Consider the following 72,089-nt stretch of genomic DNA (forward strand, 5'->3'; position numbering starts at 1 on the left):
TTCTATCACTCCCGGTAAAAAGATCATGCTTCGAATATCATCAGATTCGTTTTCATCACAATTCAAGATTCAAACATTGCCTAGTAAAGATCAACATAATGAGATGTGTGTAAGTCAAAACTCATACTCATCAACAGCTACTTGGTTTCAGGATCACTTAAATTCATTTATTTCTGAAACGTCCCATATACTTGACTTTCATACCCCTCTCTACTAAATGTTGAACGATCATGACTTGGTCAATAGTTCTTTTCAAGCTTATAACGCAAGGACAAGGTTCACTGCTACAATAAAAGGTATGACAATCAAAAGTGAGAGAAAATAAATATATTCCTGCATCACATTCTTTGAACCTTTAACTCGCCACCAATTTATTGTATTTTTATCATCTTTAGAGCTCTATCATCTCCTTTCTTTTTCGTTGTCCTTCAACTTTCACACACAGATTTTTCGGGTGTATTCAATACCATGCACTTTACACTATTTTTTTTCAATCCACTTCTTTTCATTCACAGGTAATTCAACAACTCCTTCAAATATTTTTTTTCCAAACATTTGAGTTTTGGAACATTTCAAAGAGCTCGAAGGGTTTATTTCTCTCAAAGTTCGGGTAGGACAAAAGTGTATAGGCTAAAATTTAGATGGTTGATGTGGGACATTGAATAAATTACGAATGAAGTCTAATTGTGTGTCATTGACACACACCATTCAATTTTTAAAGGCTCAAGAAGGGTTATTAGAGACAATAACTGATGTATCAGGTAGGCTTGAAAGGCTCAAACGGTCCAAAGATCGCCTAAATCATCCCTAAGTCACAATCGTTCGTATTTTCGCTTCGAGGGCTAATCAGACAAGTTCTAGGTTGTTTCAATTTTCAGTTTTTTTTTAAGTTTACCTTGCACCAATTCACCATCAATGAGCAAAATCTGACCACATGCATGGAATGAAATGTCAATACAAAAATGGTTCATGTCGACTCTCTCCTTGAAACCACGACTCCTCTTATTCAATACTAGTCATTAAACGATTTTCCGGGTGATCCAAAATCTAACAAATTAATCCGATTATCAAGTAAAACAAGAGTTCTTTCTCTGTATATAGTCTCATCCTACGTGACAAGTGTTTTGCAACGATGTGTAACAAAACTGGCCCACCCCTACACTTTGAAATCGACACTGCCCTCAGTGTAAAGCGATGAAAAATGAACTAGCAATATAGTTAAAGCAAAAACACTTTCCTGGGAAAAAATGTCGAGTAAACGTTGGAAATGTGGTAGAAAGCATCAACTCCTGAAAATAACGACATCGAATACACAAAGAAACGTAAAACGGAGATAGGAAAGGCACACAAGCAAACAAATAAACCTAAAAGATGATAATAATGAATAATAAGTGCCATAAAATGAACATCAACATCTGAAAGAAAAGCACAAAATGAGAAAACTGATCCAAAGCCTCCACAAGTCATAAAATAAACAAGCTAACTACTCATCGTTGGATCCCACGTCCAAATCTTCAAGGTCATCGACGGTGAATCTGTCAAAAGGTGGCGCGTGGATATCATCAGAATAAGACTGTGTCCTGGCATGGTGCTCGTGTCGAGCCAATCGAGTGCGCAAGTCGTCCATGCATTCAAATATGGCCGAGAAAACCTGACGATTACCTCTCGGGGTGCGCTGTCGTGGGGGCAAACCAACTTGAGGTCCTGCTCGGGCATCCAATGCTGCCTCTTCCTCCACTCTATCTTCTCAGGCTCGCTCATCAGCTGTAGGGGAAGGCACTGGTGGGTCACGGGGATGTGGACTGATATGGCGAATCCCGGGATTTCGGTACCAAGCACCCTGCCTGAAAATGAAATACATGCCCTGCATGGCCTGGGGTGAGAGAATCTGTGTAGAGGTGGCGAGGAAGGAAGTCTCACCAGTGAGATCGAAACCGTGGGTTGCCAAAATCTAGGAGATGATGATAGGAAATGGGGCATATGGTGTCCTATTATTTATGGGATCAATATGGACGACTGAACGCATATGAGAAATCATGATCGATGCCACCGGAATAGCAGGAAGTGCCCCCAATCCATTCAACATCTTGTCTATGATATATAGATTCATATGGCGGACCTCATTGTTCCCGGCCTTCCTCGGAATGATGTTCGCTCCCATGAAGTAACAGATCAAGCGATCAAACAGTGGGAGGGACGTCGGAAGGATGCTGGAGCGGGAGCCGGTTTGATATGGGAAATATTGTAGACGGCTCCGAGCCTGAGGGATCCGGAAAGTAATGTCAGACAGGAAGAGATCCAACTGATTGAAGACCATCGGAGGCCCGTTGTAGTAGCCCGAATTCCAAATTGGGTAATTAACGGATTAATGGTGATTAAGAAGGTTTAATGTGTAATTTTGACCGTGGTCATGATCGGACGGACCGAAGATGGTTCGGTAGCACCGAAGAGTTCGGACGATCCGAAGTAAGTTCGGTGGATCCGATCATGAGGTGTCAAGAGTCGATCGACACGTCGGTTTACATGCAAGTTCGGATGATCCGAAGTGTAAGTTCGGTGGATCCGATCATGAGGTGTCAAGAGCCGATGGACACGTGGGAGTTCGGACGTTCCGAAGTGGGTTCGGTGGATCCGAACATAGCCTATAAATAGTGCTCGAAATTCCTCATTTTGGATGGCAAGTTCTTGAGTTGTGTCTCATATTTGAGAGGTTTGGAAGGTTTCTAGGGTTAGTTGTCGGTCGAGCGATAGCCAAGAGCTGCCAGGATTGGTAGCGTAGCGACGCCTGAGTTACGAGGCAATCGACATCAAAGGGCTGTCGACGGACGCAGGTAAACCCTAAACCTTTGGTAGTACTGGTTTTGCTAGTCGAGCATGGTAGTATTGTTCATTGGGTATGTTTTTGATGCGTAGGCTTGTTCTAGACCTGATTAGCGGTGTTGCATAAGGCTAGGCTTGCTGTGATAGAGGTACGAAAGTACTATCCGAGATATCCTGGTCGAGTATACATTCTTATATGTGTTGCATGATTATGTGGTGCATTGATATATGTCATATGATGCATGCTATTATGTCACGCTTTATGATGCATGTTGCATTTCATGTTGAGCCGTATCTCCTTCGAGATAGCCTTTATTGTTGAGCTGTATCTCTTTCGAGATAAGCTATATCTTGTGGGGCCGCTCAGCCCTGTCTTGTCTTGTGGACGCATGGATACCGAGAGTACACAGTGGCCGACGGGTCGGGAGAGCTTCGGTGATCCGGGACATTTTTGGTCCACGTCTGTTCTTGTAGTGGATGCAGTGACCCAGAGGAGTACCGCGCGGCACTATCCACTTGGCGCCTCTAGACTGAGCATTTTGAGATCCTTTGTTACTCCTGTTTCTTGACTACCCTGGTATCATATCATAGCATGTGCATTTCATATAGGCTTGTATACTCATGCTTTTGTACTGGGCGTTCTTATCGCTCACGTCCTCGGTTTTGTTTATCTTGGACACCCCATTCCCGCGGGGCAGGCCTCAGGTTGGACAGCTCAGGAGGAGGAGGAGGAGGACGTTGAGTAGCTGGTTGGTTTAGTTCTTTGGTATCTTTTTGATTCGATATGTTTGTACCGAATATATTTTGAGTTGTTCTGATTTCAATTGGGTTGTATAACTATTGTCGTCGGCCATATTTCCGCTGTTATCTCTGATTATTATTAATTAAGTTAAGTGCATGCTTAGTTCTTGATTAGTAGGTGATTCTGGAACGGGTCACTACATTTATGGTATCAGAGCATGCTTACGATTTTGGGATATAGATTCTGTTTTGGGATTTTCGTTGACCATTTTACCATTTTCCCCATTCTATCTTGTAGCGATGGCTGACCACTTTGGTGATGAGAGTAGTCAGGGAAGTGTAGGTTGTTGGGGTGACCAGGGCGATCGTAGACGTCATTCTTTCCGTTTCTACCCCGATGGGTCATTCGGTGTTAGCAAAGCGTCTAGTGATGGGTTGTCCCGTAGATTTTGAGGGTAACGAATTGATTGCGAATCTTATGATCCTGGAGATGGAAGATTTTGATTGTATTCTAGGTATAGACCTATTGACTACTTACCGAGCTACTGTGGATTGTTACCAGAAGCTTGTTCAGTTTCGTACGACTGAGAGCTCTAGTTGGTTTTTCTATGGTGAGGGAGCGCGACCTCCGATGCCAGTGGTATCTGCTCTGAAAGCCTGTCGTGCTTTAGAGTCGGGCGGGGAAGGCTACCTCATCTATGCGATTGATTCATCCACAGGTAGTGTTGGTATAGAGGATATTCCAGTGGTTTGTGAGTTTCCTGATGTTTTCCCAGATGAGATTCCTGGTTTTCCTCCGATTAGAGAGGTGGAATTTGGCATCGAGTTAGTGCCAGGGACTGCACCGATTTCTCGTACCCCTTATCGTCTCGCTCCATCAGAGATGAGAGAATTGAAGCCGCAATTACAAGATCTTCTTGATAAAGGTTATATTCGCCCGAGTGTTTCACCTTGGGGAGCTCCAGTCTTGTTTGTCAAGAAAAAGGATGGATCGATGCGATTGTGTATTGATTATCGCCAGCTGAATCGTGTGACGATCAAAAACAAGTATCCATTACCTCGTATAGATGACTTGTTCGATCAGCTTCAGGGTACCTCTGTTTACTCCAAGATTGACTTGCGATCGGGTTATCATCAGATGAGAGTCAGAGATGATGATATTTCCAAGACTGCATTTCGTACTCGATATGGGCATTACGAGTTTCTAGTTATGCCATTCGGATTGACAAATTCGCCAGCAGTGTTCATGGATCTGATGAACCGAGTCTTTCGGGATTTTCTAGATCAGTTTGTTGTGGTGTTCATCGACGATATCTTGATTTATTCTCACAGTGTGGAAGAGCATATCCAGCACTTGAGGATTGTGTTGCAGATTCTTCGCGAGAAGCAATTGTATGCTAAGCTGAGTAAGTGCGAGTTCTGGATTGATCGTGTAGTATTTCTTGGTCATGTGATTTCCAAGGAAGGAATTTCTGTGGATCCCAGCAAGATTGAGGCAGTGCTGAATTGGTCACGTCCTACGACGGTGGCTGAGATCCGTAGTTTCCTAGGTCTGGCAGGGTATTATCGTCGCTTCATCGTGAATTTCTCTCAGGTAGCTAGACCATTGACGCAGCTTACTCGGAAGGATGTTCCATTTGAGTGGTCATCTGAGTGCGAAGATAGTTTCAGAAAGCTTCGTCGACTTCTGACTTCTGCACCTGTTTTGGCGTTACCGTCAGGATCTGATGGTTTCAGTGTTTACACCGATGCCTCTTTTCAAGGCTTAGGGTGTGTGTTGACGCAGAATGGTCATGTGATCGCTTATGCTTCTAGACAGTTAAAGTCTCACGAGGAGAAGTACCCTATTCATGATCTAGAGTTGGCAGCTATTGTGTTTGCGCTGAAGATCTGGCGTCATTACTTGTACGGGGTTAAGTTTGAAATTTTTACTGATCATAAGAGTCTGAAGTATCTGTTCACTCAGGCTGAATTGAACATGAGGCAACGTCGTTGGATGGATCTACTTAAAGATTATGACTGCGAGATTAAGTACCATCCAGGTTCTGCGAATCTCACAGCCGATGCTCTTAGTCGCAAGGTGAGAGCCTCTGCACTTCAGACCAGTGCTATGATTAGTACTATCTAGGATTGTTGTTCGTTGGGATTTAATTTCAAACATCGGAAAGGTATGGAGAGCATTCGTGTTGCTACCATTTTATCTGAGCCAATTTTGTTCGCTCGGATTCGAGATGCTCAGATGTCTGATCTCAAGACTCAGAGATTAGCTCGGTTGGCTGGTGGAGATAGTAATTTCCATTATCAGTCTAATGGTCTTCTGTGTTTGTCTAATCGGGTTGTAGTACCAGAGGATGATACTTTGAGGGAAGAGATCTTATCTCAGGCCCATCGAAGCAAGTTAAGTGTTCATCCGGGAAGCAATAAGATGTATAAAGATTTGAGAACACGATTTTGGTGGAAAGGGATGAAGCGCAGCGTTTATCAGTTTGTTTCCAAGTGTCTTGTTTGTCAGCAGGTTAAGGCAGAGCACCGTCGACCGGGAGGATTATTGCTGAACTTACCTATTCCCGAATGGAAGTGGGAGCATATCGCGATGGATTTCATTACGCACTTGCCATTGTCTTCGAGGAACAGTGATGCTATTTGGGTAGTGGTGGATCGACTCACCAAGTCTGCTAATTTTCTGCCATATAACCGTGATTTCACTTTCGATCGTATGGCTCGCTTGTATATTCAAGAGATTTTACGTCTGCATGGAGTGCCAGTCAGTATTGTTAGTGACAGAGATCCTCGTTTTACCTCACGATTTTTGGGTAGTTTCCAGTCAGCATTGGGCACTTCACTAAGTTTGAGTACGGCTTATCATCCAGAGACCGACGGTCAGACAGAGAGGACTATCCGTACACTTGAGGATATGATGCGAGCTTGTGTTATGGATTTCGGACCCGCTTGGCAGGATCATTTGCCTTTGATTGAGTTCGCGTACAACAACAGCTATCATCGTAGTATTGGTATGGCACCATTTGAGGCGTTGTATGGGCGACGTTGTCGTACTCCATTATTCTGGGACGAAGTTGGGGAACGACATGTTGAGGGACCGGAGTTAGTCCAGCAGGCTATTGATAAGGTTGCAGTAATCAAGAAGCGGATTAAGACTGCTCAGGATCGACAGGCTAGTTATGCGAACACCAAGCGGCGACCTCTTTATTTTCAGCCAGGTGAGAAAGTGTTTCTCCGAGTTTCGCCTTTTCGCAGGATTTTGAGATTTGGTCTCAAGGGTAAGCTGTCTCCGAGATTTATTGGTCCATTTGAAATATTGGAAAGCGTGGGGGATTTGGCTTACAGACTTGCATTACCGCCGTACCTATCAAGTATTCATGATGTGTTCCACGTATCTTTGTTGAGACGATACGTAGCAGATGAGTCTCACATCTTGCATCCCTCTGAAGTTCAACTAGATTCGGATTTGTCTTACGTGGAACGACCAGTGCGGATTCTCGATCGCAAAGACAAGGTGTTGCGGAATAAGATAATTCCTCTTGTTTTAGTTCAATGGCAGCGCAGAGGCACTGAAGAAGCCACTTGGGAGTTAGAGGGTCGTATGCGTTCAGAGCATCCAGAGCTCTTTTGAGTTGTGCTTTGTATATGTTTGTGTTTTCAGTTGTAATCGAAAGATCAGTTGTGTTCAACAACAATTGAGATGTAATAACGATGTTGTTATTTCGTTTTGTTCATCCTCTAAGCCTGATTTCGAGGACGAAATCTTTTAAGGGGGGGAGAATGTAGTAGCCCGAATTCCAAATTGGGTAATTAACGGATTAATGGTGATTAAGAAGGTTTAATGTGTAATTTTGACCGTGGTCATGATCGGACGGACCGAAGATGGTTCGGTAGCACCGAAGAGTTCGGACGATCTGAAGTAAGTTCGGTGGATCCGATCATGAGGTGTCAAGAGTCGATCGACACGTCGGTTTACATGCAAGTTCGGATGATCCGAAGTGTAAGTTCGGTGGATCCGATCATGAGGTGTCAAGAGCCGATGGACACGTGGGAGTTCGGACGTTCCGAAGTGGGTTCGGTGGATCCAAACATAGCCTATAAATAGTGCTCGAAATTCCTCATTTTGGATGGCAAGTTCTTGAGTTGTGTCTCATATTTGAGAGGTTTGGAAGGTTTCTAGGGTTAGTTGTTGGTCGAGCGATAGCCAAGAGCTGCCAGGATTGGTAGCGTAGCGACGCCTGAGTTACGAGGCAATCGACATCAAAGGGCTGTCGACGGACGCAGGTAAACCCTAAACCTTTGGTAGTACTGGTTTTGCTAGTCGAGCATGGTAGTATTGTTCATTGGGTATGCTTTTGATGCGTAGGCTTGTTCTAGACCTGATTAGTGGTGTTGCATAAGGCTAGGCTTGCTGTGATAGAGGTACGAAAGTACTATCCGAGATATCCTGGTCGAGTATACATTCTTATATGTGTTGCATGATTATGTGGTGCATTGATATATGTCATATGATGCATGCTATTATGTCACGCTTTATGATGCATGTTGCATTTCATGTTGAGCCGTATCTCCTTCGAGATAGCCTTTATTGTTGAGCTGTATCTCTTTCGAGATAAGCTATATCTTGTGGGGCCGCTCAGCCCTGTCTTGTCTTGTGGACGCATGGACACCGAGAGTACACAGTGGCCGACGGGTCGGGAGGGCTTCGGTGATCCGGGACATTTTTGGTCCACGTCTGTTCTTGTAGTGGATGCAGTGACCCAGAGGAGTACCGCGCGGCACTATCCACTTGGCGCCTCTAGACTGAGCATTTTGAGATCCTTTGTTACTCCTGTTTCTTGACTACCCTGGTATCATATCATAGCATGTGCATTTCATATAGGCTTGTATACTCATGCTTTTGTACTGGGCGTTCTTATCGCTCACGTCCTCGGTTTTGTTTATCTTGGACACCCCATTCCCGCGGGGCAGGCCTCAGGTTGGACAGCTCAGGAGGAGGAGGAGGAGGACGTTGAGTAGCTGGTTGGTTTAGTTCTTTGGTATCTTTTTGATTCGATATGGTTGTACCGAATATATTTTGAGTTGTTCTGATTTCAATTGGGTTGTATAACTATTGTCGTCGGCCATATTTCCGCTGTTATCTCTGATTATTATTAATTAAGTTAAGTGCATGCTTAGTTCTTGATTAGTAGGTGATTCTGGAACGGGTCACTACACCCGTCATTGGGGACATTCAAAATAACAGCCAAAGATGCGCTGGTTAACTCAATAGTAACCCCTTTGACGTAAGTACGTATATGTTGCATCCATGTCTTGTCTTTTTCCTCGAAATTCGCGTAGAATTGTCAGACCAACTCGGGTTAATAGGGGCCGGAGATGTCCAGGAGGGGTCCCCAAACAAATTTATCAAACTCTGCCCTTATTGGCACCTCGTGATCGATCCGTGGTTTAATTGAGCGTTCAACAATCACGGAATTCTCATTAAGCGCCGAGTACCACTCAAAATTTTCTCGGCTGATGAACTTAAAGGCATCAAATGCCAACCCAGCGGAACCAGAAGAGGAGGAGGCACCGCCTCGTGTGCGCTTACTAATCTGTTTACGAGGAGGCATTCCGACTCAAGCAATTAAATCCAAACACCCCAACAAATCAATCACAACAACCCAACAATTTATCCCGAAAGCAGTAACATTTAAACCCTGACGCAAACAAAGTCCAACACTCAACAATCGAAGAAAAACACCCAATTAATAATTGAACTAACGTGCAATAATCATTCGGGTGGCACAAAATCATCAATGCGGATAAGTGGATATCGGAATCAAGGTATAGCCACGCTTACCGGGAAGAGAACAAGAGGTGACGGCACAGTGGTGGAAGGCGTCCGGTGATGGGAGGTTGAGTGGTGGTGGTCGACGATGATGATGGTGATGTGCGGTGGTCGGCTGTGGTGCTGTGAGGATTTTGTGGTTGTGGAGTGGCGTGAGTTTCCAGGAGGTTGAGTGGTGGTGGTAGACACATAATCTACAGCCACCAAAATATACTTGTTCCCAAAAAAACTGGGAACGAACCCATGAAATCTACACCCCACACATCAAATATTTCACACACTAAAATACTATTGAGAGGTAATTCATGTCTCCTAGAAGTATTACCCGTGCGCTGATAGTTTGGACATTTTGTAACATAATCATGTGCATCCTTAAATAGAGTAGGCCAATAAACACAGGACTGGAGGACTTTTGACGCAGTTCTAGTTGACCAAAAATGGCCTCCAGCCGGACTAACATGACAATGAAACAAAATCTCACTTACCTCTTTCTGGGGAATACATCTCCGGACTATACCGTCTGCACATATTCTAAAAAAATAAGGATCCTTCCACAAATAATATTTCAAATTTGAGAAAAATTTCTTCTTTTGCTGATAATTAAAATGGGAAGGAATGAACTTACTGGATAGATAATTAACAAAATCGGCATACCATGGTAAACGGTTTGACCTCAAAAAGTTGTTCATCCGGGAAATCATCGCGAATAATTTCATTACCTTGACTTGGATTCTCCAAACGCGAGAGATGGTATGCACCTTAATTCTCTGTCCCCTTTCTATCGATTATCTCCAAGTCAAATTCTTGCAACAGAAGAATCCAACGAATTAGCCTTGGTTTTGCATCCTTTTTGGCCATCAAGTATTTCAAGGCTGAATGATCAGTGTGCACTACTACTTTGCTCCCTATCAAATATGATCTAAATTTATCCAGAGCAAAAACCGCAGCAAGAAGCTCCTTCTCTGTAGTGGCATAGTTCAGTTGGGCAGCTGATAGTGGTCTTTACGGGTTGCGTCATTCAGTTTCCTAAATCAATGCAAACCTGCCACCCTGTAACATTTCTAGTAAGAATTAATTCATTGTTCTCATTCTTTACGAAAGTGATACCACCCTTTTTCGGAACAACTTGTACTGGACTTACCCACTTACCATCAGAAATCGGGTAAATAATACCTGTGTCCGGTAGCTTTATCACCTCTTTCTTGACCACCTCTTGCATAGCTGGGTTTAGACGCCTTTGAGGTTGGGTAGATGTCTTGTGGTTGGCCTCCATCAGGATTTTGTGCATGCACATGGATCAACCAATCCCATTGAGTTCTGCAATACTCCAACCTATGGCTTTGATATTTTTCCTCAAAACTCGCAACAGCTTTTCTTCCTCCGTCCTGTCAAAGTAGAGGAAACTATCACTGGCAGTTTATCGTTATCAAGGAAAAATATATATTTCAAGTGAGAAGGAAGATGTTTCATCTGTAGGATTGGGGCTTTTTCAATGGATGATTTTAAAGGTCTTGGGACATACCGAAGCTCTCCAATCCTAGAGTTTACCGTTTTTTAAATCGGTCTGCCTGCTTCCAGATAATGAATACATTCGTCCAGCTCTTGACTTCCCAATTCTTGCGGGCATGAATGGGTCAAACAAACCGCCAAAGGATCCTCACAGTTTAATCCCTGCAAACCATACTCAACAAACTCGTCAGTAGCATAAATTCTAAAACAATCAGATGTATCATTGGGGTATTTGATAGACTGAAAAACATTGAATATCACACTCTCATCATTCAGTCTTAAAACTAGCTCACCTGTAGTGCCCAAATTCAGTGCACGTATAACCCATGCATTTATTTAATTAGTAAATCATTTAATTAATTTTTAAATGAGTTTTAAGCCATGCATGATTTATTTGAATGCATTATTTTAAATTATTTACGTTTATGTGATGCACGTTAAAATATTTTTCGAGTTCATGTTTCAGGCGTTCATTCGAGGCGGGATTGAGAAAAAGACCGGCGACGATTTTGGCAATTTAAAATGTGGTATTTTATTTTTTAAGTCGATTTTGGGGCGTTTTAAATTAATTTATTAAGTTTCAGCATTTTAAACCTAAATCATTTAGTTAGTAATTTTAAGGGTTTAAAACTCTTAAAATTAGCATTTTTGTGTGTCTTATTTTGATTAAGGAGTTTATTTAAAAATTTGTGTGTATATTGTTTCCAAGAAATTTTTAAGTTAGTGTTTGATTAACTTTTAATTAGTGATTAAATTATTATTAAGCATAATTTATTTCCCTAACTTAATACCTAAACACACACATACACGTTTTACCCTTAACTCACGCACTCACACACTTTTACACACACTTAGTCACGGCAACACACACACAAAAGTTTTAATTCAGAATTTTATCACTTTTAGAAAAGAAAACCTAGGGTTCTCCTCCCAACGGCAGCCGCCCCATCCCCTCATAATTTCCAGCAATATTTTCGTGTGTTTCTTCAAGAATTTTAGCGCCACAATCGCCCCGGATCAACCTCGCTTCCATCTCCGCTTCTGTGGCGTCGTTTCGGTAACGTTTGATATCATAAGGCACGTATATTCTGTTCTTGATGCATCGATCATGTCATATTATGCGTGCGTTGTTATTTATGCGTAAAACCATGTGTGCGATGTGTAGAAGTTTGAGCAATCAAGTTTAAATCGCTTTTAAAGCCCTTTTTAGATCAGAAATTTACGTTTTTACTGTTCTGGTTGAAACTGCCAATTTTCAGTCGAGATTTTGAGAAAAATTTACCTACAAAATTGTAGAATTTTTGATGCCTTCGATTTGATATAAAATTCGAGATTTTTGGATGAAAATTGAGTGAGTTATGACGTTTTTCGTGGGACTGCTCAAGCTGCGACTTTTATGTAAATTGTGTTCTTGAAGTTATTTGTTGCAGGCTTTGTTGGACATCGCCAGGCTTGTGCTACTGCATTTATATATGTTACGAGATGTATTTAGGTGTTATTTGGTGGTTCGTTTGAGTCGGGTTTGGCTTGGGATGTAATAGAAGTCGTAGGAAGCGAAACGATGCCTAATTACGAGTTATTGTTGTGCTGGAATTAATTGTTGATGCTTAGGGACGTTTGGGGCGTTTTTACGGGTTTGAATCAATGTAATAACATCCTAGGATGAGTCTAGAGGTGTTGGTTTATGGTCCTTAGGCTTGGATTTAATGGGTGAAAGATTAAGTTAGCGAATTTTCGTGAATTTGCAAAGACAGAGGGTACCCGGACCCCTTCCCGGACCCCGGCACGGAGTCCGTGTCCTTTTTCCTTCAAAAATACGAATTTCCAGAGTCTACCCGGACCCGTACACGGACCCCTACACGGGGTCCGTGTGCAACCTTTTTAAAAAAAAATTTAAAATTTTTTTTTTATATAGGATTTGCTTCGGGGTTCTATATCATGGTTTGACACCATGATTAAAATTTATTTATGTAAAAATATAGGATTTGTTTTGTGGTTTTACGTCATGGTTTAGTACGATGATTAAACGAGGTCAAGCCAGGAGCAACTAGAATGTCCTAAGCTACTTATTCACTTTGGTGGTGAGATCGAGTACCTACGTCTAAGACATGCAAGTTAAGTATTTAAAATTTATGTTAGTTTGTTCAGTAGCGGCCCAAAGTGAGATCCAACGAATCCCTCAACGCCAAGTAAGTATGATGACGTGCAAAGAAAATATTTAAGTTTTTGGAGGTATGCTAAATGTCTTGTGACCAAATTATGTTTAGGATTGGAAAGCGTTAAATTATGAACGGGGACCAATCCGCCCGTAAAATTATGAACGGGTTAGATCGTGGTTAGAAAGCGTTAAATTATGAACGGGGACCAACCAGCCCGTTAAATTATGAACGGGGATCTCATGTATGTGGCAGTGGATACGTCCCTGTCAGCCCAGTACTGTGGTTTGTCTGATCAGGCGTTTATTACGTTATGGGTCACTTGCTTTGAAACATCCTCTACGCAAAATGATGAAGTTATGTATGTTCAAGTATGCAGTACGTTTATGAACATTTTGCAAGTTCAAGTTTCAAGTATGTATGTTCTATTTTAAAGTGCATGCGATTTTATTACGTAGTACTCGTTATTCCAGTTTATACGTGTTGAGTCTTTAGACTCACTAGACTTGATCGATGCAAGTGAGTATGTTGATGAGGAGACAGGAGGTGACGACCAAGGGGCAGGCTTGGACTGAGCGGGAGGCTAACCCGAGGACCGCAAAGTTTATGTTTTTACGCAAATGTTAATTTACTCTGATTTCATATTTTAATTGAAATACTTTGAGCAAAACTTTTGTGAGCAAATTTTACTGTGGTTATTTTGAACAACCATTTCTTATGAGGGACTTGGTTGAGATATTTCATGGCAAACTTTGAAGGTTATTTTATGTTTAAGAAAATTTTAAATTTTTCCGCAAATTTTGAGTATGAAAAGTACGGTACGTTATAGTTGGTATCAGAGCGGTGTTCTTGTAAAGGGTTATGCCTACCGTCAGTCGCAAGAAGCTCACGAAGTCACACCTCAAGTCTGTAAGTTTTAAAGTTTTGAATTTATGTTATGTCGTAAGCATTAAGTTTTGATTTCGGCATGTGCATATTTTGAAGTTCAAGTACGTGCATCTTATGTTGTCTATATTATGTTCATGCATGTTGGTTTACGTGTTGGGTAAATGTTAGAACAGTATGCCCCCCCAGACATTGGATTGTGCGTGAGGCAGGCGATGAGAATTGCAAAACCCAGGATGGGGAGGTTTTCTACTCCGAGTACTTCACTGAAGAAGTACGCTCTCGCCTGGCCAGGGAGTTCATGTCGCTGCGACAGGGAGACAGCAGCGTGGCAGACTTCGTCCGGGAGTTTGAGAAGGGGTGTCACTTTGTGCCCCTGATGGCAAATGATGCCCGGGAGAAGATGAGTAATTTTATGGATGGGTTGCGGCCGATCTTGCGTCGTGATGTTCGAGTTGCTGGTCCTATGACTTATGCAGTTGCCGTGTCGAGAATCTTGGCGATAGAGCAGGACTAGAGGGACATTGAGGTCGATAGGCAGGGCAAGAGGCCCTATCAGACACCTCGTCTTGAAGAATTTTCGTAAGTCATTAAGAAACTTAGGATTAAGTTGATATGAGTATTGGAATTAGGTTATCTAAGACTACTTTGGTTGTGTAAGCTTTAATTTCAAGTTTATGAAATAGGTGATTATACGGGGATATTTGATGAAATAAAAACAAAAGGAAATTAGTTGTATTCAACATAGGTTAGCAACGGTCGAATATTAAGATTTTTATCGAGTAAGAAATTTAAAATCTTTATATGAGGATTCTAGAATTATGTGGGTTATAAGCAAAGTTGATTTATTAGAATTAGTCCATCATTAACATGGGGAAACTTATTAAGCTTTATACGTTAGAATGAATTAAGTACTGAGGATACGTCAAAGTGTGACATTCGTTCCAATGAGAAGGGTTTAAGTTTCTTAGGCCTCAACTATAATGTAATTGGGAAGGAAATAGTTTAAGCATGTGTTTGATGCTAGGAAGGTTTTATTATCTAAGCAGAATATCGATAATGTATATTTTGGGGTTTTATGGATTAATGTTACTCGAAATTTAAGATTTGCAACAATCTTTATTTGGGATGTACTTATAAATGGCTAAGTTACGTAAGTTTGGTGTCGTAAGGTAAAGATTCGATTCGAGGATCGTAGTTCAATGTTATTACTGGGTTAAGATAAGGTTTAACTTTTGAGGGTAGAACCAAGGATAGAAGTTGATCAGTAACTTTTGGTGCTAAGATTTCTTAGGTTGAACTGCATAAATTCTAAGGTAATAGATCGATGAACATTACAGATATAGTATAAGGAAAGTGAGATAAGATAAGTTTGAACCTCCATTTCTAATATTGGAAATTGTGAGAAAAGTCAGAACTCAAGGTCATATTAAAGTAAAACTAAGACAGCATTCAGAACTAGATTAGGACATTACGATTTCTTAATGATGCCATTTGGATTGACGAATGCTCCAGCGATTTTCATGGACCTAATGAACCGAGTATTTCAGCCTTACCTTGATCAGTTCGTCATAGTATTAAATGACGATATTCTCATTTACTCGAAGAGCCATGAGGAGCATAGCCAGCATTTGATGACAGTGTTGCAGGTTTTGCAGGGTCGCAAGTTGTTTGCGAAGTTCAGTAAGTGCGAGTTTTGGTTGGAGAAGGTAGCGTTTTTTGGGTCATATTATTTCTAGCAGTGGAATTGTGGTGGACCCAACCAAGGAAGCGGCAGTTAAGTATTGGGTTGAACCGAAGAATGAATCGGAAATCCGCAGTTTTCTGGGTTTAGCCGGTTACTACCGTAAGTTCATCCAAGGATTTTCATCAATAGCAGTGCCTCTCACGGCACTGACCAATGCTAAGTTTGTGTGGAGTGATGAATGTCAGAAGAGCTTTGATACTTTGAAGCAAGCTCTTATTTCAGCGCCAGTGCTAGCCATGCCGTCAGGGCAAGGCGAATTTGTGCTTTTTACCGATGCATCTAAGCTCGGATTAGGCGCAGTGTTGATGCAGCAGGGTCGGGTGATAGCTTATGCTTCCAGACAGCTAAAGGTGCATGAGAAGAACTATCCGACGCATGACATAGAATTAGCCGCCGTCGTCTTTGCATTGAAGATTTGGAGACACTACTTGTACGGAGAGAAGTACCAGATATTCACGGATCACAAGAGCCTCAAGTATTTCTTCACACAGAAAGAACTGAACATGAGACAGAGACGGTGGTTAGAGTTGGTAAAGGACTACGACTGCGAGATTAGCTACCATCCGGGAAAGGCTAATGTTGTCGCAGACGCCTTGAGCAGGAAAGTGGATGTTGTAGCACAGTTGTCAGTACAGAAACCTCTTCAGTCTGAGATTCAGAGGTTTGATTTAGAAGTTTACCGCAAGGGCAGAGCTCCGAGGCTGTCTAATCTGACAGTCAAATCTTCTCTGCTAGACCATATCCGGGCAGGACAGTCTTCAGATGAGCAGCTTCAGAAATGGAGACTGAGAGACGAAGCCAAGGGCAGTGTTCTCTACACAGTGGCAGATGGAATTGTGAGATACAGAGGCAGAATGTGGGTGCCAAGTGTTGGTTCGATCAGACAAGATATTTTGACAGAGGCACACGCATCTCCGTATTCTATCCATCCAGGAGGTACCAAGATATATAAGGACCTCCAGATTTTGTATTGGTGGCCAGGGATGAAGAGAGACATCCGCAAGTTTGTGTCTGAATGCCTCACTTGTCAGCAGGTGAAGGCAGAACATCAGAGGCCAGCGGGATTGGTTAAGCCACTCCCCATTCCAGAGTGGAAATGGGAGGACATCACTATGGACTTCGTCATTGGGTTGCCCATCAGTCAGAGGATTTAATGCTATTTGGGTTATAGTGGACCGACTCACTAAATCAGTGCATTTTCTACCAGTAAAGAAGACTTTCTCCATGACTCAGTATGCGGAGCTTTATATCCGGGAGATAGTCCGTTTGCATGGGTTCCCAGTTTCGATTGTGTCCAACAGGGACCCGAGGTTCACATCGTCCTTCTGGAAGAGCTTACATGCAGCTATGGGGACGAAGTTGCTATTTAGTACAGCGTTTCACCCGCAGACAGACGGCCAGTCTGAGCGTGTGATACAGATTTTGGAGGATTTGCTGAGAGCCTGCATGATTGATTTTCAAGAAACTTGGGAGTCTAGACTACCTCTAGTGGAGTTCACATACAACAACAGCTTCCAAGCATCCATTGGTATGGCTCCATATGAGGCGTTGTATGGAAGGAAGTGCAGGTCACCAGTTCATTGGGATGAAGTTGGGGAGAGAGTAGAACTTGGTCCAGAAATAGTTCAGCAGACTGCAGACGTGGTGGTCAAGATTCGTGACAGAATGAAGACTGCCCAAAGCCGCCAAAATAGTTATGCTGATAAGAGAAGGAGAGATCTCGAGTTTACCGTTGGTGATCACGTTTTTGTGAAGATAGCACCCATGAAGGGTGTTATGAGATTTGGGAAGAGAGGCAAGCTCAGTCCGAGGTTTATTGGACCTTTCGAGATTCTTGACAGAGTTGGGACACTAGCTTATCGTATAGCCCTTCCGCCGAATTTGGCCGGGGTACACAACGTGTTCCATGTCTCAATGCTGAGGAAATGCCTGGCCAATCCTTCGCATGTTCTGAGCTACGAGCCGTTACAGCTTACTCCAGACCTGTCTTATGAGGAGAAGCCGATTCAAATCCTAGACAGACAAGAGCGTAGGCTACGGAATAACGTGACTAAGCTAGTCAAAGTCCGGTGGCTAAATCAATCAGTGGAAGAGGCCACATGGGAATCAGAAGCAGATATGATATTTCGCTACCCGGAGTTGTTTGGTAAGATTTAATTTCGAGGACGAAATTTTTATAAGTGGGGGAGGAACTGTAGTGCCCAAATTCAGTGCACGTATAACTCATGCATTTATTTAATTAGTAAATCATTTAATTAATTTTTAAATGAGTTTTAAGCCATGCATGATTTATTTGAATGTATTATTTTAAATTATTTACGTTTATGTGATGCACGTTAAAATATTTTTCGAGTTTCATGTTTCAGGCGTTCATTCGAGGCGGGATTGAGAAAAAGACCGGCGACGATTGTGGCAATTTAAAATGTGGTATTTTATGTAAATTGTGTTCTTGAAGTTATTTGTTGCAGGCTTCGTTGGACATCGCCGAGCTTGTGCTACTGCATTTATATATGTTACGAGATGTATTTAGGTGTTATTTGGTGGTTCGTTTCGGTCGGGTTTGGCTTGGGATGTAATAGAAGTCGTAGGAAGCGAAACGATGTCTAATTACGAGTTATTGTTGTGTTGGAATTAATTGTTGATGCTTAGGGACGTTTGGGGCGTTTTTACGGGTTTGAATCAATGTAATAACATCCTAGGATGAGTCTACAGGTGTTGGTTCATGGTCCTTAGGCTTGGATTGAATGGGTGAAAGATTAAGTTAGCGAATTTTCGTGAATTTGCAAAGACAGAGGGTACCCAGACCCCTTCCCGGACCCCGGCACGGAGTCCGTGTCCTTTTTCCTTCAAAAATACGAATTTCCAGAGTCTACCCGGACCCGTACACGAACCCCTACACGGGGTCCGTGTACAACCTTTTTTAAAAAAAAATTTAAATTTTTTTTTTGTTTAGGATTTGCTTCGGGGTTCTATATCATGGTTTAGCACCATGATTAAAATTTATTTATGTAAAAATATAGGATTTGTTTTGTGGTTTTACGTCATGGTTTAGTACGATGATTAAACGAGGTCAAGCCAGGAGCGCACTAGAATGTCCTAAGCTACTTATTCACTTTGGTGGTGAGATCGAGTACCTACGTCTAAGACATGCAAGTTAAGTATTTAAAATTTATGTTAGTTTGTGCAGTAGCGGCCCAAAGTGAGATCCAACGAATCCCTCAACGCCAAGTAAGTATGATGACGTGCAAAGAAAATATTTTATGTTTTTGGAGGTATGCTAAATGTCTTGTGACCAAATTATGTTTAGGATTGGAAAGCGTTAAATTATGAACGGGGACCAATCTGCCCGTTAAATTATGAACGGGTTAGATCGTGGTTGGAAAGCGTTAAATTATGAACGGGGACCAACCAGCCCGTTAAATTATGAACGGGGATCTCATGTATGTGGCAGTGGATACGTCCCTGTCAGCTCAGTACTATGGTTTGTCTGATCAGTCTCTTATTACGTTATGGGTCACTTGCTTTGAAACATCCTCTACGCAAAATGATGAAGTTATGTATGTTCAAGTATGCAGTATGTTTATGAAAGTTTATGTTGATGGCACGTCTAGTTATGTAGGTACGTATGTTCCAGTTCATTTTACAAGTTCAAGTTTCAAGTATGTATGTTCTATTTTAAAGTGCATGCGATTTTATTACGTAGTACTCGTTATTCCAGTTTATACGTGTTGAGTCTTTAGACTCACTAGACTTGATCGATGCAGGTGAGTATGTTGATGAGGAGACAGGAGGTGGCGACCAAGGGGCAGGCTTGGACTGAGCGGGAGGCTAACCCGAGGACCGCAAAGTTTATGTTTTTACGCAAATGTTAATTTACTCTGATTTCATATTTTGATGGAAATACTTTGAGCAAAACTTTTGTGAACAAATTTTATTGTGGTTATTTTGAACAACCATTTCTTATAGGGGACTTGGTTGAGATATTACATGGCAAATTTTATATTTAAGAAAATTTTAAATTTTTCCGCAAATTTTGAGTATGAAAAGTACGGTACGTTACATCACCCTTATGCACATCTATCAAAGCCCTTCTGATTGCTAAGAATGGTCTCCCTAAAATAACAGGAATCTCTCGATCCTCTTCCATGTCTAACATAACAAAAATCAACCGGAAAAATAAATTTGTCAACTTTTACCAACACATCCTCTACAACTCCCATAGGTTATTTAATAGATCTATCAGCTAATTGTAGGAAAATTGTAGGTGGTTTCACTTCACCTATTTCCAGCTTCTCAAAGCATGAGTACGGCATCAAGTTAATGCTTGCACCTAGGTCACATAAAGCTTTACTAAAAAATGAAGTTACCAAGGAATAGAGAAGCTACCTGGGTCCTTAGCTTTTGGAGGCAACTTATTTTGTAAAATTGCTATACATTCCTCCGAAAGCTTCATTGTCTCAAAATCTACCAGTCTCCTCTTGTTTGATAGAATTTTCTTAAGAAATTTTGCATATGAGGGCATTTGAGCTAAAGCCTCTGCAAACGGGATATTTATGTGCAGCCTTTTTAAAATCTCAAGGAATTTTGAAAATTAGTATCTAGTTGCAGTTGCTTTGCTCTTTGGGGAAATGAGAGTGAATTAATATCAGTAGCGAGATTTGAGTTTAGAGACTTTCCTTTCTCCTTTGCGTCCTAGGATCTTTGTTTGGATGACCACTTTTCTTTTCCATCTTCATCAACATCAATTGCTTCTTGCTTTATTGTAGATGTCACTGTGACTGCATTGACACCCTTCAGATTCTTTTCCGTGTCACTAGGTAATGAACTCGGAGCTCGTGTAGCCATTTGCATCGCCAACTTCCCTAGTTGAGTCTCTACCATTTGCATCATGGCATCATGATTTTGCCATCTCATCTCATTCCCGGCTATGTACTTGGCTAGCATATCCTCAAGATTCAACTTGCTATCTTGTGCCTTGAAACCGGGTGGCATAGAAGGTCCAGTACCTTGCGGAGTTTTAGGTGGTTCCTGAGGAGGCTTTTGTTGTGTAGGATGTTGTGGACGATTGAAATATGGTTGCTCAACAGTATTTTCTGATTTCCTCCACCCAAAATTCGGATGATTCCTCCAGCCTGGGTTATATGAGAAGCTGTATGGGTTATATTGTTTCCGACCTTGATTTCCCACATAGTTCACTGAGTCGCTTCCAAAGCACTGTATTCCCTCACTAAAAATATCTGGCATGAATTTCATGTCACGAGATGATCCACCAACTATCTCGGCATTTCCCTGAATTTGATTTACTGGCTTGTCTGGTATTGATCTATTTTTTTGTAAATGTATCATCTGATGTGTCAATCCATCAAGCTTTGTTGTGATCGCTGTCAAAGAATCAATCTCAAGGAATCCGACTTTCTTCTCCCTTCAATTGTCTTGCCAGCCCACATTGCTTTCTGCCATATTAGATATGATTTCAAGCGCTGCGTTTGGTGTTTTCCTGTATAGACTACCGTTCGTTACTGCATCAAGCATAGATCTCACAAAAGGATCCACCCCATAGTAGAACGTCTCAACCTGCTGGCCTATCGAAAAACCATGTCTCGGGCACATTCTCAACATCTTCTTAAACATTGCACATGCTGAATTCAATGATTCCCCATCTCTCTGTCTAACCAATGTGATTTCATTTCACAATTGTGTAATCTTAGTTGGGAGAAAATACCTGTGCGTGAAAACCTCGACTAATCCATCCCATGTAGTGACAGAACCAGCTGGAAAGTCTCGAAGCCACTCCATAGCTTCTCCTTTTTGGAAGAATGGGAATATTCTGAGACGAATGGCATCAGTACTCACCCCATTGCACTTGATTGTATCACAGATCGACAGAAAATTCTCCAGATGTGCATTGGGATCTTCAGAAGGTGATCCTCCAAATTTGACTTAGAGTTGAATCATCTGGATGATGGCCGGCTTAAGTTCGAATGTATTCTCTTGAATTGTATGGCGGATAATACTAGAGCCATAACCTCCAAATGCTAATTGATGAAGCTCCATTAAAGTACGATCATCCTCTTCTCCAGCCATGTCTTCAGATTCTGGTTTAAGGTCTATTTCAAATTCCTCTTCAGATTTGAATTCAAGAGCCAAGTTGTTGTTCCTTCGAGCTCTATGGATGCGACGGAGAGTGCTTTCAATCTCTAGATCAAGTGGCACTATATTTTCGAAGCCTTGAGCATGGCTCATATAACACGAGCTAGACTCCTGCAATCAAAATTCAAGTGCACAATTCAAGCTCCTAAAGAGTGTAAAAATTTGAAATAGAATTAAATAAAATGCTAAAAATTTATAAATAAAAAATAAGAGCTAAGAATAAATGCATAGTCTCAAATAAATAATTTATCCTAATATTAAACAGATAGTCCTTAGCAACGGCGCCAAAAACTTGACCGACGATTTCGATTGGGAATAAATATAGTAAGCGGACTAGGTCAAGTTATAGTAAATGGATGACAAGTCCAAGTCTCGATCCCACAGAGACTATTATTTAAGTACTAAGATTTAAATTATTTGATTTAATCTTGGCAAACAATAACAAGTGATTTGATGATAATTTAAACTAGTTAAATTAAATTAAATTATACTAAATTAATAACTAAGATCGAATTTTCAGAACAGGTTGAAACTAGGGAAATTTTCAAATTCAATAAAATGATCGGGAACACACAACGGTCCAGACTTTTATTATTGTCACGCTTTGAAGTTAATTAACCACAGATTATTGATATCACAATGAAATTCCCTAAATTAACTGTAAATCTATTTCTAGAACATATAATCCTATTTTCATTTAACAGTCCAATTATTTCTAATTTAATTTAATTAAACAAAAACGCATTATTCAACTGATGGAATCACAGTTGTCTCCTAAAATCACATTGGAACCGAATGTTGATCCATATTTTTGAAGCTAAATTCAATCTATTCTCTTTCGAGTCAAGATCGAACAACAAACATGCAAATAATTGGCAAAATTAAAAGCATGAAAATTACGCAAACATTAATCAATAACATAAAAGTAGTTCATAAATCAAATAATCCAATGAATGAACAAGATCAATAGTTTGTCCCTATCATGGTCCCGATCACAAGAAAAAGTACTTCATAAATTCAAAACTAGAAGAAAACATAATATTCGAATTCGTGAATAAAATTAAGAACATAAGAGAGGAGAAAATCTCAGCGATGGTGCGTGAATCTTGCATTTGAAGCGCGGTTTCTCTCGTTTCTCCCAAGTCGTCTCCGTCTTCTCTCCAATTCTTCAAAGTCCAAAGCGTTCCCAAAAAATGTCTCGTTCTGAAAAGTCCTCCTTCTCTTTTATTTTCGAGCCTGATTTTTAATATCTTCCCCAAAATCTTCGCCAAATATGAATCTGATATCAAGTACACGGACCCCGTGTAAATATCCGTGTACGGGTCCGTGTATTCTTTGTAAAATTCTGCCCCGGAAACACTGGACACGGACCCCGTGTAGGGGTCCGGATAGCCAATGTAAATCTCATTCTCTAAGGGTAATTGACACGGACCCCGGGTACAGGTCCAGAATGGGGTCCGTGTAGCCATTGTAAATCTCTTCTTTGGGATTCTATGACACGGAACCTTACACAAAGCCCATGTAGGGGTCTGGATATGCTCTTTGTACTATTCCCTATTTTTCCAGGTGTTTCTGACATGGCATTGTGCAGGTTGACTTTCTTTCCCTTTCATTGGCTTTAATCATCTTTTGGTCAAACCTGCAAATAGCAATAATAAAACGAATAAAGCGCAAAACTCGGAATAAAATCGCCAGATAAGCACGAATACAACAAAATAAAATCCCTAAAACGCTATATAATTCGTGCTTATCAATGACCTGCGGACAACGAATAAAATCTGTTGTCTTTTAGCGTTCTTGTTGTAGTGCTAGATGGCCTGTGCAAGGGCTGGATTCAAGATAGGAGAGGGATGCGTGTTTTGGGGTTTGAAGGGAAGCTAGGGTTTCAATTTTGGGTTCCTTGAATGATGGGCTTGTTGGCTGCTGTAGGGTCATGTCCAGGGGTCCTAATAGGGTCTAATCATGGTCCTAGATGGCTTGAGGGAAGGCTGGTGTAAGGAGGAAGGGCTGTAGGGTGAAAGTTGGTCGTGTGAGTCCAAGGTTGCACGAGTTTGAGGGCTCTAGCATGCAAGGGCTGGTCCAATAGGCTCTTAAGGGGTTTGCTTAGGGTCCCAGCAGGGTGAGCTAAGGGCTGGATGGGTCGGTAGAGGCCTAGGAATGAAAGGGCATATGATTCGTTCAAGCTAGGGTTTCGAAAAAAGAGAGCAAAAAATTCAGTATCTGAGTTAGGCTAGTTGGGATGTCTTAATTGGCTTGAATTGGATTGAATATGATTTAGCTAGGTGTTATTAAGCTTTGGCTCAAGTTTGGTTTAGTTTCGAATCAATACGAGTCAAAATCGAGATGTACATCTAAGTTTAAAAACGAATCAAGGAAATTATCGAAAAGCTAAATTTTAAGCATAAGGAATATTTAAGAGAGTGTTTTAAGGTAATAGGTTAAGTTTGGAATGATTTGGGTCTTTGTATTAAGGTCTTAGGACAAATACGGAACGTTAGGGTTTCATAGGCAAAATGGTCATTTTACACCTGAAAAATGTTAGACGTTCTGGCAATACCATGAATCCTGTAATAAATGTTAAAACGTTTATTTTACATGCTTATGGAATTTTATGATGAAACGTTATGTTAAGAGACATGTTACGTGCTTGGTTTAAAAGAAAAATGATCTATATATGCTTGAATTTTTATAAGTGATAGAAATATAAAAAGTTGAAGGAGGTGAGGTGATTGTGACTAATACAATGATATATAAGGTCGAGGCTCAGTTGACGGGTGAGAGTGTCGCTGATGTCCACGCCGTTCAGTACTTTGGTTACACGTAGATGGATCCATCAACCTTCAGTTGATACAAAAGTCACAATTAACTATCCAAATTCAATTAAAAAAAACGTATACGTATATGATGAAAAAGAGAAATGCATATGATGGAAGGAAAAATGTTTAAGCTATGCATGTTCATGAAAAGCTATTTTAAGTAAAAGTATTTTCATTGTTACATGTGGATGTATATGTATTACTTGTTATAATGGTTAAGTGTTGCTGAGTCGTTAGACTCACTAGGTGTGATCGATGCAGGTGAGCTTCAGTTTGATGAAGGCCTTGACGGTTGAACTAGCTGGACTGAATGTGCACATAACCCAAGGATTGTCGCTAGTTTTCCGCACTTATGTTTATGACTTGTGCTAATGATTTAAGTTACTTTGAAAATTTTATTGCTTATGAATGCGTTTGAAGGATTTTTGAGAGGATATTAGAGTTAAGTTTATTTTTAAAATAATGTTAGTTTAGGTTAGTTGACATTTTACGTTTATGTTTTGCATTACGTTTTTTTGAATTTTCAAATAATAGTTGGTTGGTTTATTTTTAAATGATGCAAAATTATTTTAAAATATACATGTGTGTATGGGTTAAGCCGAATAGAGGAATATAGAAAAGAAAAAAAAAACATTTTCTAGTATATTTTAAAGAGAAACGAAGAGTGGACGTTTAATATGCAATATTTTTGTCACTTACTTGGCTGTGAAATTTCTTTATTTTGTTAAAATTTCATAAATAATTTAAAAAAACATATATAAAAATTATAAATCAAAATATCACATATTACCAAATTTTATATATTGAATTTATAATTTTGTCTGAGATATGAATTTTTTTAAAATGGCTAATATGATTCATTTTTATATATCAAATAGAATAGTCATATAATATGTGAGACGGTGAAACTAATTGTTTAAGAGTTATGCCTTAATTTTATATAATATGATAGTTGATTTTGGAATTGAAGCCAAGAAAAAATTTTAATTCTTGATATTGGTTTTATTGTTCTTGAAAACCATGATCGGGTTTATTTTTAGATCTTTAATGTCTAAATCTTAAACATTCTTAATAGATGTTTTAAATACTATCAAATTTTGCTTATTGAATCTGATATAATTTTTTTTAAAATGTTATTAAAATATTTAAATTTCTAATTATAACTTAACTCTCCGAATTCTTATAAGATATTCATAATTTATGATATTATTAATACATTAACATTCATAATTGATGATATAAATTTTTCAAAATAATTTATTAAACTCTTTACTTTTAATTCTTACTTAAAAAACATAAAATATGGTAGTATTAAACTTCATATTTATTAAATATTTATAATGTTATTATACTATTGCATATATAATTATTTTTTTCATATATCTTTTTGTGATATTATAATTTATTACTTAATTAGAAACTGCACTAAAATATAATTATAAAATTACATTAAAATCATAAAATAATATGTAGAGAAAAAAGTAAAATGATAAAAAATTTAAAGGTGGTATAGATATATATTATTTGAGATAATTAATAGAAGAGTTATATTTTATTCTTGAATCAATATAAATTACAACAATCAATGTATATTGTAGTGATAATTCATTAGCATTTATTATATTATTAATTATATATTAGGTGGAATAATTAGAATACTAATTAATTGTATATTAGGTGAAATAAATATTAAATTTTGATATTTCATTTTTGTTACAATAAATAGATTTTTTGTCCTTAAAAACTGTAGAAAATTTCCATGAAATTAATCTAACAATACACAATTTAAAGAGATAATAGAAATTTTATAATGAACAAATTTCATTCTTTTTGCAATTTTATAAGTATAACAGATAAATATATAGTTTTTAAATATTTTTTCTTTTAATATTTTTAATGAAATATATAATTTTTATTCAAAAATCTTTTCTCTTAATATTTTTCTAAGAATTATGTATCAAGAAATTCAAATATCTACTCAATTTTTACCTAACATTATTTTCAAAATTTTTTATTTTGTAATTTTCTATTAAAAAAATAAAAACACTACTATGATTCTGATGTATTTAATGAGTTCAAAAAAATACACCAATTAAATGAATAAGCAATATATTGACTTCTACAAATTCAATATCCTAAATTTGACCCCAAATTTTATATATTTTTTCTAACAATGCACATCCAATTAATACAACCAATACATAATTTTTGAACAATGTAATAAAATCACAATACAAAAACTTTACTTATCATCTACAATTTTTAAAGATGTATCGATATAGATTACAAAAAAATTCAAAATAAAACCATTTGTATCAACCGATTCTCTGTACGCGGTTCTCATCACTGCCAACTTATTTCATTTCTATGGGATGCTTGTCGTTGTCGCCGTCGGCAAACATTGAATTTTACTGTTAAGATTGGAACTTGGACATAACTCAACCCCAAAAGTTAGCTCAAAGGAGGAGAATTGTACAAGACTATATATATACAACTCCCGGGTATTTTACCCAACCGATGTGTGACAACTAACATATCCCCCTCACGCCCAGGAATGAACATTTAAAGCGTGAATTTTACAAATGACCCAATTATGGGCATAACGGCTGACCCAACTATGGGCAGTCCAACATAAATGGTGGAATCTGAGCTCTGATATCATGTTAAGATTGGAGCTTGGACCTAACTCAACCCCAAAAGCTAGTTCTTGGGGTTGAGTTAGGTTCAAGTTCCAATATTGTTAGTTGTCCCACATCGGTTGGTAAATAACCGGAGAGTTGCATACATGTCCCACGTCGGTTGGATAAATAACATGAGAGTTATATATATAGACTTGGACAATCCCCCTTGATCTAGCTTTTGGAATTGAATTAAATCCAAGTTCCAATCTTAACATTTACTATTCATTTATCGCTTCATGAAGCTTCTGGCTGAGCTATTTGATATCCTCGCAACACGTATCTTTTATGTGCTTGAATGATTGGGAAAAGAATACTCTTCATTTTACCAGTACCATTATCCAATTAGGCAAGGCACAAATTTCTTAATTTAAATCAATATTTAGCATTTATTTTGACCGACGAAACTGGCAAAAGATGCATTAGAATATGATTCGAGAGCAAAAACGAAATATTTTGAATAAAATGTAATTTGGCTAGCATTTATTCGTTCCTGAGGACTTTTTGGGCCCTCAGGCAAGGGAAATATAACTATAAACTGGCATTTACCAATTAGTCAGTCGTATCTGCCTTAAAGTTGCTCGTTTCCGAAGGCCACATATTATACACTCAAAAGAAAATGCTACAACCTTATTAGTTAACAGAATGTCATTACATGTTTGGCCAGATGCACACTAGAAAACAATATACCCTAAACCATCGCCTATACCCTACTTAACGAGAATATCTACAGGGAAAGGTTACAATGGAAGGAACCGCATCTAGGAGTCGGGTTGCTCGGATTTCAAAGAAATGTTACCATTCTTAAGGTAAAGGCTATTGGCAACCATGGAGTCGGTAACCAATCCAACATCTACATCAACCTTATCAAAATTAAGTGTTCCTCTGAGCTTCCGAGTTCTGAAAATTGCACAACACGGCGTTGATCAAATATGTGTACAGATGTATATTAAAGATTCAATGAAGTTTTGTTTTAGTCGACTTTACCCGTTCAAATGCTTATTGATGGCAGTAAGGTCTTTTGAAGGACTCTGGTAAGCATGCGTACTTTCTCCAACACAAGCATAATAGCTTTTGGAGCTGTGTGAAATTAATGCATCCATCTGTCAACATAATCAGGCATTTATTAAAAAAAGAAACAAGTCCATTCCGCTACTTCTTTTGAAGCTAAGCAAAGAGTCTGTGCATGTTGATGCAAAATGCAATCGTAACTAAACATCCTCTAATATATACTACCAATGAAGCATGGAAATCCTAACCATGTTCTTTTGGACGATATCCACGAAGACGTATTCGGAGAGTAATGAAGCAAGTTTAATAGGTTTTTCTACCGCATAAGTTTCCAGCTTCCCAACTCCTTAGAAAGACCACACTAACTCCAAGACACCGGCCATGAAGTCTACCCACACCCTCATATTAACGACTCTCGACTGTTAGAAAACCAACATCAGCTTTCACCCTAATCGAGGATATCGAAAACAAACCAAACTAAAAAATAATATGTAGCTTTACAGTAATCACTGTTCACAGCCTCTAGGGCCATCTCAAGCAGTCTATAAATTACAGCTCGTGTGCCGCTCTTCCAGAAATTTTTACCTCTTAGATAAAGAGCAGAATAAACCCAAATTGTGAAGTAAAGATCTCAAAAGTGTTTAAAAAAGAATCTTACATCGAAGTACCATGCCATGCATCTCAAAAATGTAGTCACAAATATTAACTTCAAGGAATAATACTTGATTATTTTGCTGATATCGGGGTGCTTAGTCATCATTCTCACAAAAACGTATGGGTGATTGGCCAAAGCGGTTCAACTATCCTCTAACTTTCCGAACGTAGAGATTGGCAGCTCAATGCTCACCTTCTCTAATTTATTTTGGGAACAGAATTGGTTTAAACATGAAGAAGACTCAAAAATTACTTAAACGGTCGGTTAGTTGTTATTATAAAGGATAAATGCTTAAACCATGATTAGACTAATGTGACAGAAAAGGAATATAAGTGGAAACTTCATACCTTTGAGGATTGCAAAGGAGAAACATAAACGTTATGTGCCGAGGATACTTTCCTAGGTGACATGTCTGGTATACTTGGAAAAGAAGACGGCTTTGGTGATGCAGGACATGGACCTGATTGGAAATAAAAATCAAGACATGTTTCTGACAAATAAAGTTGTCGAATAAACCGAAAGAAAACCATCAAAACCTGAACCATTGCCCTGATGGGTCATTCATAACAAATGAAACAAAACCAATAACACTAACCATCATTATTATTCCTGGCCTCTTGGGCACAACTACTACTTTGTGCTGATCCAGTAGACGCAAACTCAACTAAAAGAGGCTTGACAGCAGGTACAAATATTTCATTGTAAAATGTGATGATATCAATGTGATCCGGACCACTTTTCTGTTTCATGGAAGAAACAAAATACGATTAGGTTCCTTTCCATGTCATGAAAAGAAAAAAAAAACTAATGCTTACAGGTAGTTGCAAACAATAAAGAAAGATTAAGATACCCCATTGAGGCGCACAGCTCTCCAATCAACATAGACACTACGAAAAACTTGTGGTTTGCATTGAGGCTGCTTTCTGTAATTGAAAATGATTTCTTTGAAGGTTAAGTTCCGCTGGGAAATCTGCATATATAATAATCAGATGTCAGCGAACCTCCAATACTTGGCGAATATCTACCTCAAAACCAGTTAGGCAGACCTTGGTAACTCCATAAAAGCAACAGAGAATAATTTGGTCAATATGTCTGTTAAAGAATAGAGAAGTCCTTTGACCAAGAATCTTCTGAAACAGACAGTAGATGGACTCCCTTAACTGCTGTGACAGCTGTAGCCTCTCAACCATGCCATTAATTCTGACAGCGGCTAACTTTATAGTCTGAATAGAGCCACCCCCCACATGTGAAAATATGCGAAATCACTAAATGTTAAATAAGTGCGTTAAGGAACAAATCTTCAATAAGACAGACCATCCAGCATATACGAAAAAAATTTGCCACAGAAAACATGATTTACGAGATAGCTCATAGTCCTGATGAGAAACAGAAAAAGATTTTTAAATAAACGTAACCACTTTTTACACAATCATTGAGCAAAATTACAGCCCAGACAAAATCTATGGCAATAGCGAATTGGGAAACAAAATATATTCACAACATGACTAGAGCGAGCCCATGACTAACAAGGGAAATCGCATTCAATATACTGTACCTTATTAAAAAACACATTAATTGCTGTTTCTGCAATAGTTTCACCTCCGTCACCTGGATTTGGTCTTGTTGGACTGAAAAACATGCATGAAGAAAACTGCTTAGCACGATGCAAAAATAGATCAAGTTTCCTGTGTCCTGGGCTGTTCACGAAATACCTTGCGAAAACAGACTGTAGAGCAGGGGGTGGAAATTTTGACTTCGTATTATTAAGAGCCATGAGGCGATCCTTCACAGGAGAAGTGAAAGAATTCCGTTCAACTAATACACTTCGGTACTCAGAGGATGCTTTTTTTGGGGAACGGATATCTCCATTCTGACCTGAGAAGATTATTTTCAAGCATGTTGGAGCACAAGAAATATATACCATTCCAAAGCATAAACAAGAATTAAAGAATGATAATACTGAATATTAGTTAGTCTTCTATTAACATCTTAAAAAGAAACGTCTTTCATTATGAAATATTTTGCAGCCAAAATGCAAAATCAAATAAATATAAGTACCATGTTTTTCTTGCTTTGGCGCAGCGGGAGGGACCCCACAAGACATATCAATGTGTGTGGCAATAGCATCAAGAGATGGCATAGGCTCAGCCAACAAGCCTAGTCGACTAATTTCCGCAGAAAGGGCTGGTCTTGCAACAATCAAGGTGTTGTACATTGATGAACCTTTTTCCCAGACCAAGCTCTCCAAGAGTCGTTCTTCTAATGAGTTTAAATGCCTTCTAAGCTCCCTAGGAAGACTTTCTTCATGCCTGATGAAACTTTCTATAACCTTGCTGAGATCAAAAGCAGTAATTCCAGTTCTCTCCAACACAGTTGGAAATAACATTGTCACAGTTTTATGCGTAGCAAGAACGAGTTCAGCTGAGCAGGCAAGCATACATCTGTGAAACCTCTCATTGGTCAGCAAAGATGTTAAATTGATTGCATGCAAAATATGAGATTCCGCTGTGCACATTGCTTGCAGAACCCTGTAGTAAAGCTTCATTGCTTCCAGTCGACGTTGTTCAGCCCATATGTTATCCATCAAACTTGCACTTTGCCCTAGTCCACTGCTTGGAAAGATGGCCTCAAGTATTATGTGAGCTCTTCTAATAACATCAGTTGTCACATCCCTATCACAAGATGATAGGAATCTCTCCAGTTCTGCTGAAGGATTTGATGGAAGAGGAGCTACAACAGTTCGTAGCCATTTAGCAGTAGTCATAGCTGTGCTGACAGGTGTAGCAACCATTCTGTACAAGCCAACAGTAGGAATTTCGTACGAATGACTTAGAGGAGATGTGTGGCAAGAAAGTGGACTTGTGACCGTCTTTGTCGGGGATGATATTGAGTCGAATTTTCTCTAAGCATGAGAAAAAGTAGAATTTGTAGACAAAGAAGATTGAAGTTTATGGAAACAGAGGAATAATTAATTAGAAAGTAACCTTGGTTCCATTTCCTCTAATATTTATTGCATCCCCAGATAGACTGCTCGAACCTAGCAAGCTGTCATCTTCATTGATGAATATTCTCTCATCCAGTTCACCCTTATTGAGAATCATATCATAATCCTTTTCTAATAACATCATATTCGTAGACAAAGATGATTCATTCATCAAATCTTCAAAATAGATCAACCCATCTGCACTTGACATAACAACATTAAATACTACACAGTTCAAAGGGCAGTATCCTTGGAAGAAAGCTGTAAATGCCAACTAAATAGACCAACCTGTGACAATATTTTCCAAATTTTGGGGTGTGCATTCAGCAGCCAAGTAAGACTTTTTCTTCAATATAGTAGTTATCACGCTATTTGCTTTTTCCAGCATTTTCTTCAACTCGTCTTCCGAGGTCTCATACATTTTGCAAAGTGATGCAAGTATGTCAGCCTTGCCATTTGTCATAACTGTATACAAAGGAACAAATGGAAAGATGCCTTAACCTACAAAGTAACTCCATCACTTAGTTCTAGCTTTTAGGTGAAATACGCCAAAGAAAGATTACCAAAGCGTTCTGAGTCATAAATATCAAATTTTCTGAACTTCACAGGTACATGTATAACAAGTAATGCCTGCCAAAAAATTCACATGAAGCATTGTAAAACTACCAGATTCAACTAAAAAATTATGATAAGAAGACTAAGCTGTCCCCAAAGGTTAGGGCCAAAGCACACAAATTTGTTAATCAATGTCTACTAATACATATCACAGTTCTTGTTTTGTATGAGTAAAAGCACCAACAGAATTGGAATTAAGTAAAATTAACAAAATTAAACATTAAACTCTACCAACCACTACTGAGACTAGACCATTGGTGCATGTTACAAGGTCCTTGAAACGGCCGAGCATACGCTCACGCAGCAATAGGAAAAGCAACCATCCAAAGCGATAATAGTCTGAGACACAGCCAGGGTTGTTGTCACCAGTTGCATGCTTGTCATCATTAGCATCAACTGTCAAGAAAAATTGCTGATATGCACGCTTGTAATGCCTGGAATCACAGTACAAATATTGAATCAACACAGGGCATCTAACAAAGCTAAATGTGTAATATTGTCTGTGAAAAAGAGTATTGATTTAACAAAAGAGTATAGCACCCAGTCTCTATGATAATATGGTCCTAATTCACAATTATTTTACTTTTTAACTTTGTTTGGAATTTTATTCTCTTGGGAAAGGGCAGGGGTTGTGCAGGGAAAACACCAAAGCTTCCAATGCTGCTGATCATTGAGAAGCAGTACCATATAAGGAAAGAAATTTTAGCTTATTTAATTTATGTCAAACAACAAATAAGTTATAATGCAATGCTTAAATGATATCGACTTCATTTGTTAAAAATATTTAGAAGACAAATGTAAGACTAAAATAATAAAGGAATAATTTTGAAGATAATGAAGTCATTCTCACCAAGACAATGCAACCAACCGAAACTTTGAAAATTGCCATAAATGCAAAAGAAAAGAAATATAACATACTAAATGAATACTCACTTGCTCAAAAGGATCAAATGCACAAAATTGGTTTGTATTTCCTTTGCCTAATACCATAAAGCAGGAATGAGTCATTAAAACATAGTACCATAATTATAATGTGAGGGTGTCAAACACGTTAAACAAATAGAATAACTAGGTAAAAAAGGTAAGACAATCTGAGATACAAGACAAGTACCTCAATTCTCTTCTCCCAATCCCCACCGTACAGGTTACTTAAAATTGATCCGACCTTGATCAAGAACTGAGGAAGTTCTTTAAAAAAGTCAATGATGCTGCAGGCCAAGAAATAAAAGTCTCCTATTATCTAAAACTTCTAATTTCCACAACACAAAAAAAAAATATCAAGCAAGTAAAAGAAAAATGAAAAATACTTGAGCCTGGCCTTTCGCAGTATCTGGCATAAAGTAGGTGCCTTTTCTGTGATCCCACCATTGTTCATCAGTCTTCTAACCGTGAAAAGCACAAATGCAAACCAATACCGTTCTGCTTCTTCCGGCTAATCATGTAAAAACATCAATCAACTATCAGTGTGTTAATCTGACAGTAAAATCGCCCATTCATGATAAGGCGTTATCCATTAAGTTTTCATGCAATCAGTGGCGATAATGAGACAAGCAAAACGGCTAGGTCACTGCATACCAGCCCAGTCCCAACAGCGGATATATTGGCCAACAAAATACTCTTGGTCTCGGCAAACAGCTTCATGGCTTGTGTCATAAAAATTTCCTCGTTCAACTGTAAATCATTCTGCTTATAGGATAGGGGCATATGTGAATCAACAAATCATTAAAAATCGAATGCATTTAAATTCAAATCTATTAGCATGTAATGTCAAAAGAAAATAATCTGCTTACATCGAGTAATTGCAGCAAAACACAACGAAAAACCTATTATTTAGCAAGTAATAAAACAGACAACCTGAACAGAACAGCCCGTGGCATGGGTTACTGCCGATTTACAGCATGCTTGTTGAAATAATTAATAGTTTTATCTAAGAGCAGATCAGCAGTAAATAATAGTATAAAATCAAAATCTTTTAAACCGTACACAACTTCATTAAAACGGAAAAAGAAAAGAAAGAAACCGAAATTAAGCTCGTTGTCGATGACAAGAAAGAATGGCAGCAGCAGCGGTGAAACAAAAGATAGGATGGCAAAGGAAAACATCGCAGCGTCAGAAATGGAAAGGAGAAAGAAACAAAAAGTAAAACCTTGGAAAAAAAATCGAATCGAGCTTCAATTGTGGTCTCCGACACATCTTCGGGATGGAAATTCTCCCGCTCGTCCATATCTTTCAGATCCCCGATTTAACGAATCGACAGGTCTCAGAAGAATCGAGATGGGGAAAAATCAAATCAAGAAGCTCCCAACAGTAGACGAGGTTGAATATTACGAAATTACACCAGCGAGAGCTGGCCGTGTCACTGCCAGTCGGCGGTCGCCCACTCACTCAGGCGAGACGGCGGTGGGTGGGGGACGACTCGGTGTTTGTTTTATAGTACAGGTATTATTATTATTATTCGGAAGGGCTTTTTCATGGTTTTTTTGTTTTGCGGGAAAATAAAACCCTCTCATGCTTGCGCGGGAAAACACATGGGCATGGCACGCCGCATCATCATACATACATGCATGGAAACCAATTAACGTGCGCCACGTGTTCAGATGGTCCTTCATGCTTGACACTTGCAACGCATTTCTCATTAATATTCGTCTTGGAGAACTTTTTACCGTAAAACGTATAGTTTCTACTTTCTATATGATACAATAGATTATGTAATTTTTCCATGTGAGATTCATTCAACTATGCAACAATTGGCTTAATTTTGTTGGCAAAAATTTGTGTTATAAGATCTCACAATCATATTTTGTGAGACGAGTCTTTTATTTGGGTTATCTATGAAAAAAAATATTAATTTTTATGTTGAAAGTATTACTTTTTTATTGTAAATATTGATATGATTGACTTATTTCATAAATAAAGATTCGTGAGACCATTTCCAAGAGACATGTTCAATTTTGTTTTCACGTGGTAGATAACACATGGTCCCATACTTTATAATTTATTTTGGTAAATATTTTAAATAGCTATTTTGATTGTGTGGGGCCACGTGGAAAAGTGTTATTGGATATATTTGACAGGAATACGCAGCTTGCAAAGGTTTACTCGCCTCCATAAATTCCGTTTCAGAAGAGTATTGTTCCGCTGAGGTAGAGAACAATTGCGAGTTGCGAGTGCAAGCCGCCGCCGCCTCTTTATCTTCGATTTCGCAATTTCACCTGTCCCCTTCGTTTCAGTCAACTGCATCGTCTTCCCCATTTCCCACTCGCGTTTATCGATAACCTTTGATCTGCTCGTGGAACCAGTAGACTGCAAAGCAACTCCGACCCGAACAATCAGACATAAACAGTGGGAATTCAGCTTTACCGAGATATCTACAGGTTCGGTACTGTATTTTTTGGTGTTTTTTCTGCTATCGTTGTTTGGGTGCTGAAGCTTATTTTAATTCTCTTTTTTCTTAGCTTCATTCTTTCCTTTTCTTTTTCTGGCAGCATAGATATGGATATAGCACAAAGACTATTTAGAATCTGCATGATACTTCATTCACCAGTCTTGTTAAATAAGCTATTTTTCCCGTAATATTCAGAATACTTACGGAGACCGTGAAACAATCTCAAGGTGGTTGGGGTGCTTCAGGAGACTGGAGTGAAATTGAGGTATACACGAGCTGTGCTGCTCGTCTGTCTTATGAATTTATTATTCTTATATGAAGAGTTGTCAGCTGTTGTTTAGAATGGGCTATATTTTGGCGTCTTTTAGATTTCTTTTGCTATCCCCTTAAAAATGCTAAAACTACTTGGTGGAGCACCTATGTTGTTGAACGAATGGAGGAATTTTTAATGTGCAGAGACAGAGATTGCTGATAATATTTCTATGTAATATTCAGGGAGCTTGGGTATTGAGACCAAAAACTTCTAAGGTTACATCTATTGTACCTTTTGTCGGTGGTATATTTGTCGGCGCTGCCCCACAGCTTACTTATCGCTTGTTCTTGGAACGCCTTGCAGATAGGTGAGGTTTTTTTACTTCTGAAAATGTTTACTGATTCTTTAATTTGACCAGTTCTTACATGTGTGATATTCAGTTCCAGGGAAATTGAGGAAAACGGGAGTGACGGAAGTGTTTATTAAAAAAAAAAAACGAGTGAATGTAATTTACTTTTTTATGATTTGTTTAAAAACTAATTTTTTCATTCGTTTATTTAATTTTTTATTTTAATTTTATATATAATAAAATTTATAATTTAATTAAATAAAAAAAACTTATTCGACTCAATTTTTCCATCTTTCCCGACTCAACCCTAGGGGGACAATAAAAATATATGACTCATTTTAAATTTAATTAAATAAAAGAGATTTTGACTTTTTTAAATCGAGAAAAGGGAGTTGACTGCTGTTAGTTAGGTGAGTTCATTTATTAGGTCATTAATTAGTTAGTTAGATTTTACTTTTTTAAAAAAAATATTTTTTTAATTGATATATCGGAACCTTCCCGATTTGAGGTTTCATTTATTACCGTTATTTTCGTGTTCTTCACGATAAAATAATCAAAAATCATTTGAAAATTTGAAGATTCGTAGAGAAGTAAGCATATACTCGAATGTTGTTCAGTTTAGTTCTGGTTGTATTTTGTTAGAATTTTTGTTAGTGAAGTTAGGGTGAGTATTTACAGTCTAGCAACGTGTTGATTGTGTGGGTCGAGTAGGTGGATGGAGTGTGAGTCAAATATGATAGTATGAGATAGTGTCTAGACCACATACATGGGATGGGTCGACGTTCACCTGTGGGTAGAAGTGTGCACACACCTCGACCCACTGTGGGTCGAGGGTCGAGGTGCACCTCGACCCACGTTTCTTCAAACCTGCACCTCGACCCTCGACCCACAGTGGGTCGAGGTGTTTCTTCAAACCTCTGGGTCGAGGTGCACGTCACACTCGACTCGACCCTGGTTCGAGCTCTTCACACGTTTGTATGTGTTGGTCGAGTGATGTGTTGGTTGAGTAGTGTCTAGTGATGTGTTGGTCGAGGTTGTAAATATGTTGGATGTTGCAATTCATTAGCATATTTTTTTAATAAATAATATTGTCTATAATTTATATTTTATTTATGTTTTGTAGGTTATGCCAACCGTTATTCTCTTTGAGTACAACGGCAAATGGGAAATTAATGAAGATAATATATTTAAATGGCATTCATGGCCGAGTGGTAAGTGGTCGGCTATTCCTTTGGATTCTGATATTTGTTCAATGGAATACATAAAAAGTGAGATATACAGAATTATGAATCTAGGTGGTAAAGAAAAATTGAAATTAAGTTATCTTCCTGATGTGAAGCATTTCAATATTCGTCCAATTTATATTGAGGATGATAACGATTTGAAAGCATACTTATATTTTGGATGTGCAAAAGAAAGACCAGTACTTCATGTCGAATTTGAACTAAGTGTTGTTTCTCTGGATATTGTTGAAAGTGAAAATATCATGTCACCGGATTTAGATTTGACTCATTTGGATGATGAGTATGTCGATAACAAAAGCTCGAGTCAAAGACGGATCGCTCACAAGTCGAATATTTGGATCCACCTCATCTGCTCTCATAAATGGAATATCTTCAAATCTATGCGTTGATGTCTCGCCTTGATCTGAGAGAATAATACATACAATTTTTCATTTTTCATACTCAAAATTAAAAATCATATAAATATTGATAAAACTTACCAACATCGACATTCATTGAAGGTAATCTCCCAATTATATTCTTCAAACTCGAGATATCGTCATTCATATTTTTCAATTGATTTTTGATATCGGCTTGGTCCTTTAGTATCGTCCCAACTTTATCCTCCAAACTTGTGAAACGAAGTTAATACATATCTGGAAGAGATGTATGATCTCTACGCATAGATGTATGTCTCATGTGAGTCAATAGAGGAGACGGTTGATTCATGTGAAGGACTACGAGATGGCCGAGAAGATTTTCTGACTTTATCTCGAGATGATCTGGAGTATGTATATGTGAACGGAACGGTCGATCCTCAGTCTCATTCTGTACACTCACTTCATCCTCTGGGTCGCCCAATGGATCTTGAATGCAGACTACTTTGATACCTTGGCAAATTAACTCCGTAATGCGATTGATTATCACATTATTAGAATCAACAAATTTTCCAATCATATAATGTACAAACACCAGCTCCTCCGGGGTGGGAATGAGCATCCCCAAAATATCCTATATTAATCATTAACAAGAAAAGGATTGTGTCTTAAGCACGACCCAGGGTGAAGGGGTCACGACCCAAGGTGAAGCACATTATATGATTGGAAAATGATTAATATAGGATATTTTGGGAATGCTCATTCCCACCCCGGAGGAGCTGGTGTCTGTACTTTATGTGACAGTACAATTTTGTTGATTCTAATAATGTGATAATCAATCGCATTACGGAGTTAATTTGAGTTAGCTGGTGTCTGTACTTTATGTGACAGTCTTATTTGAGTTATTGGGGAAAAAACTTATTGGTGTCTGTACAGTTTGAGTTATTGAGCTAGTAATAAACGAAACTGTACGGTTTATGTGAGTTAATTTGAGTGACCTAGTAATTATAGACACCAATTTGAGTTACAGACACCAAGGTGAAGTACAGTTTTGTCACATAAAGCATGTGTCCCCAATTTGAGTTATTGAGCTAGTAATTAACATATTTCACTTTCAGCGTATTCAAGAATGTCGTGGAGGGTTGCTCCAATTACAAAGGACGTAGTCACATGAGGTGTCATTGATGGACGTCGATTTTCATCCGCTGCTTTCAATGAGGGCGGAGAAAATAATATAGAATGTTTGATGCCCTATGTGAGAGCAGAAATTGGTGAGTGGCCGGTTATTCCATGGAACAAAGCCAAAATAATTTTGATACCCTTTCAACTTCCCGGGCATTGGGTTTTTTGTTAAAGGTTTTGCCTAGCAGTAAGAATATCACAATCATGGATTCATACCGCAGCATAGATAGGTCGGGCAAGATATTGCTTAAACTTATTAACCCTTGGTCCCTTATGCTTCCACATATGTTGGGTGTTGATGTTTCAGAAAGATGGAGTATAGTTAGGCCAGAAAATTTTCCAACTCAAAAGACCAGGTTAAAATTTTTCATTTTAAAAACTATTATTTCATTATTATTTAATGTTTTTTTTTCATTGCAGTGGTGAATTAAGAGTATATTGTTTAGCGGCAGCAGCTTATACCATGTTTAGGGAAAATGCTTATCAACTTAACTATGAGAAGATTGAGGAATTTAGGCATTATTTTTGTTGTATTTGGGATAAATTCTTATCGTTGGATTAAAACATTTATGTGATACATTATATTGATTTGTAATTACATTATATTGATTTTTAGTTAATGTATGTGATCCATATATTCATTCTATTTTAAACAATGAAAATTGATTCGATTCATTGGGTCGTGTAGGTATCTATTTTAAACCATGAAACATGAAACCAATTTGCTAAAGGTTTGTGGCAGTCTTCTTCCAAGATACAACTACAACTGATATAATGTGTGTGCAAAATGAAATCATCAAAGAATACCAAGGAAAAGAAAAAATACGAAAAAATACCAGAAAAATCCGAAGGGACACGAAATCGTCAAACAATGCCAAAGAAATGAAAAAATACCAGATAAATCCGAAGAGACACGAAAAACGTGAAGGGACACGCGGCAGCGCCTGCCGAGAGCTCTTAGAAGGCCTGCGAACCTGCAAGCCGATCCGCGCACAGATGCGCGCCTGCTACTGGCAGGCACTCGCACCTGCACGCCGATCCCTCGCAGGTGCACGCCTGCTACTGGCAGGCACGCGCGGATGTGCGCGCAGGTGCGCGGGTACTGTTCACCGATATTTATTTTTTAAAATTATCCAACAATGACTCGACCTAATTTTGGTTCGAGATTACACTCGACCCAAATTTGGTGGGTCGATTGGGTCGAGCTTTTTGGTCGAGAAGCATACCCATAAAGCTAGATGCACGTAATATCCTCGACTCATTTATATACAATAAACATTAATTTCATATGCTTCTGTATATCATTAAAGTGAATGTGTAATAAAATTTGTTATGAAATAATTTTAGTGAATTTATAAAATTTGTTAATGTTTATATACAATAAACATTAATTTCATATGCTTCGATATACATTAATTAAAGTGAATATGTAAAAAAAAAAATTAGTTCTATTATTATAAAAAAATTGTTAAGAATTTTAGATGAATTATAAAATTTGTTAAGAATTGTAGTCGAGTATAAATTCAATCCACATTGTTAGAATAAGAGATACATTCTTCTACTTGCTATGAATTTTTTAACTAACATACTTAAATTATAATATATAACTCATATTAAAATGTTTACACAAATAAATTTTTTTATATATATTTACATTCTAATCATATATAAAGAGAATTATATATTATAAAATGATCAAAACTCAAAATCTCCTACCCACTCGACCTAAACCCTAAACCAAACCCCTAACATTATTACTCGACCCACGCGACCCAAAATTGAAAGAATTTACCACCCGACGCGACTCAAACTTAAAAATCTACAGCACACATTACAATCTTGTCCACTCGACCCACTGACCACCCCTCGAACAAAATTAAAAATTCGCCACAAACGCATTACATATTAATAAAATCAAATCGATTGTCTTTAAATTCAAACAAATTACATATCATTCAATCCTATTTCTACCAAATTCTCCTACAAATGGAAATCTGTTTTGTTTTTTTCCTTCCACGTCTTCTCTTGATCACAGGTGGCAGTACTAACATATCATCAAGTGGCCACTCGTTCTGATTCAGAACAAGATAAATTGGCTCAGAATAGGCTAAAGACCATATCATAACGGAATAATACTTGAGCACGAGGAATAAAAATTAACATCACAAAAGTAACTCGCTGCAATTGCATGAGAACATGGAATCTTGTCAATATCAAATTTTCTACAGGTACATCTCTTCGATTCCAAATCCACAATGTTACTATTTGTAGCACTTCGAATATCGAACTCAAGACGGCCCAGCTCATAAACTTGATATCCCCGACCAATATTAAACATTTCAAATACTTGAATCTATTATGCTCATCTACTACTAAATTTATTATACTACAACGGTTCATTCTCTCGACCATTTTCAAATATGAAGGTAGAAGACCAAACTTCTTTCAGGATCACCTCTGAAGATATCAGTGAGCAAGTTGTTTGCCTTTCAAGGCTTTGTAATAGGTAATGTCAACCCTCTTATTCCGCATCATTGTTATAATAGATTTTGGTTGAGGTGTTTTCTGTTGTCCTCGAAAGTTCTCTACCAACATATCACAAACGATAGATGAGCTGGCTTGTCGATGCCTTTTACGCATTACAGTCAAGTCACAATTGTGTGTGTTGCAGTATGTACGAATCACAAAATCTGTTGAGTTCTCGTGTTTTGAAGTCCAAATTCTCCAGGTGCAACCTTTATTCACACAACGAATCGAATAGATATTTCGAGAAGATTTTACACTTCCAAACTCAAAAGACGAGTTCAAAGCAATTTTGGATAGCACTTTCTTCACTTCGGTCTTGCTTGAAAATCTTTGACCAATAAATAAACTCGAACCATCGGTAAATGAATATGTATCAGCTTGAACATGAGTCTCAGTATCATGAGCTACACTAGTGTGGTGGATGTTAACATCGTTATCATCCACATGTACCGCATCTATATCCTCAACATCATTTTCTGTACTCCTCACATCATTCTCTTGCATATTTTCAGTTGATGTATTTATATCTTCTAATAAATCATTATTGGTACAACGGTCATTTGAAACAAAAGTTCTATCAAAATAGTGATCGTACGTATTTGTTTTATCATCGACATACTCATCATCCAAATGAGTCAAATTTAAATCCGGTGACATGATATTTTCACTTTCAACAATATCAAGAGAAACAATACTTAGTTCAAATTCGACATGAAGTACTGGTCTTTCTTTTGCACATCCAAAATATAAGTATGTTTTCAAATCGTTATCATCCTCAATATAAATTGGACGAATATTGGAATGCTTCACATCAGGAATATAACTTAATTTCAATTTTTCTGTACCACCTAGATTCATAATTCTGTATATCTCATTTTCTATATATTCCATTGAACAAAGCTGACCACTTACCACTCGGCCATGAATGTCATTTAACTATATTATCTTCATTAATTTCCCATTTGCCAGTGCACCTCGACCCACAGTGGTCGAGGTGTGTGCACCTCGACCAATCTGTGGAGGTGTGCACACATCTACCCACATGTGAACGTCGACCCATCCCATTTATGTGGTCTAGACACTATCTCATACTATCATATTTGACTCACACTTTATCCACCTACTCGACCCACACAATCAACACGTTGCAAGACTGTAAATACTCACCCTAATTCCACAAACAAAAATTCTAACAAAATACAACCAGAACTAAACTGAACAACATTCGAGTATATGCTTACTTCTCTACGAATCTTCAAATTTTCAAATGATTTTTGATTATTTGATCGTGAAGAACACAAAAATAACGGGAATAAATGAAACCTCAAATCGGGAAGGTCCCGATATATCAATTAAAAAATAATTTTTTTAAAAAAAGTAAAATCTAACTAACCAATTAATAACCTAATAAATGAACTCACCTAACTAACAGCAGTCAACTTTCTTTTCACGATTTAAAAAAGTCAAAATCTCTTTTATTTAATTAAATTTAAAATGGGTCATATATTTTTTTATTGTCCCTTCAGTTCCATTTAACTACTGCTTTAAATATGGAATATTTTACTACTACGCCTTTGACCTTCATTCATCTTCCTTATTTGTTGTCAACAGTTATCAACTCTTTCTAGGAGAAGCTGGACCATTTTTTCGAGCATCACTTTTTCGAAGCTCCCTCTGTCTATTTAGGATTTTCCTTTTCTTTTTCCTTTCATTGTTTTTTTATTTGTCTTTTGGGCTTTGGTTGGGGGAAGGCGGGCCTGGAAGAAGAGGGGAGACTAGGATAAATAATCTTGTTCTAGCATCATTGAAAACTTGAATGTATAACTGGCATCTTTTGCCCTGTTTGATTCAGGGGTATATTAGTTATAGCCACACCTTTTGCCAGCGGTTTTGACCACTTCCTCATAGCTGATGAAGTGCAGTTTAAATTTGAGAGGTGTCTTTGCTGTCTCCAAGAAACAGTAAATTTTAGCTTAGAACGCATAGAAGTAGCTAGCTTCCTATACTAGCAGTTGTTTGTTGTGGAGTTGTTTACTTGCACAGGTGGAAGATATTCCTACTTTTGGCATTAAGCATTCATTGGGATCTGTGGTTCATTGGGATCTGTGGTTCATCTTCTCATAGGTTGACATATTATGCACCTGTTTATTACTTTTGTATTGTAATCTTGACAAAGCCTGCTATCAGTTGATTTGGCGTTGCTGATCATCAGGCTCGTGGTATGCTGTGCAAAGGAACGGGAATATACTGATGGCATTCAACAACAAGGTAAGACAAATCAGATTATCTTATGTTTGTCTCTGAATTTGTGAAATGGAAGACTTCTTTGATTGCCCTATTCATGGGTTTTGAGGGGCCAATATACAAACAGTGAGATCAAGTTATTGCTGGCTATTCCACATTCCTTCTTTCGTATAAAATCTTGCCATTTTGGGACTCCAACTGCTTTTAACCAGTTCGTAAGTTGATGTCCACGTGTCTTAGTAGAAGAAGGGCAATTTAACTATTCATGTTCGAAGATGTAAAATTTAGTTACAAGTCATCCAGACTTGAGAACTTGGCAATTTCATCAAGCCACAAATCCAACTTACTTCTCCTAAGGTAAAGTGGAACCTTCTTTTGAAAATTGAATACCATTTGATAACTCTCTTCATTTGAAGGTTTGAAAGATAATTAAAACCGCTGAAAGGATTTTGCACATAACAGATTCCTGAGTGCTAGAAGTACATCCCTAAAGCTTTTTTTATTATTAAAACAGATTCCTTTGTTTACTTAATAGGATGCACGTTCATTATGCCCCAGTTGATATTCCTAAAGTTGTTTTTGAAGGAAGAGTTGGGACGAATGGAAGAGTGAGAAACAGCATTTAATAAGGTGCACATACGTGTGTGTTGTGCAAACAGTTTCACATTTTAACACACAAATCTGACGATAGCAAGGAAAATGACAATTTTCTTGTGCTTTTTCACCAATAGTAATATGTGTTATTCTCTGGTGCTTTCGTATAATGGATATATGGCTTGGACTAGACAAACGCCACCCTGGAAACATTCTGTCTTGAATAGCAAATCAATAATCATCAATTTAAAAGACAAATGTTGTTACTCGCTTAGTGGGCTTGGATTGGATACTCATTCTTGTTCAACTAGAGCACGTTCATGCACGTATGAAAATAACACAATTTCTCTTACTTAATATATATAAAGTACGTGGCATTTTTTGTAATTTGGAATGATAATCATCTAATGGCAGTGCACATAAGTTCCTCAAGTTTCACTTAATCTCTTGGTTGTCCCTTTTTGGCATGTGTTTTTTGACTAAATTATTTACATACTAATATATGACTAATTGACATGAACTAAGGAAAAAGTGTGATTGCATGTATTTAAAGTTAGGTTCTTTACGTGTTTATTCTACTTTCAGGAAGCAAGCCTGGCCATTCCTTTACTTTCACCTGTTCTTGTTCCAATGGCTCAGAGTATTGGGCCATTTTTGTCACAAATAGTATCATCACCAACAATTCGGCATGGGGTGAGTTTAACTTCCATCTTATGCATTTTCAGATGTTAGTTTACTATAGTAGGCAGCTGCTTTGTTAGCTTCATAATTTATGATGAACGAAGATTGCAATCTTGGAAAATTAACTAGCTTTATGTCCTATCAATACTTGTTTCTTTATGGCTTTTTTTACTTTGCAATTGAGCATCATTGGTGAAGATTTAGCACTTCTCCTACTTAACTAATCCTAGAGTATAATGTGATTGTGCGCCTCCTATTAACACTTCTATTTTTCTGCAACCACTCAGGTGATGTTTAATAACGGTTCCTAAATATTATGGAAATTATTTTGGGATAAATGTGTTTTGGAAGATTGTTGGACAATGTGATGTCTGTTTGATATTTATTTCAAAATAGGCATATTTTACCATAACTGACATGTTATATAAGATTTTGGTAGGTTAATGACATCGCATGTATTTAGTTATTTTATTGTTGGGTTAGAGGTATTTTAAAAGTTTTGAGTTAAAATATGGTATTATAAAAGTCTCTTTTTGGAGAATGATCTTCCATCAGCCACCAACCCATATCTCCAGGCAACTCTTTGTATAAGTATGACCATAGTTATAAAAGGCGAGCGCCTGGCTGCGCCTAGGCGAGAGGCGCAGCCAGACGCACCTTATCACCCAGGCGCAATACATTAATCAAGCGCGCCTGGCGCGCCTCTGCTGAAAGGCGCGCGCTTGTGCGCCTGTACCAATAAAGCCATTTATGGTACGATTCTATACATATAATTAAAGCCCAATAAATTTTAAGCCCCATAACAAACAGAATCCCTATTTTATTTTTTACAAAGCCCCTGCATGTGTGCGTTTTTCTCCCTAGCGAGTCTGCGACCTCTCAGTTTCTCTCTGTGTATGCGACTTTGAGTGCATCTGTGCGTCTTTCTCTCAGTTTCCCAATCTTTGTCATCTAATGTGCTTCATCAACCTGTGTTAGACTGCTAGTGTGCTTCATCAAAAACTGTGAGTACGTGTGACGTGATTCCCAGTAATATTTACATACTTATTTTTGTAGTAGTTTATATACTTTATATGATTATTGAAACGTCTGCTTATTCGTTTTCTTAAAAAGTACTAGGAAATTTTTTTTTTCTCTCCTTAATCTCCATAATTAAAAATATACATATATATAAATACTTTAAAATATCTTGTCACCATTTTTAAAATAAAACATCCAACTAGTACTTGAAAATCCAAAGGGAATAGTCAAACATGAAATCGTAAATCGTTTTATCAAATCCAAAAAAGCAATAAATGTTGAAAAGTATAGCTCATACTAAACCTCTCAAAATCTCTCAAGAAGCATAAAATAAAGTGTCGTAAAAATCTTTAACTTAAAATCATAAACTTAAATGCGGAAATAGAAGCGCTGGTCCTCGGGTTATGTGCACCGACAGTCCAGCAAGTCACTCGTCAAGACCTCCAATATCATAGTTATTTGTATCACCTGCATCAACACACCTAGTGAGTCTAAAGACTCAACACATCCTATCTTTGATAACAAGTAATACGTAATACAGTTAACATATAACAGTGAAAAATACTTGTACTTAAAATATCATTTTCTTAATATGCATAAACTTTAAACATAAATATTTTTCCAAAACAAAACAAATCACATAAACATATTCATATTCATATTCATATTCGTATTCATATTCATATTCATGTTCGTGTTAGTTGAATTCCGATCGTGATTATGACTCGTATTCTTGATCGTATTGGGCGATGGATCCATCTAAAAAAAACCACAGTACTGGGCGGCGGGGGACACCAGCAACACTCTCACCGATCAACTGGGCCCTGGCCAACGTATTAACATATTCGTATTCGTATTCGTATTCGTATCCGTATCCAAGAAAACACGATCGTCGGGCTGCCACTGGAACCATAACCCTCACGATATTTCCAACATATTCAGTAGTCACAATCCCTTCACATCCTTCAACATTTCGTATTTCCATCACTTAATAAAATTATGCATATAATATCATTTTTATTTTGAAACCAAGCATGCAAACATATCTTTTAAATGTCCAATTTAACCCTTAATAATCCATGAACATTTAAAAATCATATTTCATCATATAAAATTCATAAACATGTTACATAATCATATTAGCATATAAAACAGCAAATAGGGCACTGCCATGACGTTTACTAATTTTCCGATGTAAAAAGACCGTTTTACCCATGGACGTGACATTTTTCGTTTTTGACGTTTTCTTAATTTTCTTGACTCTAACATGTCCCAAATAATTATTAAAGCCTAAATTAAAATTTTATTTAGCTTAAAAACGAGGCTTTTTAATTAATTCAAAATTAGACGTTTTTGAAGTCGTTTTAATTCCGAAAAATCCCAAACTTTAATATAAAATTCCTAAATTCTAAATTTAGTCGTTTTATATTATTTTAGCCCTTATGAACCACGACTCGACCCCCGTGAACCATTTTTCAATTTTCCCAAGTTTTAAAAACCCTAATGACCCAAAATCTTCGACCCCGAGCCATCTCTTGATTTTCACGAGTTACCTCCGAACCATGTTGATCAAAACTTGACCAACATCCTAAAGTACCCTACTGGACCCAAAGATCCCACGGAAAACACCCCAAACCAAAAAAACGAGCCCCCTACTCCTCTACCATAAGCTGGCCGAGAAATCCTTGTTGGACAAGGACTCTTGATCAAGCTTCCCTGCCCCTACCAACGAACCCAGCCACCTAACCAACCTGTTGTGCACCCCCCTAAGGACCCTAAGGACTCGACCTGACCCAGCCCAGTCCCCTTGGACCGCGCCCACCAGCCTGCAACAAGCCCAGAACCCTGCAAGCAATTCCCCTTGATTCTCGGGTGGGAGTGCTAGGACTCCTTCCCAGCCCTTGAGCGCGAGTCCTAGCATGGCTAGGACTCTCTCCCTGACTCACCCACGACCTTGGCTAGCCCTTGGAAGCAGCCAACCAAGCCCTAGCCCCTGCAACAATAAAACCGAACCCCTTTGCTCCATGACAGCAAGTTGCTGCACAGCTTGTGTTCTATTGCGTGTGTGGTGTTAAGGTGATTATCTAGGACTCTAAATACCGTGTAAAATCATGCCTAAACATAACCTATATCATGGCAGCCCGTATATACATGTAAACGACAAAAGTTTGAATCAAAATCATGCTTGGAATTTCATGGATTGCATAAAAACGAAAATAATTCAAAGTGTCACTTGTTTTCCAAAATTTTCATGCATAAAAATATAATATGATGTGATGATGATTTGAAGGTAAGAATAGGCGTGCCTTTGCGTAATTTATGCACGAAAAACCGTTGACGAAGAACGGAGCAAGAACCTTGGCTTGATTATTGCTTAAGCTATTCTCGAAAATTCCTCCTTGCCTTTGACGTGTTGTGTGTTTGTGTGGTGGGGAGAGTTTTAATTGGTTGAAATTTCAGAAAGTGACCGAGACTAGAATAGGGTTTGGGTTGATTTTTAACATATTATATAGAAATTAATTCACTAATTAAGGCTTAGGCAATTAAACATAAGTTTTAGGCTCATTAGTCTTAATTAGGATTTAATTAGAATATTAAAATAGTTTTGGTAAAAATAAGTTTGTGAATTTAATAGCGGGGTTGCCAAAAAATTCGTATTTTTGTTGAAAAACCAACACCAATAAAATTTACGTCACGGCGTATAAAATCACCTCAAAACCCTTTATTTTCAAAAATAAGAAAAACCCACAATCATATTTTAAATAATTAAAAGCAACGTTTTTCAGCCCTCGGTCTCCGTTCCTCGATCGCAACTCGAATAACCCTTCAAATATATTTTAATGCAATCATGTAGAAAAATATATTTTAAACATGTAATTATGCACAACAAGATTAATCCATCCAATTAAAACAATTAATTAAAATACAAGAGAATTTAATAATTTGCGTGTATGTGGTTCGTGTGGGCCTTTAAATTTTCGGAGCGTTACAATTATTAGAGCTGATCAGGCTATCATAGCCTTATTCAAATCCTTCCCAGTAAATGAAATCGCTGCCGGTTGTGAGTAGGTAACCAAATACTCTAAAGTCTTAACCTTTTTATTGCAGTTATGAGAGCCTTCACTAGATGTGTTCATATTTATTTTATGCTTTCTTGTTTCAGTTTTTCAACGGTATGGATACCATGGAATGTCATTTGAGCAAACATATGCTATCCACACTTTTAATGTCATAGCCTAATTCAAATCCTTCCCAGTAAATACTTTATATATATTGAATTTTAAAATTTGTGTCAAATTCCCTTTACTTCGATAAAGCGTGCGCTTCGTCTCGCGCCTCAGGCTCCAAGACACCCTAGCGCTTTAGTGCGCCTTGCGCCCCAAATAACTATGAGTATGACCCAGTCATATGGTCTGATGCTCCCGTGTCAATTATCCCGCATTTGTTTGATAATGATTATGATTTTGATGAAAAGTGAGTGGTTGTATCACCTCTATGGGCTATAGCACAAGTTGGTCCATTAAAATTATCATAATCAGCGCCATGAGGATAGGAGACATTATTCATGCCAGCTGAAATCCAATTGAGGGCTCACTTGAGATCTTTAATTGATTTGATTTAACCACCTTTGTAACAGACCCACTATTTGTTTAATTTGAGAAATTCAGTCCACTCTCCATCACAATTTCATTTTCTGCTATGAGATCTCTGCAATTTTGCCCATTTTCTTCTTTTCTTTTTGATGAGACAGAGTTCCCATTATGTTTCTTGGAGTTCCATGGTTTGACGTAAAATCCTGGGCTCCTACTTCTGTGAGTATGTTATAATACCCGTTGACAGTCATGACCTTGGTTGGTGTTTTTGATTTTTTACCAGACTATATGACATTGTGATTTGTGATCTTGGCCATGATCCATATTTCTTTAGCCTTTGAGTGGAATCTGTTTGTTCTTCAGATACTTGGCTCCATAGAATAGATGACCAAGCCATTACAATGACATTCTCAGCCTCCACGCAGAATAACCTGTGATGTCTCTGGTGTTCCTTTCCTTGTTTTAGGCAAAATATTATCTTTAATGGATCCTCTCTCTCTATGGGTGGGGCATGGAACTATTTTTTCATGTTAGATTTACATTCGAATTTGTATTAGTTCTTGCTATTATTTACTGCTAAAATTTCAGACTTGCAAACTATATTTCAAACTTGCAGGCGGATATGACCAGGAAGCAATTTGAGAACCTCAGTCCTGCCATTTTGAAGCAAGTTCTTCCTTTGGTGGAGCAGCTTCCTCCATTGTACATGGACTTGGTTAAAGGGAGGGAAAATTTCTCACCGAAGCCAGAAGAAACTCAACGTCTGGTAAACCAAGTTTCATGTTGGTAGAGTCCGAATTTTTATTATTCTTTCCAATATCATGGCGGTAAACATTAATAATCATGAGATGCTACCTTTCTATTATTGCTGGTGTGTTGTATTAATTTCAGGTGCTGTGAGGGCTAAATATTATTAAATATAGTTTATGCTCGTCGGATATTAGTTTGGGTTGGATTCTGAATGGGTGTTGTGAAATTTGGGGGAAAATTATAGATAAAAAGTATTCAGATCAAAATTCATTATTTGGTTGCAAACTAACACCCGTTAATCGTGACAAGGTTAATGGCTACAAGTTTTTTCATTTGGTTGTGTAAATGACAGATCAGGTCTTACTATGGCATCTCAAGGAATTTACTAATAAAGTTCAAAGATGATACCATTGATGAGACTTCAGTTCTAGCCCAGGTTCTTAGTGCAGAGTCTGCTATCAGTTCGATGCTGGACATGTCTATCCGCTTGTTACCTGGGGATCACGGGATGCATCTGCAACAGGTGAACCATGATTTAAAATGTTCATGATATGTAGGAGTAAGAGTTATGCTCTCTTTTATTATTTTGGTGCATAATTTTTGGAGAAGGCATGTTCCCGGGTAAGATGTTGAAAACCAAACTCTGTGTTTTGATATCCCCAATTTCAGGTTCTCGATGTTCCCCCAGCAATGGCAGATGCTGTCAGCAGGAGTGGAGAGTTTTTGGTGACAGTAACAGCTGGTACACCCTGGGAGGCCGTCGCCAAAGAAGTGGGCAGCACATTCAGCAGAGACTCAAAATTCCAAGGAAATTGATGGGCTTGTCGATGTGATCGCAACATGGATTGCCTCCAATCCTTGTCCAACGAAACTTTTAAAGCCATAGAAGAGAGAGAGAGAGAGAGAGAGAGAGAGAGAGAGAGAGAGAGATAGATGAACAGAGGGAACGTAAACAAGAATAATAAACAGCCTTTATATGTTGTATCTAGTACAAATTGTATGTAATATTTGTTGTAGTTCGTGTACGAAACAAGATTATCAACTGCTTCTGTTTTTTTTCCATTTGTGAAAAAGGGTTAGGACTCGCCACAAATCTCGGATCCCATTGAAAATTGATGCTTATGGTTCAAATGGGAAGTGAAACTAAAATCTTGTAGCCATTAACCTTAATCGGGTCTAGTCTAAGCCTAGTTAGCATGCAAAAGCAGGTTGTCATCGTTCTTGTCATCCGTCATGCAGCCCACGCCTTCATCAATAGCAAGGTTTTATAAATTGTGACTATGATGATTGATGAATCTTGGGAATTTGTTTATTATCCATATTTCCCCAATATCACGTAGATCAAAACCTTGTAAAAACCCAAGTTTCTACAAGCAGAGTTCAAAATCAGGACAGAACATAAATAGCACCAATATGTACATTATATTAAAAGGAACAAAACATACATGGCCTGGGAGATCTTCCGTCACCGATTAAAGTTTCTATCTAAACATCATGATAAAGATATAAGCCAAGCCCAAACCGAGCACAAGCTCTGCAAAAAGCTATTTCCTCCGCTTTGGCAACAAGATCTGTCGAACTGCCATCGTCTGCTGATACGGTCCCAGTCGATTCCCGATGTGCCTGCATCGTCCAGCACATTTACTCACTTTCCAAACATCATAAAACAAGCATAACCATAAACATACCTCTCCATCCGAACCTCGTACAGTGACACGGTAAACCACTGTGACGCTTCCATTCTCCGAAAATATAACATCGCGAATTTCTCCACACCAACCTATGGAAAGAAATATCAGTAATAACCTTTTTGGCAGTTGAACTGACGAATCGATACACAAATCCAAGTTCTTGGGTACCACTTGGGATATATATTTATCGCATTATTTGACATTTGTCTACTTTTCCAGAATATAACCCACAAATTATTTATTGTACCACAATATATTTCCAAAAACCTTCACCCAAAATGCTAGCATTTCGGACATGGTCAACACTTATATTTTGACTGTATCGAACATGGTTGTGATCGTTCTCTCTTGGATTTCCTTGCTACGTCGAGAAATCTCCTCCAGACACAAAGTCGTGTAGCAGTTAGCAGAAAACAGAAGTGAATCAACAAGGGGAACTTTCATATAAATTTCTCTAACTTCAGTATACTGTAAAAAAAATCACAAAGCACAACTCTCGAGACATTATTTTGATTCCCAAATGCAAGAAGGAAAGGAACATTCAAAAAACACCCTATCATTTAAAGAAATAGTCGAGGAAAATAAACTTGTACAAAAAAAGAAGAAGAAGCTTTAAGCAAAAGGATAGGAGACAATTACAATTTAAATTTTATTATAAACATGGGATCTGAAAACATTAAATTCCAATTGGGGCAAAACCCATTGACAAGAAGTATAATCAAGATAAGGCAAGAGCCAGAGAGGGGAGAATTAATCAGCATAAATCACCTGGAGCATAAAAACTGAGCATACGATTCGCCTGGTACCTGGGCGTAGACAGTTAGGAATTGGAAGAGTTTTAAAAAACTCGAAATTGGTTTCAAACAAGAGATTTTTAACAGTAAATTAGTTACCAGGGAATGAAGGTGGATTGATGATCCTGAGTGTTGATGATATTGTCGGGGATCCTCTTGTTGAGGTCACGTAGAATCTCGGCGAGGGGGCGAGTGATGCTGGAAGACTTGTCCAGAGGCACAACGTAATTTGAACTCGGGGCGGGGGCGGCACTCCCCTTCTTACCGCTGCTGCTATTGCCGCCGGAGACGGCTGAAATACGAAAATTGAGGTGGGTAGGGGCGTGGCGGAGCAGCATCGGCAGCTCCGACGGGAGGAGAAAGAGTTTAGGGGTTGGGAGGGCCATCCGGACAGGGTTGTTTGATGATGTCCGTGCGAGACAGAGAGAGAGTGGAATGGTAGTTGGGTTGCTCAATATGCATTGGCTATTTGGGTCCTTTCTTACGTATATTCAAACATCTTTTATTTTTTATTATTACTGGTAAATTACTCGTGTTCTAAAAAGTCCGTTTAAGTAATTAAGTTTGAGACTCGACAAAAACGTTCCGCTGGAAAAAAAATTGTTAAACTGTAGTTGGACGGAAGTAAGCGTAATTAAGATGTTTAATTAAGTGTGCTTAAAAACAATTAATTGCATCTATTTATTTTTAATTTTTTTATTTTGAAGGTATGTCTTTTTATTTTAAAATAATAAATTTGGTTTATAATTTAGATATTTATTTTTTAATTTTAATTATGATTAAACATGTCTGATAATCTTTTGACAAATATATAGCATTTTTTAATGTGGTCTATTTACAAAAACTTGTGTGAGACGGTCTCACGGGTCGTATTTGTGAGACGGATCTCTTATTTGAGTCACCCATGAAAAGGTATTACTTTTTATTGTGAATATGGGTAGGGTTGACCCGTCCCACAGATTATGATCCGTGAAACGATCTCACATGAAGCCCACTCAAAACAAATAAATATTGTAATTTTGAGATTTTTATGTTTATATAAATATGAGAATTAATATATCAGACTTAAATTTATCATATTTATTTATTATTTTATCTATTTATTGGTTTGAGATAATTACAATTATACTAAAGATAAAAAAGTGATTTTTCACGTTTAAGCACGTGCTAATCTCGTTTAAGCTTGAAGCTCGATATCTGCGCTTCGTGAAACTTCACGTTTTTAGAATCTTGTAAATTACACATGTAAAATAAATAAATATTAAATATTATATGTGTTTATTAAATTAAAATATTAAAAACTAATTTATATGTAAAAGTTGTTAATTATTTAAAAAATAAGAAATCAATCTCAAACAATTTAAAATATGACAACGTTATTGGTGAAATAGTGGGAAAATTATATGAAAATAAATTGAAATTACTACATTACATGTTTGATCTGATTTTTAATTGATTGGATAGGGTGATTTTTGGACCTTCTTATAAAATACCATACCAAAAGTCATTACTATGTCGCCCTTTTGTTTTATGAAATATTAATAGATTATGATTTATAATACAAGCTAATACTGTAAAAGTACGAGATAATTTATTTTTTTTAAAGAATTTATCCTCTCCCATTTCAATTTATTAAAAATTCTAGGTGTCGTGTAAGAATTAGTGACGAGAACATGGTAGGTTTAGTCAAAACCGAAACCCGGTCCGCCAAGGAAAATTAGAACTTGAACTTGTCCAAGTTCTTTTTAGACCTGCCTAGCCACACCTCAAAACCCGACCCGACACGTCTAACCTAGATTCGACTCATGGACCCGCTATACATTTAATTTAAAAAACTTAAATAAATTATTATGTATAAATATATATGCACACATAATATATAAATTTAGAATAATATATCATATCTAGTACAATATCATATATATATATATATATATACACACACACACACACACGGGCCATGTTCGGGGTGGATTCACCCAAACTCGAGACCCCTACCGGACCCGTCATTAGGTTGAATCGGACCCGCCCCCCTCTCGAAACTCGTTTGACCGGATTTTAACTCCCTAACAAACGGGACATGTTTAACATAAGACTGTGTTTTAACCCGATCCATTGTTATCTATAATAAAAATTGAGCAATATATATGCATGTTTATCTATACTATTATATTAAGTATGAGGCCCCTAATAATAACGGCTCTATGAGGACACCATCTTTCTTTCCATGTTTTATCCCTTTTAAATTTTTTATATTCACTATTTACTATTTTATTATAGTTAAGCCCCTAATAATAACCGCTCTATGAGGACACCAACTTTCTTTCCTCTTTTACCCTTTCTCATTTTTTATATTATATTTTTTCTTAACAAATAATATTATATTCACCGTCATAAGGAAACTGCTCACATGAAAAATAATATTATTTCTTCTCCAAACTAGCCACCGTGAAAAATAAACTCTCTTCTTTATGTTGTGACGTCATTATGTTGTAATATCATGAATATTTTATATATTAGCCACATGTATTCAGGACACACGCAACGCGTGTGCCACGGTTACTAGTATATAATATTCTTTTATATCCTGACAAATAAGCCCCTCATACTCATAAGTTTTTGTGACGTCATCCTTTCATTTAATTTTGAAGTGTTTTCATTTTATTTGAAATTAGACATTTGAAGAAAGCTATATTATCCCAAATTCACAGGCACATAAATTTTCTCAAATTTATCCTAATTTATATAACTTCTCATCTAATAATCATAATAAAACGCCACAATTTTTATAAAACAATTTACTATATAGCTTTTAATGGAATAAAAATGAGAATCCAAAAATACATCTTCACACAACATTTAACATTTATAACAAGATGCTAAAAAAAACCATTTATAGGAAGTAGACTATGTACAATAAATTATAAATTATTTTGTGCACACAAATCACGTGTCTGACGTATCTAGCTGTAATTAGTAGTATGTCTCTTATGAGATGATCTAACGATTTTATAATCGTCAGATAGGTCGATCATGTTCATATAATGAGTTAAAAGTTCTTTTTATATAAAAAGTAATGTTTTTTATAGATCAAGTCGGGTAAAAAACATGTCTCACAAAAATAATCCGTAAAACGATCTCATCTGAAGTATCATGAGCTTGGATCCATGAACTCTATTAATTGAGGGATGAAAATAGTTTTTTCTTAAAAAATAATCATGTAAAAATTTAACTATGTTAATACATAATAACAATAAATAACACTTTAATTATTTTAATTCAATTAATTATATAAAAATTAGAACCACAAAAATAATTACAAAAATCAGAGTTTCTGATTTTTAAAAAAACTAATCAGAATATAAAATAAAAAGTCTTGGAATTACGAAGGATCCATTTGATCTAATGGTAAGGACGAAAGCTCAAGATCAATGATATTTTAGGTTCCTAAAGTAGTTTATCCATTTGGTAAGGACGAAGGCTCGAGATCAACCATGTTTTAGGTTCAAGCCTAAAGTAGTTATCCATTCTAAATAAATAAGTATAGAATAGGTCTCTCGTGAGACGGTCTCACGAATCTTTATCTGTGAGACGGTCTCACGAATCTTTATCTGTGAGACGGGTCAACCCTACCGATGTTCATAATAAAAAGTAGAGTAGGTCTCTCTGTGAGACGGGTCAACCATACTGATATTCACAATTAAAAATTAATACTCTTAGTATAAAAAATAATATTTTTTCATGGATGACCTAAATAAGAGACTCGTCTCACAAAATACGACCGTGAGACCGTCTCATATAAGTTTTTGTCTAAAAAGTAATACTCTTAGCATATTTTTTCATGGATAACCCAAAAAAGATCTATCTCAAAAAATACGACTGTGAAACCGTCTCACATAAGTTTTTTTCATAAATATATTCACCCCTCCCCCACCGATCCCAAGCTCAAAAGTTTTTTCTTGTTCAGCTACCTGATACATCCTTGTAGTTGTACCTATAAAAATCTATTCGTGTCTGTATTATAAATTTTGAGACAATGATCCCTTTCATTTTAATATTTCTTCTCATTGTATTCATTAATGTATAATTATATTTAAATTTATCATATTTAGGAAAAAATATAATTATGTTTAAAAATATTAATATATATTCCTTGAGTATTGTGAAATTTAGATAGCAACTTTGGAATGCACTTTTATTATCTCACTTTGAATTACGTTTGATTAGGTCTCTTGTAAGACGGTCTTACGATTTTTATCTGTGAGATGAGTCAATCCTACCGATGTTCACAATAAAAAATAATATTCTTAACATAAAAAATATTATTTTTCATGGATAACCCAAATAAGAGTTCAATATCAAGAAAAATAAAAGATCTTTGAATATCAAGTAATACTTTTTCATAGATATCGTCTCACTTAAGTTTTTGTCATTACGTTTTACTGTTAAAAAATAGCCCTTTTCATATTTAAAAATATCCAACAAATATTGCATCGTTTTACATAAAAAAATAAATAAATTCCTGGTAATTGATTTTTTGTCTCTCAAAAATTAAGTTGGTTTCACGTTAGAATCGTTAGTCAACTCCAAAAATTAATTGTTTTACGAAGAAAAAGCAACACATACAGGTCGTAAATCAAATTCAGAATCAAATTCTTAAAATTATCATCAACGGTGTAGGTATTATTATTACATTTTAATCTTATGATAATATTGGTACTTTTAGATAATCACTGAGATATTTTTGTAAATTCCAACTATTTCTATAGCATATTTTGTGTTATATGTCATGTAGACCTCGCCACATTAGGTTCGGTTTGGTTCCGAGTCAGGCTTAACCAGTCTGTTTGTGGTCGGTTATGTGGTCGGTTACGGTCTGGGTCATGAACTTGGCTGTCCGAGTCTAGGTCCGAGCTTGGTTAACCACCTCGTTCGAGTCCCGTTATGCCCTTATTTTTTCAAAAAAAAATTATTGTTCGTTAATAAATATTTAAATAATAAAAAATATAAATTAATAAAAAATGGTCTGTACTTATAAAATTCTATCAAATATTTTTTAAAGAATATATATCTCAATGAAAAAACACTCTCTTCACATAAAATCGTTTCCGTACTCGGGTCTAAATAATGTTTTTTTTTCTTTTATTTTTTTGACATGGTCTAAATAATGTTAACATTTCTTGTAAACCGTCAAATTTAAAACATACTAGGAACTAAAACAAAAGTACATAAAAATATTTTTTTTCCTTTTTGCTTACATGACATATATACATACATTGAACTAAAGCATCACTAGGTCTAATATGTTCACTAAAAAAACATGCAATATAGCAACAATATGTTAGAACTAAATTAAAAGTAAGATAATAAATATCGGATAATTGTTCATTAACATCATTAAATTTTTTTAAATTTCATAAATACTCTTGCATATGTTCCATTGATTCGAAAATAAGAATATCACGAGTTTGAACATGTTGATAAAAAAAAATACATAATAAATATATATATCCAAAAAACGTCTCGTGCAAACTATTTGGGATTCATACAATTTATTTTGTAATAATAATACCTACACTGTTGATGAAATGTAATAACCATATATGAACAACATTGTCAATGATCACTTCAATTCGAACAAAAATAAATTTTATTATTTAAACTAGAAAATTTTTTACTTAATTTTTTTGTTCAACAATTAATTTTTTAAGTGTGTTTGAATGTATTTCATGTGATACGTCTAATAGAAGGATTTGTATTTGTAGAAAACCAATTTTCAAAAAATGATTTATTAATAAAACTAAAAAAAGTTGTTCAACCACGCAAAAAATAAATTTAATTTCGAAATTTTTTACAAGTTGAGATTTGTTATCCGATTGAGAAGGGAATATCGGAATTTGAGTTTGAAAACTATAAATAACAATTTTCACCAAACTATTTTTCTCGACACGTCGCGATAAAGTTCCATAATCACCTTCTTGTTGAAATTTATAATTTTTTTAACAATATTTTCATTTGATTTGTAAATCAACGGAGAGAAGCGTCACTTTTTCGAAATGTGATATCAGATGCCGGACAAGGCACCGCTCGAGTTTTACTTTTAGATACCGTCGGATTGTTCAAACTTTCTTGACATTGATGATGATGTATTTGTTGAGCATCTTGTTCTTTTTTTTATATTCATCATCGGAAAAATAAAGATCATACTCGTCGACATTGAACGAAGGAAAATTGCGATTCTCGAACTCGGGTGACATGATGTCCTTTCTCTTTCCTTGCCACCCCTACGACTTGATCTGGCTCCGATCATTTGTATAAATATGAAATTTAAGTAATTATGAAAACAAATCAACAATTGTAAATAAATCAATAATCAAAACTTGAGATTTCAATAATCAAGAAAGAATTGAAAACTAAATATTGAGAGAAAATTGTGTGTGTGAAAAATGAAAGAGATGACAGGTATTTATAGAAGAAAGATCGGACAAATAAATTTTAAGCAGTCAACTTGCCGGACCGCCTTTGGACAGTTCCCATCACCGTTCCGAGTCAAACCCATTGACCCAGTTAACCAGCCCGTTGACCACGAGTTGGTATCGGTTTGAGTCCAAATCAGCCCTACGCACGGCTAGCTCTGGTGTCATGAATACTTGCCTAACTGTTTTTTTGATAGATACTTTAGTCACATCCTGTTGTATATCACTTTTTTTAAAACACATATTTACTTTCGGATCGTCGTTACGTTTGACCGAATTCCAACTCTATAAAAATGATTAATGACAACCCACATCTCCAATTATTTACAAGAATTAATTTTCCTATACACAATAGGAAACTCTTTAGCCAAAGCTCTCTTATTTTTGGTCTTTATGTTGGCAAGTCATCTCCCAATCTTTGCCTTCAGGGAAGCCCGAATTTGTGTTCTCACCGATGATTATACACAAATAAACTACCTCCAAACTCGGATCCATAACAGATTCATTGTGCGTCGAGGAACAACGAATTGGGTTATCACAACCTGATATCAGCTTTCGACCTTACTCTATATTTATGTCATTTATGTCAGGCTACAAAAGACTTAAGTTTTGATGTTCTTAAAGATTCGTGGGCTAAAAGGTGCAGTGGTGATGAATGTTATCGGGCAGCACAAAGTGACAGTATTTATTTATCAGGTCATAGAAGAGAGCTGGAATCAAAATTGACAGTGATTATGTCTTCGCTTATAAAATTTCAATGAACCAGTTTGGACACATCTCCTTGTAAATTCACAGTTACAAATTACTTCAAAGCATTATAGCTTTCTCAGTCCTGCAAATCAAGTAGGAAATTATTTCATACCGTCTCGCTGATAATGAAACTTGCGTATTTTCATTATCTAAAAATTTCTAATTTTATAGGAACCGATTAACTTTTTATCATCATTTTTAACATTTTATAAGCTCGTTTCAGATAAAAAGAGAGCTGATGTAACAAATAAAACAACGAGCTCCAAAAACATTTTATATTTTTCAGAAAAGTACTCAGCATCTTACCATTCATTTCATCCAAATATCATGTAGGTTGAATCAACAGAATGACTGAAACAATACAGCTCCAAGTCTCCAACTCATTAACTAACAAGTACGGTACTTCACAACAGCGCCTTATTTAAGAAAACTACAATTTGATCGCAATTAACTCTACAAAAAATTTGAACTAGCCTATTGCTTCATCTAACGTAATCTCAGCAAATGATCTGCAACTACTACACCATCATATTCATAGAATAACAATACCCGGGAATTCAAATACGAAGGAAAAAATAATAAGCTTACGTACCTAGCACAGCTGTGCTACGCCTCCTCTTTTGGTCTTGAAACGGATAAGGCCTCCAATATATCATAATGACCATAGCCATGAAACAAAACATTAATGGGATTTTCTTCATCTTTCTTATATTGTTCACCGTAATCTGCAATTTTGATCAAGTCACCGGTGCTTTTCTCTGCCATGAAGACTGAAATGGGCTTCCTGTAATCCGAAAAGTTTGACTGATTATAACAGCAAATCAACCTAGAGGCGTGGGGAATGCATAGTTAAAAGCAGAAAAGGCAAGTTAGTTGGAAGCATAGCTTAAACGCTTGAAGAAGCATGCTGTTCATGGTCTCAGTCTCTACATGATAATATATTTTATGTTTCATTGAACTTTCATCTGTTTACCAAACATTTAAGTTTTCAAATGCTAAGACATATACCATGCGACTGACCAAGGGGCAAGGCATCCTCGAGCCTTAGCATGTCTTGCCCTCTTGATGACTAGAGTTAACATATAAAGTCATCATAAATAATCAATAATTGTTATGACAGATTTCACTTAAAATGCCATGACATGTGTAAAAACGTATCACAATTGAGTATGAACATGTCATACACATATTCTACTGTGCTCGAATTCACACATTTAAAAGGCCAAGTAAATCAAATTGGGAATGAAACTCAAAATGAAAGAGATATCCACAAACTCGTAGAATTTGTGTGAACCTTTTTGTATTTCGTGAAGAAAACTTTTTCGTTCCCTAAAATATCAAGGCTGCAAAGCTATTTAGAACCAGGATCATCATGCATATCTCCTCTTGAATCTTGATTATATATGAATATAATCCCACCATATAATTTTACAAGGGAAACGTACCAACTTGCTGCATTCAAGTACGGAACAAGGCGAGGGGAAATCCCAAAAAATCGCAATGCTTTATACACAGAAAAATTCGGTCACCCTGATTTGCTTGAAATAAAAGCACTCATGCCCAAAAGGCACAACAAACAAATAAATAAAATTCATTGCGAAATTTCAGAAACAAAAACTAGCAGAACGAAAAACAAATTAGAACTAAGATTTTTTTCAACTACCTAAGCACATGTGAAGACATGAGCAACTCGGGTTCTCCACCCCACACATAAGGCTGCTGAATTCTTTTTACATACACATCAAAATCTTCTTCGATGAACCTGTACCAGTAATAAAGCAAATAAACATGTATCTACTAAACCAAATTGTCAATGTAAATGTGAATAAAACATATCTTAAAGTAAAAAAATCACCACTGTACTTCTTTTCTTCTCTTTAACAGCTCTTCAACAACCTGTAAATTCTCATATAATTCTGGATTAAGAAAATAATTGCACCAAGAAGCGAGTAATTCCGATTTTTTTTTAAAAAGGAATTATGAAAAATTGGAAAAGATAGATTCAGTACTTGTGCTCTTAATTCATCAGCAAGCTCCGTTTGACGATTTTCATCAGGAATATTTTCTCCATCTATCAAGCATGACATGTGTGCAATTGCTCTAAACAAACACCTCCCATCAGCCGCCACTCCTACACATTTTTATAATTTTTTTATCAATCAAATGTCCATACTAATGATTAAGACATAAACACGACTTGAGAATCATCTTAAAGGAATGATCATTACAATCTAATACTGGTTTGGGGTCCGTAAATCTTACTCTAGCATGGACACTAACTGCATCATCAACAATACTGAACTGATACGAGAATTCGTCTAAAAGAATAGTCCATGAGGTGCGATTACCAAAAAACTACTACTTTTTATAGATTCGAAACCACCTTTTTAAATCAGACACTGCTGTAATCAAACAATTCCAATGTGAAGCGTATATGGAAATTGATTGACACTCAAACCATAAATACTCCTTGGGAGCCTTAAACCAATCAGAGCATAAATACTACCCCACGCTACCAATACCACAGCAGCTCTTTACAAATCCTCATTTCCACAATCGATAGAAAAGTATATTGTGCAATACAAAACATTAACGTCACTTCACATTTACTTATAAAACCTTTGAAAACAATTTACCATTAAAAGTTGAGACAAGTACAATTTCACCTGTGACCCTGTAATTAGAACGCCCGCATTCAGGTGTATCAGAAACCACTACATCATCATCAAAGTCAGCGATTGAATCTGAATCTGCGGTCGAATCTGGCAGGGGCGTGGCTAAGCCCGTGCAGACACCGAAAATGAGCCAGACCAAGTCTGGATGGTGGAGCCACCTCGCAGGCCTAGCGTCCCACGCGACGTTCCACGACCCCTCGCACCTCCTCAGAGCCTCGTTCTCGTACCCATCGAATGCCGCCGTTCTCCGCCTCCTCTGCCTCCATACAGAAGGGATGATCGCATGCCATACCGAAGAGGCGCCACAGCGGTGGGGGTGGGTGTTGATCGAGTGGTCTATCCGATCGGGAAACGGCTGCGCAGGAGTCCTATCATACGCCGAGCCGTGGGCGTATGATAAGGAGAGTGACGTCAGCTGCCAATGCCTGGGGCGCACGCAGAGTTCACTGAGCATTACTTGCTGGAATTGTTGTGTGTGACTGACTGTGTGTGTATTTTGATGACGGCGATTCCTTTTTTGCTTTAAACACCAATCTGCCTATTCGAATATTCCCTTTTACTCTGTAATATTATTAAATTAAATTATTCAAATACATTATTTAAAAAAAAAAAAAATTACCCATAAAATATTAAGTTGTTAATTGCTTAATTTATGAAACAAGCAAGTCTTCTATAAAACATGACCCCTTCAAAATTTTATATAAAAAAAAAGTTGCAAATGAGACAAAACGATTTTATTTTGCTCATACATCCGAGAAAATGGGATTTTGTTCGTGTTATCCAAGGGAATAATGTCTTTATCTACCCGAAATACTACACGTGTCTTGAAAAGATAAATCATAATCATTCGTTCAACCATAATTTATAAATAAATTATCATGAATCATCGCTCAGCACACGTGACTCAAACTTTATGAGTATCAAAAAATGGATACTCTGGTCAGGGTCACAATTAATGCGAATTTCACATTGTCTGTTTAAATGGGAAAAGTATTTGGTTACGTACCCGACTTTAATATTAATATTGAAATAGAACAGAGACTATATTGCCAATGGGTTGCCGGTGGATCAATGTGGCACACACACAAGTGTGGGTTAAATGGCCTACATACGTGTCAGAAAAATTGTTGCTTTACGCCATGCTACTCTTATCAAGGTTTTTTTAAAAAAATATTATAAATTAATTAAAGCGTTGTAAAAATATGGCAAGTTTGGAGGATTTGTAAAAGTATTACAATCCGGGACTTACTGTCCCGGATTCAGAATTTTTTATTATTTTTTTTTTTGAAAAAAAATAAAATAAAAAGAAAGTGAGTGTGGCACGGATTCTAAGAAGCCGTGTCCAATCCGTGTCTCCGGATTTTCATTTTTTTAAAAAAAAAAAAATAGATCGGCGACGGGTTTTTAAAAACTGTCGCTAGTGGCGACGGTTTAATCAAACGCCGTTGCTATTTGCGACGGTTTACACAAAAACCGTCGCTAACTTACTAAATCCGTGACATTTTAATTCCCGTGACTACTTCCAGTATTTAAATGCGGTGCCCTCCTCCTCATTTCGCATCGAAGTCGAACAAGCCACAGGAGCAATTCTTTGTTTCGAATACGGATCTTCAAATTTGTTTTTCAGTTTTTTTTTATTTTAATTACAAGTTGTTGCTGCAACATATTTTTTCAACATTCGTATACAATTTTTGTATTATTGACTTTTTATATTTGTGGAATGTATTGATTGTGATTTAATATTCTTTTATGAATAAATTTATAGTAATGAAAGAACATAAGTGTAATTGCTAAATGAAATCAAATAAGTCAACAAACTACATATTAAAAATTTTTCATAACAATACAACACGGAATTGTCATAACAATTAAATATTAAATTGTAAAATATACGTCACAAACATAATTATTTGTCACCATAAGTCGATCTTCTCAACTCCACCTACCTGTAATGAACAAGAATTATTAATAAACAAAAATTTGTAATTACATTAATATCTTCACATGTTATGGTTTAAAAATAAGGTACAATACGTAATTGTATATATTTTACCTCCCACGTTGTCTCTCTCTCGTTGATGGCTGATCCATCTCGTTTTTTATGCGTGTCGTGCGATCTCTACCAGCCTGCCTCCTTTGTCGACGAACACCATTGTGTTGTAATTGGAATGTAGTTCATCCCAATATTGTTCATCATGAATAGGGTAGAATCTTCCATCGTATGTTTTCACGTATTCGCTCAATGTAAACCATGGTTGTACAAGTTGTGCGGGATTCAAACCAAACCATTTCGCTGCACATATAACATGTGAACAAGGAATTCCAAAAATTGTGAATTTACCACAAGTGCATTCACGCGTAGAAATGTTCACAGCTTGTACGTGATGTTGACGACCCGGTCTTCCTCCTGTCGCGACGGATGCTGTTTTATCCCTTTGGTCAAATTTTACTACTCGATGTTCAATTGACTTTTTTGACCAAATATCAAATTTAGAGTATGCATAGTCGGTCCATGGTTGATTTTTTTCCAACATCTTATCACTTCGCGCTCGCCGTTGAATGAAATAGTGTACGCAACGCTGTAAGGTCATCTCCACTATTGCAGTTATTGGAAGACGTCGCACCCCTTTCAACACACCATTAGTACACTCAGACATGTTCGTCGTCATTATCCCTCGTCTCCATCCACCATCATGAGCCAATGGCCATTTTTCTTTTTGAATGTTTGACAAATACGTGAAAGCTGCTGCATTCTTTGTCCTAATTGCCTCCATTGTCGCATTAAATTTTGCTACTTGGTGTTGTACCCCTGCTTCCCAACATAAGTCTTTTAAATGAATGTTTTTGAACTTGCTGTTGAAATTAGAGCGAACATGCCTCAAACAGAAACGATGAACACCACGAGGAGGCTTGAAGTCAGGGAGATTTTGAACTGCACTTGTTATACCCGCATGTCTATCAGATATAAGGCACACACCACTACACCCTCTGGTAACATGTCGTGCAACATTACCGAGGAACCAATGCCAAGACTCGTAATTTTCTTCATCAACAAGCGCAAAGGCTAACGGCAAAATCTGGTTATTGGCATCCAATGTTACTGCAATGAGTAGTTTGTGTTTATATTTGGTGTACATATGGGTACCGTCTACACTGATTACGTTGCGACAATGTCGAAAACCATCTATACATGGTCTGAATGCCCAAAACACAAAGTTCAAGACTTTATGTGGATGGTCATTAGGTCGAAGATGCTTCCATTCTACAACAGTTCCTGGATTGTACTTCGACAAAGCTCCCATATATTTAGGAAGCAAAGTTACAGAGCTTTCCCATGTGCCATAGACTACCTCCACCGCGCGTTTCAAACCCTGCCATGCCTTATCATACGATATATCATACCCATATTTTTCTTTAATACTTTCTCGCACATATTTGATTTCGTATGCAGGATCACAACGCACGATTCCCAAAAGTGTACTGGCTATCATGTTTACGTCAAGGTTGTGGTGATCTATACCGACTTGGGTAGACATGCATGTGTGATCATCACCATATTTCGTGATCATGAAGTAGCCTAAACTTTTTTTGAACGATGCTCGAAGTCCCCACCCACAATTGCCACCTTCGGACCAGTTCTTGCATTTGACCTTCCAAATTGTCGGAGAACTTTGGACAACGATATATTCACGTCTCAAAACCCGAACTGAAAAATCCTTCACTGAAGATATTAAATCGTTTTTGCTCTTAAATACCATTTTGACACCGAGCTTTGGCCTTTCAGGATTGTAAAAGTTTGTTCGAGATGCAGAAGGAATACCAAATGAATCTGGAATTTGTTCGTCGTAGACTTCATTGAAAAATTGGGGAATATCACGTAAATGTTGCTCAGGTGCAATAGGAATGTTCTCTGTCACTGTTGCTCCAGACATTAACACACGCGTCAATGTCCCTTCATTTGCATTTTCAACATGATGATCATCTTCTCCGTCACTTGATGTAGCATACAAATCATCATCGCTATTCCTGACATGATGCGAACTGTCCCCAAATAAATCATCTTGCTCAGGCATGTATTCTGTAATTGGGGTTGGAATATTTGCATCCACAGTAGAATTATCAAAATGTCTAACATTTGTGGTATTATCCTCATCAGCCCATGAATTTAATTCCAATTGGCCTGTTCTAGTAGAACCCCATGCGACATCAACTCCTGATAGACCCGTGATATGATGATCCCAATCCCCTGAAGTAAAATCCCATTCTCGTCTTGTATTCATCCCCCATGCATAATCTTCTTCAGTGTGAGCCGTGATATGGTGATCCCAAGGACCAGTGTCGATCCCAGAGTATGTATGAGCTGACTGTTCATCGACGTGATACATAGAAGGTCCCGCTTCATTCAAACCTATTGTTCCCAAACCTTGCGTTATTACTGGCATGACTGCATCAAAATCGTAATCACTTACGTTCTGTAACACTGGCGATGAATCAACATACAAGTACATGCAATCCAGTGTCGGCAACTCAAACATAAATTGTAGACTATCATCATCTGTGATATAGACATGCTCTTCAATGTAACGAGCCGACGAGCTATAACAATATTTCGTTGACATCCTGATGCAGAATTTTGATGGGTCGATCTCCAACTTGCGATGCACATAATTCACCAATTGAGAAAATGTAGTAGACCGAGAGATTTTAATGGGCCTTGTCGCGGGGATACTATATCCAACCCTACCATCTTCAATAATGACATAGCCACCTACGTACAGTAAGGCTCTCACAGTATCCATGTCTGCACCAAAAACTATGACATAATGTATACAATCATAACAAAATTTAATTATGCGTTTCTCGTATATATATTAAAAAAGTATATTTTATATTAGATAAAATTTCAAGAATCATTTACAAGATTATTATTATTATTATTAAAATATATATTGTTAAATCAATATAATTAAAATTTATATTTAGTAATACCAATGTTTGTTTTTATAATAATAAAAAATTGTTATGACTTATATTAAAAATTTAGATTTTCAAACATGTGTAAGTAGAATTTTCAAATATATTAATTTCTTATATTAAAAATTTTAACAACTAAGAGTATAAAAAAATAAAAAGAGTAAAAAAAACATATTAAACAGAAACAAATGACAAATTTACAAGATAAATTTATATTTTTCAAAATTATTTTACTATATATAAAATTTTTGTTATATAATGATACAGACCACCACGAGATTTTTTTTAATAATAATTTCTTTCTGTAAATTGAAATGGACAAACCATAAAAACCCTAATTTCTCAAATATACCTTTTGATTATTATAAAATGACGTCCTATTCTTTTCGTGAAAGGAGGTGACTTTAAAATCTGCACATTTAAATATCATAAATTCCTTAACAATTAAATACTTAACCATTAAATATAATTAACAAATAAATAATTGACATTTAAATATTATTAGCAATTCACGTAAATAATTAGTCCACTAATGCTTAAAATTCACGTAAATAAAATAATTTCAAATATAATTAGTGTGATTATTGTAATATTATATCACGTAATATAAGAATTGCTATTAAATTTCACGTAAATTAAATTTAATTATTGTAATTAACGTGAATATCGTATATATAAGATTATATCACGTAAACATAATTAATGTCATAAAATTAAGTTTAATCGTCAATATTGTAGATATAATATATATCACATAAATTAAATATAATATATTTAATTTATGTGATATATATTATATCACTTAAATATAATTATCGTAACTAAATTAAGTGTAGTTATTATTATTCCAAAATTTCTAAATCACAGTATTATAATTGTAATAATACAATTAATATTATACTTATTGATATTACTTAAAATTGATACAACGATCGAACAATAATAAATATTATTAACAACAAAAAATATCGTTACCTCTAATTATTCTGAAAAATGTCGAAGACTTACGTTAATAAATGGAAAAGTTGAAGATTCGTATTCGAAACAAAGAATTGCTTCTGTGGCTTGTTCGACTTCGATGCGAAATGAGGAGGAGGGCACCGCATTTAAATACTGGAAGTAGTCGCGGGAATTAAAAATTCACGGATTTAGAATCCGGGAACGTCTGCCACGGATTCTACGTTAGCGACGGTTTTTGTTTAAACCGTCGCAAACAGAAACGGCGTTTGATTAAACCGTCGCCACTAGCGACGGTTTTTCAAAACCCGTCGCCGATCTAACTTTTTTTTTTAAAAAAATGTAAATCCGGAGACACGGATTGGACACGGATTCTTAGAATCCGTGCCACACTCACTTTCTTTTTATATTATTTAAAAAATAATAAAAAATTCTGAATCCAGGACAGTAAGTCCCGGATTGTAATACTTTTACAAACCCTCCAAACTTGCCATATTTTTACAACGCTTTAATTAATTTATAATATTTTTTAAAAAAACCCTCTTATCAATATAGGCTCATAAAAAAAATGAGTCTTCTTATTTTATCATATCATAATATAAAAATATCTTTAAAATAAATTAGTTTCTAACACCATGTCAAATATTTATTTTCGATCGTAAACATATTCGAATTTTTCAAACTGAACTCGAATCCGATTTTGATTCGAATTGAACTTGAACAAAAAAATTAATAAAATTCGAATTTCGAATCGAACTCGAGTTCGTATATATCTATTTTGAACCAAATGCGGACCTTAAATTTTTTATCGTATTTGACTCAATTCGATTCGTTTACATACTTACTCTTTACACCATCATAACTAGAGATCTAAATGAACCAAACCACTTGCGAACTATGTAAGGACCGTGTATCGTATTATCGTAAATCATGTTTGATTATCGATAATTAATGAAATTGTCATGTGATTATGTATTTGATGTAAATCGTGACAATGAATTGAGAATTGAATATTGAATATGAATTGACGTTGTAAGAGCTCGAGTGGAGAGGCCGGACGCCAATATAGTACAAACATAAATATTTGTACAGAATGTGTGGCGCCCGTGCGGTATAAAATGACCGCCTGAGCGCCAGGATGTGTAGAATGATGTTCGCGGACAGAACATGCCGCGCCCGAGCGGTAATGTTTGACCGCCCGAGCGCGGTATATTCGAAACTCGGGGCAGAATGTCTCGCGCTCGGGCGCGAGAATTCTACCGCCCGAGCGCGAGAGAGATGAGGATAAGAATGTTTCTTTTCTTCTTCTTTCTTCACTTCTACTTTCGAGGATTCGAGAGAGAGTACGAGATTTCGATTTTCTTTCTTACAAATCGACTTTGAAACGCTGTCTAAACGCGAAACATATTATATATTTGTGATCGTCGCGTCGAGGGCTTCTAACTGAGGTAATTTTCTTCTAGTTCCAGCAGCTTGAAATATCTAAGTGCTGGAATATCATGTATTTGAAGTTGAATTTCTGATATGTAGTAGAATAACCGACAAAAAACTTATATTCGAAGTCGGAATTGAATTATGATATGAATTTGATTTGATATGAATTTTTGAAGTTTCAAATGATATTTGAAACTCATATTAATGATTTTGGAGTATGTTATTGACTGGAATGACTATGTTATTGATGTAGATAAAGTATAATATCAATATCTTCAGGCTACATCAACTGGAAACGAAGAATTGAGGTATGTTGCGACCGAGTAACATACGACAGGTATCTGTATTATATGATATATGATTGGATTGGAATACTTGTCTATATGCCTATTTGTTGATTTGATGTGTCATACATGACATTTTGATTTGAATATCGATGTATAAAATAAATGTTTTGTTAACACACGTCATTTTATACATACATCGATACATGACATGCACGTTGAGCTATGATCTTTGGATACCCTGATATGATGAGATTGGATTCCGGGGTTTGTGAACACAATCGCTATGCCGGTATTATATGACCCGTAAAGCATAGACAATTGTGGCCTCATATAATTGGTATGAGATGTGGGATTTGATGGCGCTTTGCCGACGCTATCATACGTGTATTCCCAATCGGCCGGTGTGCCAGCTCGAGCATTGATTTGATTTGATAGCGATTCGATTGATTTTGACATGTGCTCAGTGGATGTGCATTTGACCTGATACCTCCACGACATACATGCATTGCATACCATATATCATTATTTAGATATCTGTGGTATATATGATTGGTTGTTCTATACGGAGCTTTGCTCACCCCTAAGGGGGGCGGTTGTTGTCTTTGTGTGTGGACAATGACAGGTACTCCAGGATATCAGGAGATCGGAGAGGGTACTTCTGGTGGGAGCCACAGCTTGGGCTGAGGTTTATGTTTATGTCTTGTTCCCAGTATATATATATATATTTATATATATATATATGTATCTATATACCGGGGAATGTCCCGAGGATATGAGATGTTTGTATGTGATTGGTTGTGATTACGTGTGGGCATGATTATGACGTGAGATGAGATACTATTTTTAGTATTAAAATAAAATGACTTGGGCTCATTGTAAAGAAAATTTAAACTCATTTTCCGCTGTGATTAATTAAGCCTAATCAGATTGCATTGTAATAACGATTAGGAGCTAAGGGCCCCACACCAGAGTGGTATCAGAGCATAGCTGGGAATGCTCTATTGAGTCTTGTATACACTTGAACAGAGACGGATTTATGCATGGGCTGTACTGGGCTGTAGCCCAGCCCACTTTTTTTTTTAGCGACAGTTTTTCAGAAACCGTCGCTAATATTTGCAACGGTTTTAGTAAAACCGTCGCCGATCTGGATCGGCGACGGTTTTAATTCAAACAGTCGCTATTAGCGACTGTTTTTTGAAAAACTGTTGCTAATAGCGACGGTTGTTTCAAAAACCGTCGTACATCAATGTCTTAGTCCAATCAAGTCCCGTCCATTTA

General features: G+C 37.0%; 4 protein-coding genes and 1 pseudogene across 4 annotated transcripts; 1 reads left to right on the top strand and 4 right to left on the bottom strand.

The window, feature by feature from the left end:
* Positions 1-27,831: 27,831 nt before the first annotated feature.
* LOC140807006 (retinoblastoma-related protein-like) lies at positions 27,832-35,055 on the bottom strand. The gene is made up of 18 exons (XM_073163640.1): positions 34,743-35,055; positions 34,172-34,279; positions 33,904-34,028; positions 33,708-33,804; positions 33,530-33,576; positions 32,832-33,030; positions 32,545-32,611; positions 32,270-32,446; positions 31,983-32,179; positions 31,057-31,900; positions 30,711-30,873; positions 30,554-30,626; positions 30,045-30,221; positions 29,849-29,968; positions 29,594-29,738; positions 29,346-29,458; positions 28,320-28,435; positions 27,832-28,232 (listed from the first exon to the last, which is right to left on the bottom strand). Exons 1-18 carry the CDS (start codon positions 34,818-34,820, stop codon positions 28,094-28,096), a joined length of 2,985 nt encoding a protein of 994 aa, XP_073019741.1. The 5' UTR covers positions 34,821-35,055; the 3' UTR covers positions 27,832-28,093.
* Positions 34,871-51,817, top strand: LOC140806631 (uncharacterized; annotated as a pseudogene).
* Positions 51,818-52,057: 240 nt separating this feature from the next.
* LOC140808036 (DNA repair RAD52-like protein 2, chloroplastic) lies at positions 52,058-53,725 on the bottom strand. The gene is made up of 4 exons (XM_073165032.1): positions 53,358-53,725; positions 53,233-53,270; positions 52,462-52,553; positions 52,058-52,396 (listed from the first exon to the last, which is right to left on the bottom strand). Exons 1-4 carry the CDS (start codon positions 53,642-53,644, stop codon positions 52,259-52,261), a joined length of 555 nt encoding a protein of 184 aa, XP_073021133.1. The 5' UTR covers positions 53,645-53,725; the 3' UTR covers positions 52,058-52,258.
* A 7,016-nt stretch (positions 53,726-60,741) lies between these two features.
* Positions 60,742-63,675, bottom strand: LOC140808126 (uncharacterized). Its single transcript, XM_073165150.1, has 5 exons — positions 63,151-63,675; positions 62,494-62,615; positions 62,340-62,380; positions 62,148-62,246; positions 60,742-61,268 (listed from the first exon to the last, which is right to left on the bottom strand). The coding sequence occupies exons 1-5, from the start codon at positions 63,611-63,613 to the stop codon at positions 61,091-61,093; spliced, it is 903 nt and encodes a 300-aa protein (XP_073021251.1). The 5' UTR covers positions 63,614-63,675; the 3' UTR covers positions 60,742-61,090.
* A 1,583-nt stretch (positions 63,676-65,258) lies between these two features.
* On the bottom strand, positions 65,259-68,613 carry LOC140806632 (uncharacterized). Its single transcript, XM_073163187.1, has 2 exons — positions 68,486-68,613; positions 65,259-67,960 (listed from the first exon to the last, which is right to left on the bottom strand). Exon 2 carries the CDS (start codon positions 67,956-67,958, stop codon positions 65,259-65,261), a length of 2,700 nt encoding a protein of 899 aa, XP_073019288.1. The 5' UTR covers positions 67,959-67,960; positions 68,486-68,613.
* Between the last annotated feature and the right edge of the window lie 3,476 nt (positions 68,614-72,089).

This window comes from Primulina eburnea, chromosome 12 (genome assembly GCF_022965805.1).
Source record: "Primulina eburnea isolate SZY01 chromosome 12, ASM2296580v1, whole genome shotgun sequence".
Lineage (NCBI taxonomy): Eukaryota > Viridiplantae > Streptophyta > Magnoliopsida > Lamiales > Gesneriaceae > Primulina > Primulina eburnea.

What these genes read in the sequence shown, in the direction of transcription:
- LOC140808036 (XM_073165032.1), bottom strand. Translation starts at nt 53,644, where the DNA reads ATGGCCCTCCCAACCCCTAAACTCTTTCTCCTCCCGTCGGAGCTGCCG. An exon ending in CAATCCACCTTCATTCCCTG is followed by an intron (nt 53,271 to 53,357) that starts GTAACTAATTTA and finishes GTCTACGCCCAG; the next exon opens with GTACCAGGCGAATCGTATGC. An exon ending in GCTCAGTTTTTATGCTCCAG is followed by an intron (nt 52,554 to 53,232) that starts GTGATTTATGCT and finishes TTCTTTCCATAG; the next exon opens with GTTGGTGTGGAGAAATTCGC.
- LOC140808126 (XM_073165150.1), bottom strand. Translation starts at nt 63,613, where the DNA reads ATGCTCAGTGAACTCTGCGTGCGCCCCAGGCATTGGCAGCTGACGTCA. An exon ending in TTCTAATTACAGGGTCACAG is followed by an intron (nt 62,616 to 63,150) that starts GTGAAATTGTAC and finishes AAAAATGTGTAG; the next exon opens with GAGTGGCGGCTGATGGGAGG. An exon ending in CTGATGAATTAAGAGCACAA is followed by an intron (nt 62,381 to 62,493) that starts GTACTGAATCTA and finishes GAGAATTTACAG; the next exon opens with GTTGTTGAAGAGCTGTTAAA.
- LOC140806632 (XM_073163187.1), bottom strand. Translation starts at nt 67,958, where the DNA reads ATGGATACTGTGAGAGCCTTACTGTACGTAGGTGGCTATGTCATTATT.
- LOC140807006 (XM_073163640.1), bottom strand. Translation starts at nt 34,820, where the DNA reads ATGGACGAGCGGGAGAATTTCCATCCCGAAGATGTGTCGGAGACCACA. An exon ending in TTAATGTGTTTTTTAATAAG is followed by an intron (nt 30,222 to 30,553) that starts GTACAGTATATT and finishes GGCTCTATTCAG; the next exon opens with ACTATAAAGTTAGCCGCTGT. An exon ending in GGCCAGGAATAATAATGATG is followed by an intron (nt 29,459 to 29,593) that starts GTTAGTGTTATT and finishes ATTTCCAATCAG; the next exon opens with GTCCATGTCCTGCATCACCA.